The sequence below is a fragment of the Somniosus microcephalus genome, chromosome 21 (assembly GCF_052327205.1).
Source record: "Somniosus microcephalus isolate GS21.2 chromosome 21, FLI_Smic_1.0, whole genome shotgun sequence".
Classification (NCBI taxonomy): domain Eukaryota; kingdom Metazoa; phylum Chordata; class Chondrichthyes; order Squaliformes; family Somniosidae; genus Somniosus; species Somniosus microcephalus.
Window position 1 is genome coordinate 39,112,031 of NC_141007.1, and position 72,089 is coordinate 39,184,119.

The 72,089-nt window shown below is 43.6% G+C and overlaps 1 long non-coding RNA gene across 2 annotated transcripts; it reads right to left on the reverse strand.

Moving 5' to 3' along the window:
• Positions 1 to 17,607: 17,607 nt before the first annotated feature.
• On the reverse strand, positions 17,608 to 24,644 carry LOC147102716 (uncharacterized). 2 transcript variants are annotated; one of them, XR_015073177.1, is made up of 4 exons: positions 24,451 to 24,644; positions 23,879 to 24,113; positions 22,732 to 22,836; positions 17,608 to 17,972 (listed from the first exon to the last, which is right to left on the reverse strand). It is a non-coding gene; the product is annotated as an uncharacterized LOC147102716 (long non-coding RNA). The 2 variants fall into 2 exon arrangements; XR_015073178.1 differs by lacking the exon at positions 24,451 to 24,644 and adding an exon at positions 24,284 to 24,430.
• Positions 24,645 to 72,089: the final 47,445 nt, after the last annotated feature.

Sequence of the window (72,089 nt, forward strand, 5' to 3'; positions counted from 1 at the left end):
GCACTGCACTGGAGTGTCAGCCTAGATTTTTGTGCTCAAGTCTCTGGAGTGGGACTATGGACCTACAACCTGCTGACTCAGAGGCGAGGATGCTACCAAACTAAGTCACGGCTGACACCTAATGAGAGATCAATGAGGGTTGGCTTTGATTTGTATGCCCTACAAGATCCAGAAATGGAAGCCTATCCAACAACAACAACAACTTGTATTTATATAGCGTAAGGCTCAAGTTGTTCTCCCAAGTACCAAGAAGTAATGGTACAAAGATATGTCTTTAAATTTCAACAACATACCCTCAATGTACTGATACGTGAGAGACAAGCTGAGAAACATGGCACAGGAGAAGTCTTGGATGGAACAGTTTCCTGTTAGCACCTGATTGGATTCTAGAGCAGCATTGATAGTAGTCTTGCAGAAGTCTATCACCCTGACTGTCACAGTTGAATAAGTAAGCATAGTAGCTGCAGGCATGAGAATCACAGCATGAAGGAAAGGTAAATTGCAAATATTATTTCTACAATCTGATTGTGATCAGGGTGCAGCGAATATGAATGTTTCAAGCAGCTGTAACGGAAAAACGGATAGAACATGGACATCATAAAATAAAGAGTCATGCCAACACCTACAAATACACGCACACTGAAACCTGAAGTAGCATTCAAGGTAAGAGCTAGAGAGCCTGCTGCTTTTTATTCACAAAGGAAGATGCGAGTATGCAAGGTTGCTGCAGGGACAAAATCATCCAGAACCGCAGATAGATGGAGGGGAGCGATAATGAATCAACTCTACATTTTGATGACAATTCTTTACTCATTCATAATTCTTAGGTTCAGAGTTGCCTCAGTGAGCAGACTAAAAAAAATCCAGGTTTGATCCCAGCTCGGCATTGAGTTAACTGATCTAGCTTGGCTGGAAGTAAGGCTGCTACAATTGGCCTCTGTATTAAGAGGTAAATCCACCAAGGATCCTGCTTCTAATCATTAACAAGTGACTCCTGCTGGAAGTAGGCATTGTGGACAATGGGCGACAACACAGTTGATTAACCTGCCGACACTTACAATCTAGGCTCGCACATGAAGAATGATCACTTGAGTGAGGTATCAGAGAATGATGATAGAACCATACTAAGTAAAGAGTCAGTGCCTTGAAAGGAGAAGGGCAGGGAAGAAAATTGGCAGTAAAATAGGAGAAAAGTAAATACATTTATAGCCATTGGAAATTAGGCTGTTTCACCTTTCGTACAAAACTGCCACTTCCACAACACAGTTGGATCGCTAGTAAAGCTTGCAAAGGGCTTGTGAGTATGGCCACTTGATAACTGGTGGAACCGTAGTTCCTCTAAACCCAGAGCGCCAGCCTTTAAAACCAAAGCATTTTTGACTGACTAGGTTTAAATGTGGAAATGAGGATATTGGCACCAGTCAGCAGTGAATTATTACAGGCTCCAATAGTGTCAGACCTAGTGGGACACTTCAATCCAGCTGCACCAACAGCTGATCTGCAATTACCCTTAGAGTGGAAGAAATCTTTGCAAGTGTGCTTTCCAAAACACTAAAGGGCTGAAGAGCTGAGGGTGAGTAACTTTTATTAAGTTGCTACACCCCTACCCACGCCCCCCCCCAAAGGATGTTGAAGTCTAATCTGGACCTATTAGCTGACGAGCAATTCCAATCTCTGAGGCCTGATATGCAGCTGCAGAAGCCCCAATGCACTGCTCAACTGTATATTTCATGCTCCTCATAGAAAAATCAAAATTTCAAGGTTTAAATAAATTATTACACAAAAAAGGAGTAATTTAAATATAATTTTCAACACATTCTACACAAGCAGGCAATGTATATAACTTTTAAAACTTGAATTGTGTTTGCTTTTGTCTCTGATTTCAAAATGCAGAGGTGGATTAGACATAAATATTTCGGATCTCATACCATGGATCAATAAATTTGTCTTTCAAAATCCATGTTCATGAATCAAGGTGTACAAAGCTGGTCTGCTTAATTTCCTACAGTATTTCCACTGGATGTGGGTTGAAGTCCTTGGCCATTACTTCACTCGTTAAGTGGCTGTTAAGCCACTTGAGAGGCACAAAATGAGCATTATTGCAGGTGAATTCTGATTGGCCAGGTTTCTGTCAGTAAGGACTATAGAACAAACTTTCCCAGTGGAAAATCTGACATAATTTGCTTTTCTATTTGTTGCTGTTAAAATAATCAAAAGATGACAATATTAACACCTCAGTTTCTAAGAATATAACTTGCATTTCCATAGGGCTCCTCATGTACATACAAAAGAGACCCATTAAAGTGGAACATATTTCCTCTATAATTAAGACCTGGAAAAACATTACTGTGGAACATTTAAAACGTATCAACAGATATGAATCAGATCAGTAACATCACAAACACAAGGCGTTAGTAAATGGTAAGCGAATAGGTTACAAAACTTGAGTGATGAATGATTTATTGGCGTACATTTTAGTAACCCTTTGCATCCATGGCCTGTTGACACTGCCCCAGGCTGAAATAGTTACCACCCACCCAGTCTTGTGAATAGGCCCTACAGATACTTCTACAAACATCATTTTACCATCACCTGCATTTATCACATCCAGCCTAAACGTCATGAAGGTTTGCATGTTGGTTCGTGATAAATCTTGCCATAAATCAGCAGAAGCATTTCGGGTGTCAATTCAGACAGATAAATGAGAAATCCTGAGGATGGGCATTTGCTCAAGCAAGTCCATAGTGTTGATAAATACTAATATCATACAAAGCTGTTTATGGAATATTGACAACATGTTAGTGGCTAGGCTGTATAAAACAAACTTAAATTCATAGGATTAATTTTCAGAACAAGAGCTTCAGCAAGCAGTGTCAGTGTGATTAACTGAAGTAGGAAACAGCTTATAGTTCAATGATAAGTATTCATCAGGTCTTAGAGTCCCAGCATGAAGCTGGTAAGCCCTGCGGATCTATCCCGCTGAAAACCATCTTTCTCCTTGTTAACCAAGTCTATCTGTAAATTTATCATCTTTGCAGTTTACCATAGTTCTGAAAAAAGAACACAATGACCTTTGAATAAATGGGGGTGGGGGAGCAATGACATATACTCCATTGTATCATTGTAGAAATATTATGCTTCTAGGCAAAATAATTTTAAACCACTATATAAATGGAAGCATGCAGGATGCTAATTCTGAACAGTTAGCATGTTCTCAAAATTGTATTTTAATCCTTTTAGGAACTGTGGAAAGATTACTGTTCCAGAAGTAACTGGGTTACAGTTTTTAATTTATTCATAGATTATTAAAACTTTAAAATTCATTCAGTGCTTGCAGACTTTTAAAAAATTAATTCAAATATTTAGCTTCAGACATTTAATGAAATTCATTTTACACTATAATGTATTTTGGAAGTTACAGAATTAATCTGTGCGGTCTATTTTATTTAAGTGCATCATTTTTCAAAAGCCAAGAATCCCTCCTATTCACTTATATTCAAATTTGTTCTGCTCAGTGTGTAACTCTGCAATAAGGGTAATTTTTCATTTAAATGTACAATTTCACAGAACACAGAGATACTGCATATTTAAGCAGCGCTATAAACCAATTCATATCTCTGTATAAACAGGTTTTATTGTTAATTTATATATATATCAAATGTCTAACATTTGTATTTTTTCCTGGTAGTTTTTTTGTGCGGGCTGAGGCAGGGAGAGCTTCTAAATCGTATAATCCAATGGCTAAGTGTACTTCTAATCCTTAAAAGAAAATATTGTACTCTATTTTTGATCCTTGTTGATTGACCAGTTTATTGGTGTGTATATTTTCTTTTGTGATCTTGGCAACCTTGGGAGAGAGTCTGTTGGAACTGTCTATCGATAGCCTGAGGAGCGAGGTGTGGTTGGGAATTTGGATTTTGTACTCATGAAGTTTTAAAGCTGCCAAAATTAAAACATGGAGGGAAAAAAATCCCCAGCGACATGCTGACTGTGATACCTACACCTTAGTAAAATCATGGAGGCAGGGTGCGTCTCTTTGTGAACTATGTTAATGCACCTAATTGGTCAGTTGCACTACTGGTTTTGCACCAGTGAGATGCGGTTTCAGATGTGCATTGATGAAAGATTGGTAGCATAGCTTAGGCGTCAGGTTGGCGATCGGACTGCTGACCATATTATGCAAGAGGTGCGAGACCATTACCAACAAGTGACTTGCCTGATTCAGTATAACTGGGGACCGCGTTCAAGACATTCCTGGCTGGTACATTTTACAACAGAGTTTTCAACATTTTTAATGTTAGCAGGCAGCATTTAGAAGCTCTGGGCAGAAGGCTGAAGTATAATTTGGACCAGTGACTACATCACAGCATGGAAATACCATTCTGGCCCCTTAATATGTGTTAATGAGGTAAGCAACACATTGGAAGCATACTGCAGGCTCCGAGTTGATGTCTGTCAGCCTTGCTGGATTTGCGTAATCTCACCTACTCAATTTTTAAAAAAAGTTGTACGGATTTCACTTGTTTTCATTTTCAAGTGCCAGCTGATCTTGCTGCAGTAACAATAGCAATATTGAGCATTAGCTTAATGTTGACTCGCTGACAAAGTCTTTGTGGCGTCATTGCATGTTAAATGGTTTTTGTAGGCCACAATACCTGTTCATTATTCCATGCATGGTGCACTTTATTGGGTCTGTCTCCTAAAATGAGAAATAATAAATTATTCCCTGTGTCTGTAAATAGAACTGAAGCACAGATTGTTTTCGTGAACAAATTCTATTGGTATAGCAGAAGGCTCCATTTTAGAATGCCTGTGTTCTTATGCCTAACCAATTTTCAGGCAACTTGTCACACACCAAAAGGAATCTTAATGTAAACCTAGAGAGCAGGGGCAATGCATCAGAGGGTAGGTAACCGGTAATGCCAGCCATTTGAAGGCACAGCTCAATGCAGGAATGATCCAGAAGTAAAGCAGTAATTGTTAGACTCAAAGATCTTATTTACATCAAGTCTAACATCAGTTTCTTTGTCAGGTTAATTAAATCTAGTCAGTAGTTCAACCAGAAAATGAGACCATTTATATGCAGCAGTTTTTTTTTTGCTAGCTACTTTTGAGGTGCCAAAAGATTTTTCAATATTTATTGCCAAATTTCAGTAGCTCAGCAAATACTGGAACTTTCCGACATTTGGCGTATTTATGAAGCAGAAACGAAGATTGACATCAGTAGCTTGATAAAAAGAAAAACAAAACAGCAAATGTTCGAGATCTGAAATAAAAGCAAAAAACTGCCAGAAATGCACTGCAGGTCAGTAGCATCTGTAAAGTGAACAGTCTCTGCTATATATTCTTCATGGAATCATAGAATCTTACAGCCCAGAAGGAGGCCATTTGGCCAATCGTGGCTGTGCCGGCTCTTTGAAAGAGCTATTCAGCTAGTCCCACTTCCCTGCTCTTTCCCCATAGCCATGCAAAATTTTCTTTTTCAAGTATTTATCCAATTCCCTTTTCAAAATTACTATTGAATCTGCTTCCACCGCCCTTTCAGGCAGTGCATTCCAGGTCATCATAACTCGCTGTGTAAAAAAGTTCTTCTCATGTCCCCTTTGGTTCTTTTGCCAATTATCTTAAATTTTCTTCACAACGGAGAGGTGAGCAAGTCGCTTTGAAGGGTGGAAAGGAAGCTGGATCTTGTTAAGTGACATAAAAGGTCATTTCAGTCAAACCATGTGACATGAATCAGTCATTCATGAAAGAAAGACTTATGAAATAATACTGAGTGGCCTACGGGTGGCGTTGTCCAGGGAGAGTATAAATACTTAATTTGCTCGGGCCCAGCTTGCGCAGGACATTCTTAACAGGAACTAGTGAAGGACACAACTAGATCTCCATGCTGTAAAACAGTTGATTAAAGCTTTGTTTAACGCTTAGACCAAGTGCCTAGCAGTTTTCTTACGTCACCATGAAAAGATAGTAGAAGAATAAAATAACATAAAAATAATGAAGGTGGTGATAGGCGTGTGGTTTTAAACAAAAACAGGAAATTCTGGAAACACACAATGGTGTCCAGTAGTCTTGAAAAGAGATAAAACAGGCCAATACTCCGGATGCAGAGCTGTGTCCTGATGAAGTTCACACCTGAAGTATTAACCCTACCTCCCACCACCAACCCCACCCCCCACTCCTTCATTCTGTTTCTTCAACTATGGAGGACATTATAGGTGCGCCCAATCCCACCCCCACTAGGGTTACCGACCATCCAAGATTGGCCTGGAGTCTCCAGGAATTCATAATTATCGGGCTGGAATTTGCGGTCGGAGGCATACCTCCAGAGTACGCCTCCGACCCGGAAAAAAATCCGCACCTACCTATTGGCTCCCGGGTTTCGGAGACCTCGGGTCCTGGGCCTGCAGTCGTGCACCTGCGTAAAGACCCACGGATCCCAGGGACGCAGGCGGTTCGGAAGCATCCCTGGAATCATGTGGGCCAGGTCCTCCAATCAGAAAGGCGGATTCCATTGCTGTAATTTCCGAACGGAATCCCCTAATGATAAGCAATGGAATCCCCAAATAATTAAAAAATTAACTCAATTCTAATAAAAATATATGTTCCCATTTTCACATTTAATTAAAAGTCCCTTTAATGAAGCAATTACAATAAAAATGTAATTGTTTGAAAAATAATTTTAAATATTTTAATCCAGGCCAAAAATTACATAAATGAATTTTAAATGTTTGTGGATGACTTTTTTTAAATTTAACATTTATATTAACCCTTACGCTGGTGAAAGCAGGCCCTAGGCCTGATTTTACCAGCCATAAGGGTTTTGTGGGGATTTGCTGGGCAGCAGTTGGGCAAATAGCACAACTCTGTGCCAGAGAAAGTGATTTTAATTTCGGTTCGGAGAATCTGTCGAGGCGAACCTTGACAGATCGCAAGTTCCGGTTTTTCACACATGCGGAAGCCTGGAACTTGTGGGGGCCTTTTACAAGGCTTAAGACGGCATACACTGTGCCTACGCCGTTATCGGCCCGGCAAAGTCCGGCCCCATCTTCAGGACACTGCTGCGAGCAACCCAGGAGCAAAATCAGAGGGGCATTAAAAAAAGTGTTTTTTTTCCCCATTTTCTTTGACCACATCTGTTTATTAATTATAAACATATTGGAGCTGGGAAAATAGGCTGTTGGACTGACGGCCAAGAATCATCCAATTGGGTAATGAAGAACCTTCTCGCTTAATAATTAGCGTGGGAAGGTGGTGCACCACAAGGATGGACGTGTTGGGCGACCAGTGGGGAGTGTGTGGGGGCGGGGCAGTTGGAGGCAGGAGGTCATGTGATGAAACCTTCAGGACTACATTGAACCAGAGTGGGCAACCCTAGCCCCCACCCCCCACCCCACCCAATATCCACAAACGCAGACTTGAAGAAGTAGATTGCTCACTCGGGGGGCCGCGCCCGCTTGAATTCCCCCTACTTTTTAAATGTTACAAAAAAAAACAATTTGTAAGAGATGTGTTCACTTCAGTTATTTCTAGATGTTCCTGCCCTCCTCGTGCACCTAACATGGAATAAGAAAAATGTATTTGAATGAAACCGATCCTCTTGTGGTGCTGTTTGCTTGTTGTGATACAGAAGGAAGTGTAAATTTATAGACCACATGACTGGTGATGAGTATTGCAAATTGTTTCTTGTTGGGTGTGGCTAGATAGACATTTCCTGATTGTTTTCAAAGGAAATTGACCACGGGGTAACAATGTACAGAGGGAATTTTAGCAACAGGCACTTTTCTATACTTAAGGCTACAACAATCTTTTGCACAGGAAAATGGCAGGAACTTTTGACAAGTACAGCGAAACACTCCAACTTGTGTGACATATGTTAGACTCCTTTATAATTCCACTGGAATATTCCCTCTGATTCTGTCGACAGGCAGAGGTTTATTTCCTGTTAGCAGGATATTTTGCCCTGCTCATGGTCGTAACCCCTGTGCGACCTAACATTCTAAAGGTCAGTCTGAGGTTAAGTAAAGGGAAGGCAGATCAAAGCGGAATGAATGAAGATACCTGTTCCAGATTTTCAGCGCTTGAATAGCTTGTGCCACACACATTAGATGCTTCAGGGTATCGTAAACGATTTGGGTTATTTCCTACTGGTGATGTTGTGAGCCTGAGACCAAGGTTTAATGTGACAAACAGAACTTTAAGCATTCAGTGACAACCGTCTGTGTGCATCCAAGTCTATGCATAAAAATGAATAAAAACAACATAATATTTGGGAACTGTTGCATCTTTTATCTGATGGACAAAATTACTTACTGTGAAACATCTTTTCTTATTGTTAATCTGCCATTTTTAAATGATCACATGCCATTCCCAACTTGTGAGGACAGGCAGATAACCCACCTTCAACTCTATCCATGCCACCTTTTAATCATTAGAGGTTTATAGTACAAAAGGAGGCCATTCGGCCCACTGTATCTGTGCTGGCTCTTTGCTAGAGCAATCCCAAACTAATCCCACTTCCCTGCTCTCTTCCCACAGGTCTGTATCTTCCTCTGCTTCAAATACAGGAAACTTTTGTTTAACCAGAGGTTAAAAGTCCGGAAAGCTCTATCTACCGGCAAAATTCAGGAGCCATTTTCTATAAGTTTTTTTACTTCTCGTTGCTTTTTTTCCCCCAGTCAGGCTCTGCAAGGTCTGTAGCTAAGCAACAGCTTCAGCTAGAGACACTTGCAGCCGCAGCCAACTGTTTTGAAGCTGTTGCTAAGCAACAGGGTTTGTTGATTCACACGGAGCTGAAAAGCTCTGTATGTTTTAACATTAGCGCTAGTTTCTACGGCAGTTTTGATCTAACGGCACCAGCTCGGTCCCGTCAGTGCCGGATACCAGAACGTTTCCTGTATGCATCCAATTTTTCCCTTAAAAGATGCAATGGTCTCTGCCTCAACCACGCCGTCAATAGATTTTTTTCACAAACTCTGACTATAGTTTTCTATGTGAAATATGGTTAGCTTTTCTGGGATAGTTCAGAAAATGATTGTTTCAGTACATAAATAATGTAGTGCTTTCTTGATTTGCTTGTGAGATGCGGGCAGCACTGGCAAGGCAGTATTTATTGCCCATCCTTATTTGCCCTGAGGGCATTTAAGAGTCAAACACATTCAGGCCAAACCAGGTAGGGGTGGCAGGTTCCTGTCCCCAAAGAAGTTTAGAACCAATTAGCTTTTAATGACAAGCCAGCAGCTTTTATGGCCATTCCCGTGATTTATTGAATTAAATTTCATAACTGGCTATGGTGGGATTTGAACTTGTGACCTCTAAGGTGCTAGTTCAGTATCACAACCACTAGGCTGCCAGTGTGTGGGCTCGACGTGATGAAGGCTTAAATATAATCATGTGTTTGTGATGATCAATACTCCTGAATGTAAATTGAAATTGAGTGGCAGTTGGTGATGGCTAGCAGTACAAAGAAGGGCTCATATGGGACCTTGGTCCAAACCTGGAACTCCATATAATTGCCCTTGAAAGATTGGAATCGGGTCGGACACTAGATGATGTTTAATTAGCTTAAAAGGTAAAATGTCCCAATTACCTGCCCATTGTTTTACAACAACTGGAGTACAATGGGGTCGATTTTAACTCAGGTGCAGGGAATTGTCAGGTTCCCTGAATTTGGTGCTTCCCACACAAATCTAAATGGGTGTGTGAGATTGATGCAATTTTAACTCAATTGGCCAATTGATTTCCAACGTGTGGGAACCCTTGGCAAATGAGTATTTCCAGTCAGAAAGTCGCATAATATGACGTCATTATTGCTGCTGCATTTAGGGTCTGCAAAAAGCCTTGCTTCTTCTGCAGGCTGCCAACTTTTTAGCATTTGCTGATACACTGAGCTGGAAGCAGAATGGCAAGAGAAAGATCGAGGTCTGCACCCCGCTTTGACGACACTGCCCTGCAGGCTTTAGTGGAGGGAGCACGAGCTCACAAGGAGGTGCTCTTCCCTTCATCAGGGAGGAAGATACCTCCCCAGCAGACAAAGGCTGCGTGGCTGCAAGTGGCAGAGGAGGTCAACTCCTTATTGGCTACCTGCAGAACCTGGATACAATGCAGGAAGAGATTTCATGACCTTTAGCACACTGGAAAAGTGAGTATGAAGTTCCCATCACTCTCAATCTGATCTCCATTGCCTCTCCTCACCAGCACTCAGCTTTAGCAATCTCTTCCTCCACATCCCACTTGACACTGACATCCATGCACCCTTACCCATTCCCTTTCTCGCTATGCTCACATTCACCTAACTATTCGACTATGCAGCCCTCACACTCCCTATCACTCTGATGCTATGAAAACAATTGACAACACACAGGGAGGACCCTTGGTCTTGCCACCTCACTCCATCTTTGTCTCTTTCTAAGCATCTATGCTATGGATTCTCTACACTCACTCCTTCATTCTCACTCAAACTCCACTTGTCTCCCTCATTGCAGGAAAAGAGAGCTCACAATAAAAGAGAACGAGCGAGGACAGGAGGAGGGCCACCATCAGTAGCCCACCTCACCCCCTGGGAGGAGGCGGTCCGGGAGATCGTAGGACTGGAGGATGAGGCACAAGTGGGGGACGGACAGACGGGTGCATCACAGCAAGCTGGTGACAGAATAGTTTTCCATCTCTCTCATTGACATTGCATGAGTCGCTGATAATGATTCTGAAGCTATAACAGATGGACCTATGATCATCTGCAATATGCAATGTGCATGTAACCTTGACCTCACATCTTTAACTCTTTCCTTTACTCCCCCACAGGGCCATCGAGAGCCCCCGTCCCCACTGTCCAGGAGGAAGAGCCTGAGCTTCCAGACTCCTCAGAGGAATCTGCAACCTCTGCGGGCGCAGCATCAGCAGAATTCAGCGCACCCAGCAGCAGCACAGACACTCACACCTCGGTGGGACCTTCGGGACATAGAGTAGAGTTGTCACCTGGTGTATCACAGCTCACAAGTGAGCATCAGCAGATTGTGGAGACAGGGACAGCAGTGGAGAGTGCTAGTCGGAGGGCGCAGGACTCTGCCAGCTCGGCTCAGCTGCATGTCGACCCTCTGCCTCTGGGTCCATCCATAAGATCAGCGGGGCTGGAACTCCAGGAACAGATGCAGGAGTCTCTGGCAGGTTTTGTCTCCAGGATCGATGTGAGTGTGGAGCGAATGGAGGAGTCCATAGCGAACATGAACAGAGCCTTTGTGGAGTCATTGGAGCATAAACGCATCACCATGGAAAGGATGGCAACCTCCATGGAGGAGATAAGCCGCCAGGGTATGGAAAACATGGTGAGTGTTCATAATAGAATGACATCTCTTGAGGAACGATGGGCATCTATTGAACAGAGAAACCAGACCTTCATGGAAGTCCTTCTGAGTAGGACTGCTAGTGCAGATACAGATCCCCATGGCCCCCTGATGTGCAGCAAGGTGCTCTCAAGCCACTTCCAAGCGCTGGCCCCTTCTGGCCTGTGCAGCTTCAGGTGGGTGAGCAGCAGCCTGGCGCTCCTGTTGCTGCTGCTGCTGTTCCTGGTTCTGCTGGTGCCGTGGCTGGTGTTCGAGCTCATCTAATGCCCAAAAGGGAAGGAACTAAATGCTCCCATGCTTCTGGTATATGCCTCCATTGAGGAAGCGCTGAGTGAAGGTGGCGAGCTGGGTTTCCCAGGAGGTCACACTGGAGATGTGTGTGAGGCTCCAACCTTCCACAGGTGTGGTTAAGCCTGGTAAAAGTTGCCTCAGGCCTGAAACAACAAAGTCCTGCCACCTGCAAATGATGACTGATCAAATCTCCTCTTTAATGGTTGACCTGCAGCTGATAGTCAGCAAGCCAATAGTGCGCACGCCAGGTTTCACAGGCGTGATCCCCACCAGGCGTGTTTTACGTGGGAAAAGGGTTAAAAATGCAAGGGCCTGTTAAAATGGCATTATAAAGGCCAATTATTGCTGATTAAGGGCCTTAAAGACCAGTCCCGACCATCAGACACGCCTGGGTTAAAATGGCTCGGGGTCGGGAACCAGGCGCCCAGGTCCCACCCCCCAGTTTTTGCGATTTTAACCCCCCACACGCCTCAAAGCCCGCCTCATGGCTGAGTTAAAATCGACCCCAATGAGTTGTTCCTACAAATGTATTTACATCGATGGACTCAACACAACATTGGATTTAGGGAACTCGGTGATAGCGGTCATAATTCAGAATGCTTGTGGACTCTCTCTTACTGTAATGGACCTCTCCAAAATGGAATTGTCCACTCTGCTGGGTAACATTACTCTTGGCAGGTTTTGTGGACTTTATATACAGCACACCAGCAGGTCAGACTAATAAATTACATACAGGACAGCTATTCGACAGAACAAACTGCTGCATTGCTATAAATCTTTTTTTTTCTTTTGTGGGTTGATTCTCAGCATTCACTAGGAACAGAAAACCACATCAAAAATATTATATGTAACTATTGTTAATTTGAATCAATATATCATAGAAAAACTCTGAAGTCTTGACTTATGAGTGTACTGATCTGACAGACCAACTTTTAAAGCATGATACGGTGACTGTAAAGAGCAATTACTGAACCATTTGGAACATGCGGCCGATGTTTATTGATGCTCACTTCAGCACTCTGCTTTTAATGTGGCCTAAACGATTCCTCAAATTAGCACCCAGGGGGTAATTTGAAATTGTATCTGTTTGACCCCATTGACCTCTTTTCATTTTAACCACTCTGTATTCATTTATTTGATTTGATACCTAGCCTAAGAAAATAGGAACGTCGATGTGTAAAACAAATGTCCCATTATTCATTTCCTTTTTCAACCGCTTTCTGATAGTGACCCACTTATGATCATATGGAATCTCATACACTCTATGCCGTTTTGCTTAAAAAAGAACTATTTCTAAACATCTCAACATCCAAAGTCTTATTTCAGACACGCTGCCAGACTTGCCTTTCCCCCCAATACTGCCAATTCCAACACTACTTCTACACATTCAAGGTATGTATATGTGAAGCCCTATCTATGATATTTCGATACAAGCTTCAATGATTTATATTGAGAAACATTTAATAGTTAGTGGCAGCTAATAATCCTGCTCAAGTGATTATTCTTCATGTGTAAGCCTATATATTGTGTGACAGCAGGTGTAGGAACCATTACATCCGAGTCAGATCCTTTTCACATCCAGCCTCAGCACGCACACTAATTGTCGTGCCCCATCACCACCATCCTGGCTAAAATCAGTTTGTTCAACACAGAGAACACAATTTCAACCTGGGACCTTCCTGGCATGTACGACTGAGCACTCCACCGGCAGTATATTTACCCACTCGCCCCTGGAGAGGGCACGTGGTGCATTTTCTATCATGGTCAGCCTCAATCTGGAGATAAACTTGGATGTGTCCAAGATGTAGGACAAGGAGGGGAGTGTTGGAACAATTCCAAAATAAGAATAAGAAGATTTCTTTACAACAACACCATGCATTTGTATAGCATCTATAACAAGAAAAACATCCTAAGGTGCTTCACAGGGTCATAAGGAAAAACAGACACTGAACCAAAGACGCAGAGAGTAGGTGGGTGGTCAAAAGCTTTGGCAAATAGCTTGGATTTAAGGATGGCCGTAGGAAAAATGAGGTGAAGTGATAGAGAGGTTTAGGCTGGGTATTCTGAAGAATGGGGCATAGGCAGCTAATGCGAGGGATGGAGGCTGCATGAGCAGCAGAGTTTGGGTGAGGGGTTTGTAGGGCTGGAGGAGGCTACAGAGACGGGGAGGGCGAGGCCATGGCAGGACTTCAAGACGAGGATGAGGACTTTAAATTTGAGATACTAAAGGACTGGGAGCCAACGTAGATCATCAAAGATTGAGGTGATGGGAAACATGACTTAGTGCAAGATAGGATACCAACAGCAGAGTTCTGGATGAGCTGAAGTTTATGGAGGCTGCAGCATGGGAGGCCACCCAGGGCAGCATTGGAACAATCAAGTCTGGAGGTGGCAAAGGCACAGGTGAGGGTTTCAGAGGCAGATGGGTTGTGATAGAGGCAGGCGATGTTATGCAGGCGGAAGTAGGCGGCTTTTGGGATGGAAAGACTATGAGGTTGGAAAATTAGCTCAGGATAGCAAGGCATGGGGATGGATTCAGTGTCAAGATATAGGGGGAAAAATTGGGTGAGTAGCACCACCTGTTAGCGCCTAAAGAGGCAGGCAGTGGCTGTAGCGCCACTGGCTGCGCCTCCCGCGATATTCAGCAGGGGTGCTAATGGTGGCGTTAGCCATTTGCGCTGCGCCGCCACCGATGACATCATCGGTGTGCGCAGCGCCCCATTTGCGCCCCGTTCGCGATATTTGGTAGCGAACGCCGCAGTTGCGCCGTTCGCTACCCGCGCCCGGTTCACGGGGCCTTACTGTGCTGGCAGCGGCGCAAGTTAAGGTGGAGGTGCGGGGCGGCCGCCTTTTTTGGCAGCTGCCTGCCAGCACCTCTGTCCCCGGCCTCCTAACCCCCCCGGTTGTTTCCCGAGAGCCCGGCACTTCTCCTTGGTGCCGGGCTCGTTTGCCGGCACTCGCGAGCGGGGATCGCGCTGTTGCAGGCCCCTCCCCCTTAACAGTGGGAGGAAGGCCTGCAGTACCGCAGCGTGCCGTGCCGCAGCGTGTGGCGCTGCGGCACATTGCGCTGCGATATTCAGTTTCAGCGCCCTAAGAGGGACACGGAGCGCCTCGAGCCTCGCCCCGTGTCCCTCGAGGGGCAATGAAATGGAATATCTGACGATGGCTAAAGCCTTGAACGCTGCGCTAAATCCTGCGCTCAGGCGACTTTTGCGCCACTTTGGCGCCCCAACCCAATTTCTAGGCCATAGAGTTTTTGCTGGGGACCAAAAGTGACGGCTTCGGTCTTCCCATTGTTTAGCTGGAGGACGTTTCCACATGTACGGTGACAACACCCAGCTCTACCTCACCACCACTTCTCTTGACCACTCCTCCATCTCTAAATTGTCAGGCTGCTTGTCCAACAGCCAGTTCTGGATGAGCAGAAATTTTCTCCACTTAAATATTGGGAAGACCGAAGCCATTGTTTTTGATCCCCAATACAAACTCCGTTCCCTAGCCACTGATTCCATCCCTCTCCCTAACATCTGTCTGAGGCTGAACCACACTGTTCACAACCTTGGTGTCATATTTGACCCTGAAATGAGCTTCCAACCACATATCCGCAGCATAACTAAGACCACCTATTTCCACCTTCGTAACATCGCCAGTCTCCACCCCGCCTCAGCTCATCCGCTGCTGAAACCCTCATTCATGCCTTTGTTACCTCCTAGATTTGACTATTCCAATGCACTCCTGGCTGGCCTCCCACATTCTACCCTACGTAAACCTGAGGTCATCCAAAACTCGGCTGCCCGTGTCCTAACTCACACCAAGTCCAGTTCACCCATCACCCCTGTGTTCACTGACCTACTTTGGCTCCTGGTTAAGCAATGCCTCAATTTCAGAATTCTCATCCTTGTTTTTAAATCCCTCCATGGCCTCGCCCCTCCCTACCTCTGTAATCTCCTCCAGCCCCCCCCCCCCCCCGAGATATCTGCACTCCTCTAATTCTGCTCTCTTGAGCATCCCTGATTATAATCGCTCAACCATTAGTGGCCGTGCCTTCTGTTGCCTAGGCCCTAAGCTCTGGAATTCCCTGCCTAAGCCTGTCCGCCTCACTACCTCTCTTTCCTCCTTTAAGATGCTCCTTAAAACCCACCATTCACCTGCCCTAATTATCATCTGCCCTAATTTCACCTTATGTGGCTCGGTGTCAAATTCTTTGTCTTATAATACTTCTGTGAAGTGCCTTGGGACGTTTTACTACTTTAAAGGTGCTATATAAATACAAGTTGTTGTTGTTGTTGAAGTTACGGCTCATCCAATACTGGATGTCAGACAAGCAGGGGATCAAGGGATATGGGGAGAAAGCAGGGACGGGTACTGAATTTGGATGATCAGCCATGATCGCATTGAATGGCGGAGCAGGCTCGAGGGGCCAAATGGCCTACTCCTGATCCTATCTTCTATGTTTCTATGTAATAGTACAGAGCCAGTGCAGGAGTTCAGAGAGATGGTGGAGGGGTAAAGCTGGATTTTATCAGCATACATGTGGAAGCTGTCCCCCACTTCTGTGGATGATTTTGCCCAGGATCAGCTTGAAACTTAGGAAAAGGCGGGTCAAGGATGAATCCTTGATGGACTCCTGAGGTGACTCTGCGAAGGTGGCTATGATTGAATAGGAAACAGTTGCAACCAAGTGAGGGCAGTTTCATCAAGCTGGACAATGGAGGAGAGGCAGTGGAGAAGGATGGTATGATTGACCATGTCAAAGACTGCAGGGATGTCAAGGAGTTACAATGCACCACAGTCACAGTAGCAGTGACGCTTGTTAATGACTTTGGTTAGAAGAATTTTGGTGCTGTGAGAGGGACAGAAACCTGATTGGAGGGTTTCAAATGGAGTTCCAGGAGAGATGTTAGTGATATCGGAGGCGACAATACGTTCAAGGACATTGAAGAGGAAAGGGAAGGTTAGCTACAGATATCTTATGTGTTGTACGGTGTCTCTTTAGTTGGATTAATTGGATAAAAAGAATATTTTTTCTAGTCATGGGGTGTTTAATTAATAAGTTTTACTGTTATTTCAAGAGTTTTGACGTTTTGACTACTGAAAAATCATCCTTAAAAAGGGATGAGACAAGTACAAAGGAAAATGAGAAATGTCAGCATTTCTAGTTTGAGAACAAACTTTGAGAAAATATTATAACTGACTTGGGCCTTAATACAGCAACTCAAATCAGAATGAATCTCTCAGCCGACATATTAATGCAGATTATGAAATCTTGGGTTTCAAAGAAAGTGTTGCAGTCACGTACAATTATAATCTCTTGTTATCTACAGGAAAGTTTATGAAAAGAACATGATCAAACCTACAGCAGATTAGAGAAATAACTTGGAAAACTGAAATTGATTTGGTATTTCAAATACAATTGTTACTTGATATTATGAATCAAAAAGCTTTAATACCCTTTCAAAGTGTAGGTTTATAGAACAAGTAGATGAAAAAAGAGTAAAGCAAACATTTTGCTTTTAAATGAAATGAGAAGAATATTAAATATACATTAGCATTTCTCTAGAGCTCCTTATGACTGAATTTATCATCTGCCCATTGCCTTTTGTGTTAAAGAAGCAGTTAAATATTTCAAGAGTTTATTATGACATGAAAACGTTCCAAGGTATCTCCTTTAGAATTTTTAATTAATAATTTGTGTTAATATTTTTTACATGGCTGAAAACTAATAATTTGAAAACCAATAAACATTTCTAGGTATAATAACAAGAACCTCTTTCCTCCACTCCTCTGGTATGTGGTGCTTACTAATGGGTTGAGAGTGATTGCTGCATGATCCCCGTTGGCAGACTCTTAACCCATGGTGGAGCTCACTCAACCAAGCCTCGAATCTGCTCTTGTCGCCCTCAGTAAAAAGGAGAAGTCAAGTTTCTTTCCAAAGACTGGGATACATTATCATGAAGTATAAAAGCAGTGCTGGAAATCAGGATAATGGCATTTCATTGACTTTGATAATTGAACAGTTGAAGAATGTACATGCATTGCAATCTTGCTATCACACAATTAACCTCCACAAATGCCCACAAAGTCAAAAGGTGCTATTTAACAATAATGGTTCACCCAGAACATATAACAGGGACTGGAATATTCTCAGAGTAGTTACAGTAGAATATCCAGTCAATAGCAAGAAATAAGAGTGGCAATGTTGTGTCACCATTATGATGGTCACGCTGTCTGAATTCCCCAAATCACTGTTTCAGTTTAAATGGAGCGAAGCTCAGACCTGACGTGATGCTGTTCTCTGCATGGCTGAAATCTGCTTGCGTAAATTTGAGCTCTCCTGCATAACTAGGAAAAGAGAGAGGCATTGTAATAATTTTGCTTTGGCAACCTTGCATTTCAGCTACAGAGTCCAAACTCTCCTGATCTACTGGAATTAAGTGGAATGACTTCACTGTTCGGTTTAAATAAGCCTATTGTTGTCAACAAGGGAGCGAAATTGTGCGATCAATCAATTATGTCAAAGGCTTGTATGTGGTTATTTTCAGGTGGGCAAACCAGAACAAATTTTCAACTAAAATATTCAGTCAGGGCTCTTTGCCAGAGATACAACACAGGCCAGAAGAATGTTATTCTTTAGTTCGAAACTTGCCAGTTTCGTTAAAGCGAGTAACCTATTTTTATGTATCTCTGCAGTAAAAGTAAACAAACTCTATGTTTGCCAATAAATCTGTAATATTTCGAATGTTGATAAATACGCTGCAATATATCTGTAATACGCGCAGTGTTGAAAAATACTTTGCAGCCAAAGAGAAAAGGCAAATATCTCTGAAGTGATTGTATAGACCTTTCAGGAAGCCAGATTGCTATTTGCTTGGCTCTAACCATTACCGTCATCAGAACGGTAAGTAACATGTCAAGATTCGTATAACAAGCTCTTTTCATTCACTTAGAAGGTGAGCGATGTCAGTGCTAGGGAAGAAAACACCCTTTGGCACCCAGTGTTGACATTGAGTACTCCTGGGTCAAGAAAAGCGTGGGCCAGATCCAGTGTAAAGCTCCCTCTACTTAATTCCAAATATGTGTCTTAACCCCAACTTCATAAAAGTACATCAACTGAATGGCATGTTATTTCTATTTCTCACACTAGTCATTTTTATCATCTCTTTGAGTGTTAAATAGTGGTGAGGTAAGATGTAAATCTCAGCAGAGAGGAGACTTTAATCCTATAATTCTGGTCTGCATTCTACGATGCTCTATGGGATGTTTTTCTATGTTAAAGGTGCTAAATAATTGCACGTTGTAGTTGATTCAAACTCCAGAGGCAATCAAGACAATTTGCAAACCCACTGCACCAGGCAGACCCCCTTACTTAGAATTCTTATTCTACAGACTTGTACAGTACAATGTTATAATCCAAATTTTCTCTGCAGCCTCTGATGCCACACAAGCCTTTCCGGCATAGATATTATCATCATTGTTACTCCATGATCTCAGGCACAGAAAGGATCAATTTATGCAGATCAGGTAAGACAAAGTCAATGCTTTTTTAAAAAATATCCTTAACTCTTGAAATAAATGTACAAACAAGGGATGATTCCCTAGATTAACCTCTTCCCTTTAGAGACCCCAGTGATATTCTCCTGTAGAATAAAACCACAAACGTTATGACTGTAACAAAATTATCTGCAGAAAAGACATCCTGATTTATATTTAATTTTTACATTTCCTCCAGGAGACACATTCCAGATTCCCTTAGTACTACTTCCTTTGCCATGAATAGTTCTACAAATATATAGTTGGCTAGATTATTTTGTCCCTCTTGTTCTCAAACATTCCTGTCACTGGGTGCAATACTTCACTTAGCAGGTCTGCTGAGAGCTGAAGTAACTCATCTTATTGAAGCAGATGGACTCAAATGATAGATAGCTTTGGGATTTAAATCTCTGACCTTTGACTGGGAGGCAAGTGCTGTACCAGGTTGCTATACTTGTATAGTTTATTGCTGACCCCTTTATTTAATGGTCTGCTGACAGTATATCCGCAATCTAGTCATTATTCAATAAACTAGTACATTAATATATTACACTCCTACTAGTAACTGTTAGAATGAATGGAGAAGTGAACACTGAAAAGTGCTAGACAGAAAATGACAACATGCTACCAGGTTGTCCAACATCATATTGATCCAGTCCTAATTATAGCTGTATTGGTGAATTGTTCAATTTTTTTTTTGTTTCTCAAAAGTATATACACAGAATGAGATCATGGCTGATCATCCAAATTCAGTACCCTGTCCCTGCTTTCTCCCCTTTCAGGCAGTGAGTTCCAGACCCCCACCACCCTCTGGGTGAAGATATTTCCCCTCAAATCCCCTCTAGTTCTCCTACCAATTACTTTAAATCTATGCCCCCTGGTTGTTGACCCCTCTGCTAAGGGAAATAGGTCCTTTCTGTCCACTCTATCTAGGCCCCTCATAATTTTATACACCTCAGCCTCCTCTGTTGCACCTTATGTTTTAAAAGGGCATTGTTGTCAAGAATTTCTAGCTTATTCTGCAGTGGGACAGCAATGGCACCATGGAGTAGAGAGACCTGTTTTCTTTGCCTCCCTGTTAAATTTCCAGTCATGGTCACATTACTGGCCTCTGCTTAGTGCCTGCCCACAGGGAAGGGGCAATCTGAAAAAGACATGTTGGGCCATAAGAATGGAAGATTTTTTTTTTAGATGAACCCCACTTGTCTTTCTTCTCACCATATCTCTGAATCCCTTCTTTCTCTGGAAATGCATCTAGTTCTCTGTTCTCCTGGTGTCCAGTTGAAGAGTGGCATTGGTGGGGTGTGACCTTAATGAAGACTTTTTGTCTAAGATTTATCTTGGTATCAGCTTCTTTACTTCAGTCATGATACATAATGAGATTTTTAAAAATGGCTTCAGTCACAGAAATCACATTCCAGTTTAACTTGCTGCATTGTAGCAATGATTGTTTGATTTATCACAGGGGAAGAGCCAAGTCATTCAACTCGGGCTTACTATGCAATTTATCTAGATATCCCATCGCGTAAAAGCACTGCTGAGTATGTAGGGAGCCAGGGCCCACTTATGAAAGTAGACTGAACAACAACAGCAACTTGTGCCAATGTAGTGCTTATAAAGAAAGAACTTGGATTTATGTAGCGCCTTTGACAACCTCAGGACATCCCAAAGCACTTTACAGCAATTGAATACGGAATCCAGAAAGGATCGCAATGTGTTTTATACAGGGGGAGAGAAGAAGCACACGAGCCAAAAATATCACAAGTAAAAAGGGTAAAAGTAACCCCAGACCTGTGACGGAGTGGCATTGGTGGAGATCTAAGAGCAAGTTGCCTGCTCTCCCATGTGGCTATCGTTAGGAAAGCTATGGCCAGGCAAGACCTGCACAGAGGAAATCCAGGAACATCATCCCCAACTTTCTCATGTGTAAATTAAAAATTCTGGGTTACAAATCAAGTGTATATGAAACAGTAAATGCTGGAAATACTCAGCAGGCCAGGCAGCATCCGTGGAGAGAGAAACAGAGTTAATGTTTCTGCCTGCCTGTTCATGGGATATGTGGAACATTCTTTGTTCCAGTCCTACTCAGGTCCCCTCCCTCACCTCTTTTTCCGGTACATCGATGACTGTATTGGTGCCGTTTCCTGCTCGCGCCCTGAACTAGATAAGTTCATTCACTTTACTTCCAATTTCCACCCTTCCCTCACCTTCACATGGTCCATCTCCGACTCTTCCCTTCCCTTCCTTGACTTCTCCGTCTCCATTTCTGGTGATTGGCTTTCGACAAACATCCACTACAAGCCCACCGACTCCCACAGCTACCTGGACTACACTTCCTCCCACCCCGCTTCCTGTAAGGACTCTATTCCATTCTCCGTCTCCGCCGCGTCTGTTCTGACGATGCCACCTTCCATACCAGTGCTTCCGACATGTCTTCCTTTTTCCTCAACCGAGGATTCCCCTCTACTGTGGTTGACACGGCCCTTGACCATGTCCATTTTATTTCCCGCACTTCTGCTCTCACCCCTTCCCCTCCCTCCCAGAACCATGATAGGGTTCCCCTTGTCCTCACCTTTCACCCCACCAGCCTTCACATTCAACGGATCATCCTCCACCATTTCCACCACCTCCAACGTGATCCCACCACTAAACACATCTTCCCCTCACCTCCACTTTCAGCATTCCGAAGGGACTGCTCCCTCCGCGATACCCTGGTCCACTCCTCAATCACCCCCAACAGCCCTTCTCCTTCACCTGGCACCTTCCTGTGCAAGCGCAGGAGATGCAACACATGCCCTTTTACCTCCTCCCTTCCCACTGTCCAGGGCCCCAAACACCCCTTCCAGGTGAAACAGCGATTTACTTGTACTTCTTGCAATTTAATATACTGGATTCGCTGCTCACGATGCAGTCTCCTCTACATTGGGGAGACCAAACGCAGATTGGGCGACCGCTTTGCAGAACACCCCCGTTCAGTCCGTAAGGGTGACCCTGAGCTTCCGGTCACCTGTCACTTTAATTCTCCGCTTCACTCCCACTCTGATCTCTCTGTCCTCGGCCTATTACATTGTTCTAATGAAGCTCAACGTAAGCTTGAGGAACAGCACCTCATCTTTCGATTGGGCACTTTACAGCTTGCCGGACTCAACATAGAGTTCAACAATTTCAGATAATAATCCCTGCCCCCATTTTTCATGCAGTATGATTTTGCCATTCCCATTTGCAACATTTTCACAGTATGTTCTTTCAATTCCTTCCCCCCCCCCCCCCGTCTCTGCACCTGCTTCAAATCTGTTACATTTCCAGCTTTTTCCAGTTCTGATGAAGGGTCCCAGACCTGAAATGTTAACTCTGTTTCTCTCTCCACAGATGCTGCCTGGCCTGCTGAGTATTTCCAGCGTTTACTGTTGATATTTCAGATTTCCAGCATCCGCAGTATTGTATTTTGCTATTGTATATGAAACAGTGTTGGAGTCTGTTGACTTTCAGAATGAAGTTTTTGAATAGTTTCAAATATGTTTATCTTAAAAAAAACTATAAAAATACTGTAATGAAAATTACAAATTCATACGATCACCAGCATTTTCAGTATCTCCATGTTTGGCCCCTTTTGAGTTCGTGGCATGCTTTCGATGGCCAATTTATGTGGCAATAGTAGTCTGTATAAACAGATTTACTGCAGAGCAAAGATATGTCAACTTTAAAATAAACACAATGAATTTTGCAAATGGAAATGCAGTGAATCATTGAATCATTCTAGGGAGATAGAAATGATATAACCCTTAGTATTGTCTCTGCATTTTCATCATTGTCCTTCCAACTAACTGAATACCAAATGTAGTCATAAATTACCATTCAGTTAAAATATTCAAGCACTTTATAAAATGCATCAAGTTCTGCAACATTATTCTATATCATCTCCCTTATAAAGGAAGTAGTTAAAATAAGATTAGATAACATTGTGCACTGCATTTTCACTCTTTAGGCATGTGGATCTGCCATTTTGTTGAAGAATGTATGTGCTAATTATGCAGCATGAAACCCTGAATTAATCATAAGTGACTAGAATTATGTGGCATACTTTGATAACAAGAACCCACAGTTCAAGAAATATTCATCACGGATAATTGAAGTCATAGCCTTGAATTGGAATCAGACAGATAAAGATATTGTCCCATCAAGTTGTTAGTTAAAGTGAAGGCTGGCAAATCACAATAAAACACCAATTAAATACAAGGTTCTTTTATAGCTCATTCTGTACAATTCAGTTCCGTTACTGTGACCTTGTTTTTATTTTCTTACGCCATCCAAGAGGCTGGCCTTCATGTTTTTATTGCAAAGCATTTAATGACCTATTTTGTTTCAGTTTGGAGTGATTTGTCAGTGTTGACAATGACCAGGGATTTTTCTGAGCTTTGAAGTTATAAATAAAGCTAGGATATTATTAAGGTTACTTCAGGGGCCTAAAGTCACTGATCTGTGGCTAGAGCCTTGCACGACTCTTTGCTGACACATTGAAGAAACAAAACAATTAAATGGAGCATTCAGAAAGCCAATTATTAGTTCACGTGGCACTTTCCTAACACATGAGTTCAGTCAGTTACATTTCAGGAAAAGAGACTTAACTCTGAAAGTAAAAAATAAATCCCCTGACTAATTGGACCAAAATTAGGCTTGCAAAACTAGAAATTTCGAACAAAGAACTCCAACACACTCACCCCCAGGATTTATATCGGCAGACCACAAAGCTGTAAAGTTCTTTTCAGTAATACTATTTTTTCTAAATATAAAATTGGAAACTTCACGGTTACTTGTAGCAGTGTGAGGAGACATTCCAACAGCTGGGAGCCTCACGCTGATGTTATCTTACGCACCCTCTCTGCATAGCTGCAACATAGTTTCCCAGGCATAGGAATTGCCAGGATAATTCCTGGGACATTGTTGCTTCTGTGTCTGCAGTGGGATGGGGGACAAAAAACATATACACACTAACAATTTGAGCAGCACTGTCTGAAGGTCAAAATTGGGACAAAGGCATTACATTAGGCTATCTGTCGGCATTTCATCTAAAATGTATGTCCCAGTGATTAAATGAATTGAGAATTTTAACAAAAATAGTTTACCTCCGATATCCTCATTATAATCGTATTGCAGAGTGCTCGGCATAAATTTGCAAGGAGAGATGAACAGTACGTTTCCATTAAGAATATTTTTTTAAATGGCTCAAGCCAACAACATTAGTAAGGCAATACTTTGCAGGTCACGTCCAATTACTTACACATTTACTTACCTTGTGTGGTTCCTGACCACCTGGATTTCCTAACTTAATCCATTAATGATGTTTAATCTACTTCTGACTTCTGTTTCCACACTTGCCTTCCATCCTTTACTGCCAATTACCAGGGTAATGTTCAACTGGAAGCTCAAATGCTAACAAATGCTTCAGGAGTATTGAGTCATATGTAACGCCAGAGTGGAAGCATTCACCTATCAAATGAGAAATCATTTATCAGGGTAAACAGGCAGTTTTTATCGTGATCTTGAGATAATTTATGTAAGTTATGTACCTGGTTAGGAAACGGAGATGAGTTCATTGCCTTGTGTCCTTTGATATGCTCTGAGCCTTACTAAGGTTATTAGACCAGCTTAGTTATTTTCAGAATAACATTTTGTTGCTGTTGAGTGTATAATCAGTTTTCCAACCCTCAAGAATCTGCAATGCTAGTGTAGATTGCAAAACTATAGACCTAACAAATAAATTGACCATTACTTTCATACGCTTAACAGCAATAGCTTCTACAGGAATCAATGTGGTCAAACTCGAGCTTTTAAAAAGCTACACATGTAATTAAAGCAATTTAAACAGCTGTACAACAGAATGGAGTAGATTATACTGCCTAATTGAAGCAAAAAGGAAATGGTATATTATTTCTGCATAATAAACAAATAAAGCCCGAGTCATATTGCACTGTTAGAACTCTAAGAGAATGGACTATTATCGGAAATGGGTTTCAAAGTAGATAGGAGATCAAAATTAGTTTATTGCCTTGTGTCCTTTGATACACTTTGATTCCTACTGAGGTAACTAGTCTGCTTTTGCTCTTTTGAAAATGCTAATGAGCTTTCTTGAGTTCTTCGACCTTGTGTATTGAAAGCAGATGTGAAATTTGTCTTGCCCTGGTACAATAAATGTATCCATGTAGAAGTATTCTCTTCCTTTGCCTATGTTTTAAATATCATCTTTGAATCACAAAAATGAAAAAGGTTTGTACCACAAAAAAAAACAGGTTGCCATCATCAAGGCATGACGTCGATATAATTATCCAAATTCCCAGAACCACTTCAGGGAGCTTGTGTGCACACAATGGTTTTAAAGTTAATGTTTGAGTATCTCCAGTAGTTCAACTGACATCAGTGTAGTTGAGCCATACAGACTAGGAAGGTCCTATGTTTCAATTCCCACTCTAGACGCTTGAGCACATATTATAGGCTGACATTCCAATGCAGTACCGAGGGAGTGCTGCACTGTCGGAGGTACCGTCTTTTCAGATGAGTCGTTAACCCGAGGCCTTGTCTGCTCTCTCTCAGGTGGACATAAAAGATCCCATGGCACTATTCAAAGAAGGGCAGGGGTCCTGGTCAATATTTATCCCTCATCCAGCATCAACAAAGCTGATTATCTGGTCATTATCTCATTGCTATTTGTGGAATCTTCCTGTGTGCAAATTGGCCGCTGTGTTTCCTACATTACAATAGTGACTGCACTTCAAAAGTACTTAATTTACTGTAAAGCACTTTGGGACATGCTGAGGTCATGAAAGGAGCTATATAAATGCAAGTCTTTCTTTCATTGTGAGTTGGCTAATCTCAGTCTGGGTGACAGGAAGTACAATTGGGCTTGACAGCTCAGGGTTAAGGAGGGAACAAACAAATGGGGGTTCTCACTAGTAATTGCAATGCAGTGTGTGAGGCAGGATAAGGCTTGACAGTAATGCTTCTTGTGATAGAACATCCTGTCCACGCTCACATATGGGGGGGAATTTTAACCTATAAAACAGGTGGGTTGGGGATGTGGGGGTAATTAAAGGGTTAAAAATCAGAATCCTGACCTGAATCTGCCTCCACCCCGCCCACTTCTGGTTTTGACAGGGGGCGGGCAGCCAACCCGCTGCCAGGAGGTGGGTCATCTATTTAAATATTATAATGAGGCTGGAAGCCTCTTTAACCTCCATTTTGTCTTTAACTTTAGTTAGTAGGGTTTTGCCCACCTCGTGAAACCTGCCAGCTAATGCAAGGCGAAGACTGCTGCATCCAGAGCAAAAGTGCCTTTACATATGCCTTACCTCCTGGATCCAGGGCCCCTGCCCAACCTGCACCACGCAGTCAAAGACACCCCCACAAGGCCCCCAATCACCCTCCAGGCCTTGCCACCTCCAGGCCTCCGATCCCCTCACGAGGCTTCCCCCCGCCCCTGCTCCTCCAGCCCTCCTCATGCTGTTCCTCTGGCCCCCAATCCTCTTCGGACCCACCCATCCCCCACATCCTCCTCCAGCCCCTAATCATCTTCAGACTGCCCCCACCCTCCTCCAGTTTCCCCCCCGGCCCCTGATCTTCTTGCTGCTCCCGGCCCCCTCGATCTACTTCTTGGTCCGGCCCTCCTGATCTTCTTCCTGGCCCGATCTCCACGCGATCCCCCCCTCCTCTGTGCGGCCTAGTGTCGCAGGCTTACCTGCCCGGAGCTAGCCAGCCTCTCAATCCATCTGGCTGCGGGTGGGAAACAGAGGCTTCCTATTCAAATCAGGCCTTGCCATTAATGTCGGCAGGGCCTGTGGGAAACCCGTTCTCCTGGGTTTCCCAACTGCTTTGGAGCTCCCCCCGCCCTCAACCCACCTTCCCCATTAAAATTCAGTAATAAACATTTTGGGGGGGAAATTGGGTGAGCCATTTTGGGACACCCCGAAAAAGTTAGCGTCCCCTGCCGTAAATTCAGTAGTAGCGCCCCAAGCAGGATGTGGGGCACTACTGGAAAACACTACCTCCTGCTTGGGACGCTACTAATAAATTTCACGGCGCTACGTGCAGCAGTGGCACATAGCAGTGCATCATTACAGGCCTCCTTCCCCTGATTAAAGGGGAGGGGCCTAGTGCAGCATGCACCAGGGCCCTGCCGGACCATCGGGGTGCGGGGTGCCATGAAAACAGCCCGGCACTCAAGAGGCATGCCGGGCTGAGCGATCGCGGCCGGCACCCCGCATACAAAAGCGAAAGGGGGCAGGTGCTGGCAGTCAGCCAAAATAAAAATGGCCGCCCGCCACCTGCTCTCTAACTTGTGCTGCCGCCGTTGCCAAACCACCCCTTGATCTTGTCGCACATATCGTGCTGCGATAGTTCAGGGAGCGCAAGAGAAGTTTGAGGCCGGGGTGCTGCACATGGCAATGATGTCATCGCCAGCGGCACAGTGGTGCGGGGTGTTATCGGCTACCGCCACCGCTAAGCTCCCGCTGAATTTTGCGGGAGGCATTAGCGGCACCGTGCCCGGGTGCTAGGGGATTTGCAACCCCGGGGGCACTAACGAGAGGCACAAACCAACTCAATTTTTCCCCTTTTATGCTCTCAAGAAATTCCAAAGTGCTTCACAGCCAATGAATTTACTTTTGAAGTGTAGTCTCTGTTGTTACGGAAGCAAATGTGGCAGCCAATTTGAGCACAGCAAGGTCCCACAATGAATGGATGACCAGCTGATTTGTTTTTGGTGGTGCTGGTTAAGAACAAACAAAGGTATCCTACAGTTTGAAACCAGGCATTTGTTTTTGCTGCATAATACCAAATGATATTGCTAAGAAGCGTGTGTAGCAGAGTGAAGCCTGTTAGTACTTGCATTATCTGAATGTAGATAGGTTTCATTGTATTGCCAGCTTCAATCTTGGATATAGCTCATGGACCAATTTGGCTGTGGTATATAAAATGTCCATTTATGCAAGCAACTGTATACACTGTCACCTGGATTAAGTCCAAAAGAAAGAGAAGTGAGCGTGGGAACAGCTGAACAGATTCATCAAGTGTGCAAACAATAGCTAGAACCACGTTTGGCTCCAAATGTAGTTATGAAATACTCAAGTAGCCATAGAGAGGATTGTTACATTGGCTTTAATCCACGGCAAATATTCTTGGAACCAAGCTCTTCAGTACAAATTATGCTACTGACAAACACCTTTCCTTATTTGAGGCATCAATTATATTATCAGCTGAATGGGTGAGTGCAAGAGACTTAATTTAGAACCAACTATGAAATATGATCAGCTTCAAAGTGACCGGGTAGTTAACTCTGGAACTAAAGCTTGGCTGTAGGTAGCCATATTTTCTCATGACCACCCTGAATTTCTCTTCCCTTGTGAGTATGATGGCTCTAGAAATCGGTAATGTGGTGCATGTTGATGTAAGTGGCAAGTTGCGTCCACTGAGAAGCTCCATCACTGACCCTGGGGTGTTCCCTAAATTGCTCGTAAATGGTGAGTGCTTGAGCCTCTAGGGGCACATAAGGTCGTCCACCATAGGAAACATGCTGGACAATCCAGCAGAGGTGGCCAGGCTGGGGATTTCCTAACCACCCCCGCCCCACCCCACCCGCCCCCAAAACAACAGGAGACTGGCCCCAACAGTCCCTTTTGTAAGGGGGCCACATTTAAAAATGTGAAATCCCCTCCCCACCTTTTTCTTCAGGGGTCCAGGCCATTATCCCAGCCTGGATCCCCAGTTGGGCCCACTTCTGCCCTTCAGCGAGTAGATCCACCTATCCTGACCAGACGTACCCCCAATGACCAAATGCAGGATCCCACTGAGGTTCGAAGGCACTGGAACTTGGGATGGGGGAATCCCCACACCCTCCAATGCAGATGGTCTTGCAAGTGTTGGGCAAAGATTCTGTCCCCAGACAGCCATCTGGAAGATTCAACAAAAGGGCGGGAACCCACATGCCAGGATCCCAGCCTAGTTTACAGCCCCTCAAGTGGATTCTCACTGAAGTGATGCTGAGGATGGCCTCAGATTTTCGGGGTCATATTTAATACAATGATCTGACATCACTTCTTCTCATTGCAACTGTGAAGGATAGTTTTGTTTCCTGATTATGTACTTAACACTGTTTTCCACTGCAGCTTATAATCGATGATTTGAAATCTGATCTTAAAATAGAGAGTTATACTAAAAAAAATCTGAATTCACACAAAAATTGAATTTTAGTAAAATATTATGATTTTTTTAATAGTTCTAACATTGCCTCTGCTCATTTCAGATCACTGATACTCTACCATTCTACTTGTGCCATTATTCTTTCAGCACCACAACAACAACTTGTATTTATATAGCGCCTTTAAAATAGTAAAACGTCCCAAGGCACTTCACAGGAGTATTATAAGACAAAAAATTTGACACCGAGCCACATAAGGAGAAATTAGGGCAGATGACCAAAACCTTGGTCAAAGAGGTAGGTTTTAGGGAGCATTTTAAAGGAGGAAAGAGAGGTAGAGAGGCAGAGAGGTTTAGGCAGGGAATTCCAGAGCTTAGGGCCTAGGCAACAGAAGGCACGGCCACCAATGGTTGAGCCATTATAATCAGGGATACTCAAGAGGGCAGAATTTGAGGAGCGCAGCTATCTTGGGGGGTGGGGGGAGTTGTGAGGCTGAAGGAGATTACAGAGATAGGGAGGGGCGAGGCCATGGAGGGATTTGAAAACGAGGATGAGAATTTTGAAATTGAGGCTTTGCTTAACCGGGGGCCAATGTAGGTCAGCGTCACAGGGGAGATGGGTGAACGGGACTTGGTGCGAGTTAGGACACGGGCAGCCGAGTTTTGGATGACCTCAAGTTTACGTAGGGTAGAACGTGGGAGGCCAGCCAGGAGTGCATTGGAATAGTCCGGTAATGGTCCTCCACTGAAACAAATTGCCAATCACACCTCTTAAAGGGAAAGTTTAATTTGCCAACGGCAAGTACAGAACAAAATTGCTGAATGGACATTTAAAATCTCTAAATGATGCAAGCTGCATTGCTGCATGTGTAAAGGAGGGCTGAGGCTAATGGCTACTCAAGTGCTGGCTCATCCTTTTCCTTTTCTTTCCAAATGGATCCCACTTCAGTGTTTTTGTTTTGCCACTCCTACCTTTTATTGTCTCATTGTGTTGCCATGGGTGCTCAAAAGGTTTAATTTTGCATTTAATGCAAGAAAATAAATTTAAACTCTTTCCCCCTCCCCCTTCTTTTATCCTGTCACGTTTCTTTGTTAAAGCAATAGATACTGAAGGTGCAAATCAAGGCATCTTACTGCTTACTCCAGGGTTAGTTTTCTCAGTAATATAAAGTTTTATGAATTTGAGGGAGAGCTACGTCCACTGGAGCCTACTTAAAATGAGCTTTGTTGAGGTCAAGTCCCCCTTAAAATCAACCTCTTCAAATGCAGCTGATCTTGTTAGGATGCCATTGTACTGTGGTTCTCTCAGTGGGATCCTATAGCACTATTTCAAACTTGCCTGAAGTGTTTCACAAAGGGAATATTAGAGCTTTTGGAGGAAGTCCTATAGATCCACATGGGAAGAAATAATAAATTATGCAGGATTTCTACTGTTGTCGATACCCCCTAATTATATCCTGTAGGACTAACTATAAATTCTTCAGGATTACTTTGTTATGAGTGGAAAGTTGGTTGGAACAATTATTCAAATTCATATTTAATGACTGTAGTAATAATTTAAGCCGATTTCTGCCAGCAGATTACGGGGAACTCCTGGTCAGTTCTATTTACCCTCAGCTCAGCATTTTGACACTGTGGGGGGAAAATACACAGTACTGTCGTAATAAAGCTCTCAAATATCAGAAAGGGCTTGGTTGATGTAATGTTAACAGATAACTGAAAAAAGACCACGCATTAGAAACTGGTATGTGTTGCGCCCTTTGTTTGGGTGTAAAATGGGCACAAACCATACCAAATTAGCAGTGGGATGAAAACAGGCCCAGACTAATATCTCTGCACTAAAGTCCCTTTTTCCTCCTATTATTCCTTTGTCCTACCTTTTCTATTTTAAATTAAATAGGACTGAATTCCCTTGATTGTTTCACCACCGTAATGGCTCGGAACAATGTCGGAACTTGGGGTCCCAAACCTAATTGGAAATTCCTGCTTGGTCTTGTAAGAGGCAGAGCCTCCTTCCAGGTCTTTACAAGCCATTTATGTGGGGGAAGGGAATAGGTCCCATAAGGGAAAGAGGCATTGAGGCAAGGTGTACTAGCCACCAGAAGGTCAGAAATGAGTCCTGTCGGGGGGACAGGCTAGGAAAACACCTCCACCCTCACAATGTGGAGTTTATTTTTTTTTAATTTCATGCATCAAGCTCCTTCTGAGGAGGGAGATGCATGGGTGGAGGGGGCCTCGGCACACTTTTCCCTCCCCTCCCCCATCCCGCAGTATGGCAGCTAGGTGACTGGATTTCCAGTAGCACAGGGCAGGCAGGCAGGCACCCAAGATGTGCCCATGGTGGCACCCAACACTCTCGTCCCAATTCTTTGACCCATGCTCTCTGTGAGTTTGTCTCCCTACTGAAAGTGTGAGATTGCCAAATTAAAATTACATTCAGTCCGGAGCTACTGTGCATGGTAAGGTAGCTGGTGTCTGTAACTTCTCTTCTTCATGCAGGGTCTACCTCAACAGTAAAGCAAATTGGGTGGTACTGCTAAAATGTACCAGACTGAGGTAGATGGAAAAGCAGCAGAGGATGTTGACTTGAAAACTATTTTTGATGTAAAATACTTTGCGGGTTAAACAGGAACAGATTTAGATCTGCAACCAACTCCAATACAGAGCCTTCTATAAACTAACCCTTAGGCCGAGTCGGGATGTTGTGGAATAATCATTTTATTTGTGTCTATTACAAGTCTAAATAAATCATCTTAAAAGGGGCATTCCTTTTTTAGCTCTGTTTAAAAAATATACACCAAAAAAACCCAAATAATATCTGCAGGATCCTGAAAGAAGAACTTTGCGCAATTTATTTAAAAACAAACAGAAAATACTCGCTAATATACGTTAAGGCACAATGTAGTCCAAGGTCATGGATTCTTCAAGAGTAGAGGCTTTGGAGTGCAAGGAGGTGAATCATTGGCCAGCAAGTATGTAAATCGACTGACTGGTTTCTGGGTGCACTATGGACTAAGTGTACTGTTGCAATGTTATTGGGGAAAAAACACGTGTTGCCGTGTGTGTTTGTTTGTAGATACAAGTACAAGGAACAGGCTTTCTCGTCATATTCCAAAATGAAAAGTTTTTGAAGCATATTTTTGATGTGCATACTCACAAAATCACAATGTGATCAGCTGCAAACAGCATCCAGGATAATGGGATGCATGTCAAAGTTGTTCCAATTGACGAATAATTCATGAGTCCACCATTTTCTAAGTTGTGTCCTGCTCCCGATGTAAATTGAAAGCAATGTTGTGGCTGAAAGATCATCCTTATGCTTTATCGTTGTGTCACAAAAATTGATCTGTGCACTGTCATTCTCAAAATGGGTAGTCCCGCTAATGAGGGTAAAGCTTTCTGACCTTTGTCATACATTTTCCATTTGCTGCGAAAGGAAGATTAATGCTGTTGAATTATCCGCGAGATATTCTTCCAAAGTCCATTGATGAAGCATTGCTCCTTTTAAGATAGCAGGCACGATAACGTTCTCAGATACCTTCAGTGAAGATAGTGCAGCTGAAATTCTTCTCCCTTCCCGGGGCCCTCAGATTTCCATTTCTGCTGGTTGGTAAAGCCCTCCGCCAGGTCCCACCAAAGTGTACAATCACTGGATCCCTTTGAAAATGACCATCTAGGATTCAGCCGCAGCAAACCAGTGTCTGCCCAACAGCCCCAGTACTTTCTATCGGTTAATTAATGTATATTTGTCAACAAATCCTAAAACTCTATTATACTATTTCTTAAGATTTACAACATGCACAGATCTTCTAACTAAACCTATACTGTAAGTGCGAAGAGAGTTGGAAAGCGGGCTACAGTCATTGTCAGATCAACAAGTTAAATACTGACGCAGATTAATTGACTGTGAGAGTATATAATGGTTATTTACCAGAAACGGTTAACTTCGCTGGCAAGTTAAAAAGAGCTTTTTTGTGTACAGCTTGACGGTGGCAATTAAATGTCATATTGAAAATAGAAAACTACTGATCTGGAAAGCAGTAGGCGGTAGCAACTCTGAAACAAAAGCCAATTCTGGCCAACAATTTTGGGAAAGAATACAGAATCTCCCTACGCTGTTTGATTTATTGCTTGTGATACTATGCGTTCGACTGCAGCAACCCACAGTGTGAGGCAGTGCCGAGCTGCATGACCTGTAAAAATAAGTCTATTAACCCTAATCAATCTCCCATTATCCTCTTTCACCCACAATTTAGCTGGTACAGGGCAGCTATGTCCTGCTGCTCCGTTCCAAACAATCCTATTGTCTTGCCCCTAATCAGGCTCCATGAATGGAAAGTGGCTTCTTCACAGCAGTGGAATTACCACTAGCATAAAAAAAACACTTTCATCTTTTAATGAGAAAACGGAGGATTGTTTTCATTTTGAATTACAGAGGCTAATTGAGGCTGGGCACTTGCACAGAATGTTGCGGATTTCAGGTCTAGCTCAGAACAGTTCCCAGGCCATCTGACGGCAATCGCCCCAGCAGTAGGCCAGTGGTTTTACAAAACTTCCTGTTGTAATTAATCAGCACATCCATTCAGTTTAAGTAGTTTAGTACAGCACCTAATTATTCAGTTAATCAAGGTTTCATTTGCCTATTATGTGCCAAGAACCATTGTGTGTTTTGAGATTTTTTTTTCTCTTCTCTCTAGCTTTTGGGACAGAGAAAGAACCTTGATACAGTTAGTTAATATGGGGTGGAGTCATGGTCGATTTTTAAAATAAAGTAGCTCTACATCTGTTTACATGAGCTTTCCTAATTCATCCTGACAGTGAATTAGCTTTTAATTCTGGTAATATATGTCATGAGCCTAATCGCATTCCCAGGAGCCTTTTAATGCTTATTTCTTTCCATCAGTCTCTTGGCCTTTTAACTTTTTACATGCTTTGAAGTACTGTACTAGAGACTATATTTCCTCTGCCCAGTGTTTGTTGATCCTTTTATAAACTGTTTGATATATTGATGGTCAAAGCACACTAAGAGGACACATGCCATATACATTGCTTTGTCAAGTTACGATATAAGATAGCAAGTGAATAAACCAGTCTGGCACAATGTACATGAATGTAATAAATACCAAGTTACACAGCACCTTTGGAGAAATCATTGCACAGTCATTGTGAACAGAGAGCTGTGTAACTAAATATTAATACCTATGAGGAAGGTTTATGCCTAAATCCTATTGTTTCTGTCTAATGGTATTTGCAGAAACCATTTCTATGTACCAAATTCTAGTTTTGGAGCCATTTTTCATCACTTGAACTCCTCAGTAACCATAATGTCCCATCAATGCATAAGACATTTCTGAGTGCTGAAATGAGTGATATGGCAGAAGAGATAGTGGAACATTTAAGATTTGAAGTAATTTGTAAATATAAAAGGCAAACAAAATCTTAGAAGGATGACTGGGGTGGCATAATAGGTTGGGATGTTATCCTTTCACTTCTCTGTCCTTTAAGTCTGGCCTTTCAGGTGGAGGTAAAAGATCCCATGGAGCTATTCAAAAAAGAACAAGAGAATTCTCCTCGGTGTTCTGATGAATATTTATCCCTCAACCAACATCAATAAAACAGATTATCTGGTCATTATCTCATTACTGTTTGTGGGATCTTGCTGTGTGCAAATTGGCTGTCGTATTTCCTACATTACAACAGTGACTACACTTCAAAGTACTTCATTGGTTGTAAAGCATTTCGGGTCCTGAGGTCATGAAAGGCGCTATATAAATGCAAGCCAGTCTTCCTTTCACTCACTCACACTCACACTCACTCAGATTCAGTCTAGTGCAGTCTAATGAGATGAAAATTCCCTCTGTTATGAAATGAATGTCGGATGTTCTTCCTAATTTTGATGACTCCAAGGGGTAATTGAATGTCCCAAACTCAACTGATATGCCTGTACTCCCAAATTGGATGGGAGCCACTTCAGACTTTGGTGTGAGATCCAAATCAAGTCCAAATCAAACGCAATGCTTTTTAAAGTGTTGCTTCACTTTATTAAAAAAAAACAGTTCGGCTTTCCCAGTGAATTAGCATATTAAAATGGTGAGTAAGTGAGCCATACAGATCAGGAAAATCTCAAGCTTGATTCCCAGTCTGTGCTAAGTTAGCTGATTTCTGCCATGTTGTCAGTAGAGGTGCAAGAATTGGCTTCAGAGAACCTGGAGCAGGGAATGAAAATTTGGCCAAGGTTCCCGCTGCTGCTCACTACCCGGACATCCCTGCTGGAAGTGCATGTCTGTGGACATCAGACGAGGACAGAACTGACTTCAACTGAAGTTGCGTAGTCCGCCAACACTAACAGTCTTGGTTCACACATGTTGGCATTAACACAAACTCCTTAAAATCGTCAGCTGGCACAGCCATTCCTTTTGTTCTGTGGCAAGGCACACAGCAAAATCCCTCCTGCAGGTGCCCCAGCAGCACCAAAAATAGCACAGTTGCCCACCCACGATTCGGGCAGCAGAGTTTTGGATGAGCTCGAGTTTACGAAGGGTGCAAGGTGGGAGACCAGCCAAGAGAGCACTGGAAGAGTCGAGTCGAGAGCTATCAAAGGCCTGGATGAGAGTTCCAGCAGCGGATGAGCTGAGGCAGGGGCGATGGTACGGAGGTGGAAGTACTGGCGCAAAACACACTGGCAGAAATTACCAAATAAGAAAGAGAAGGAGGAGAAACACAGGTGGATTTGCAAAATATTTATTGATGCCAAATGCCACCGCAATAAATGTCAGGTGGTCTAGGAACCTACCGATATTTTAATTCACGCTTATTCAGTTAGGAACATAGGATCAGGAGTAGGCCATTCAGCTCCTCGAGCCTGTTCCATCATTCAGTTCGATCACTGCTGATCTGTATCTTAACTCCATTTACCCTCCTTGATTCCCTGTACCTTCACACTTTTACCTAACAAAAATCTATCAATCTCAGTTTTGAAATATTTCAATTGTCCCCCAGCCTCAACAGCTTTTTGGGAGGGAGAGGGTTCCAGATTTCCACTACTCTTTGTGTGAAGTTTATATAATATATTTAGTTGAGAGAAGAATTATGGTCATCCAGAAAAACACTAAATTTCCAATCTCTTATATTTTTATGTGTGTTAAATTTATGTTCTCCAGCAGAAAAGACATTATTCAGCTGTTTAGAGAGGCAGCTTCCCTTTTGAAAACCAAAATTATAAAGATTTGTGATCAATAGTAACAGTCCTTTTGTTCTGTTCATGCCAGTCAATGAAAATTACCTTCTTTGTGGCTTGGAAGGGTTACTCAGCCTGTCAGTATCATTCCTCTTGGGTGATCCTGGAGGGTAGAGAAAACTCCAGGCACCTTTGCTCTACTACCTCCCTAAGCCTAGCTCAATAATCCCCTTCCCGCCCACCCCCCGAACTCTCCGTTCCTCTGACTCCAGCCCCTTGTGCTTTGCCCCTTCCCTTTGCCCCACCATTGGTTACCATGCCTTTAGCTACCAAGGTCCCACGCTCTGGAATTCCTTACATAAATGTTTCCGCTTCTTCACTTTTCTCTCCTCCTTTTAGACTCTCCTTAAAACCCACCTCCGTCTTTGGCTCGGCGTCTATTTTTCTTAAACTCTGCAAAGCGCTTTGTGACAATTTTCTGTGCTAAATTCACTTTCTAAATGAAAGTTGTTGTTGAGGGAGTTGAATTCACGCATAGTTCATTGCTGAGTTTGAAACTATATCTCAGCTAGTGAGAATTTCGCTCCCTTAGGCACCTTTAGGAAGCGGATATCCTTCGGTTATGTCATCAGTTCTCATTATTTAACGAAACAACAAAAATCAGCAGAAATGGATGAAGCAAAAGACGAGGCTGTTAATTATAATTTGTAGTTTGATTTGTAAAACCGGGCCTGGTATTATATTGCTGCTAATTCACTTAATTTTTCAAACATATGTTTCAAGGATTTATGATTGACCTAACAAGAATGTATTTTACCCCAATTCAAATCCTATTGCAGTTGCTGTGCAAGTGAATATATTCAGTGTAGATATTTATAAGCAGCCAAAACTGAACAGCGTGGAGGTTCTTCTGCCATCGTTTGAGATCATTTTTGAGATTTCAAGATAAGTGAAGCAGTCAAGGATATTTGTTTGCTTCATTTTGTTTCAATTCCCTCACCTCACAAATTGAAACAAGCAGTTCCCTGTTCCTGCTGATTTTTAATCTGATTTTTATTATACTATCACCCTTTTCCGGGCAGTTTGCCAGTATGTAACTTGTTCCAGCTCGAGGGGTTAGGCCGCATACACCTCCAGGACTCTTTAATAGTGTTGCTCTGTAATTGGCTGGGAAGAGTCTCAGTTCAAACTAGGAAATGCGCAATGTTAGTTTTGCTTTGATTCTCAAAGAATAGAACAAACAACCCCTGTCAAGAAGAGCACCCAGTCTGAGACAGAAATCTCAGCTAGTTTAAACTTATTTTCTTTTTAAATTTATTCAGAAAAATCCAAGTTTGCTGTGATTCACATATGAGGGTGCCGGTCCTTTTGAATAAAATGCCCGTGCACATGTGCTCAAGCATATAGCTATTGCCTTGCGCACTGTTTGCTTTTTTTTCAATCTCATAGTTTAGTGGACAGGGAGCTGTGAATCCTTATAGTAGTCATGTGCCCATTTAGTCCTAAGTATGGGAGTGGGAATGTAGCCTTAATGTCAGGGTGTAGCTGACTAGTCGATTTGAGAATGAGGAGCACTGTCCGCTAGTGGATATGTATCCATCAAATTCTTGCCTTCTGCTTGGGTAAAACACATGGGACCAGAAATTTGGCTCCTTTGCCTCTTGCTAGTGCCTCCGGGGGCGCAAAGGGCTTATTGCCCGGGGGGCGGGGCGAAAAAATGCGCCTCCTGAGAAATTCAGCAGGGCGTTGCTGAGGCGCTACCCGATAGCGCCCCGGGCCGCTGCGCCACTGGCGATGACATCATCGCCGTGAGCTGCGGCCCCTTACCACCCCGCAGCAGAAATTTGGCTGCGCCCCGCGAGGCTACCACGGACAATGTCAGTGCCAGCCTCGCGGGTCGCGAGCTGGGCTGACCTCTGCTCGTGCGCCGCCATTTTCTTTTATTGGCTGACCTCCAGGTTGGTCCGCCATGGTGTGCCACGGTGTGGTCCTGGCCGCCATTATGCAGCCCAGCACCACGGCGCCCTGGTGGCCTAGTTGGGGCCATCGGAGGCCCTGCAGTGTGCGCAGTGGCCCTCCCCTTTAACTGAAGGGGAGGGGCACTGAAACATGGCAGCGCTCCGCGGAGTGCTGCTGATTGCATCCCGACATCGCCCCAGTTACCGCCCCACCAGGAAGTGGAGCACCCGAGATTGTGCTCCACTTCCTGTGTGGGGCGGTGAGCCGAATTTAGCAGACGGGGCGGTATTCCGCGCCGGGCGCTAAATGTCTGGCCTTAACTCGGTTACCGCCCCCAAACGGGGCGTAACCGAATTTTGCGCCCCTGGCATCTTGGGCCTTGGTGTTGCCCAAACTCCTTAGCACAGGTAAAATCACCCCTGTCAGAGTAATTTTAGCACCACTGAAGAATGTGTACCACTGAAGAAAGTCCCAGTGGAATACACATGGGGAAATTGCTCCATAGACTTTAGTGACCGTCAGTCACACTCTCGAGCATCAGAGTTTAGATGCTATCCCCCTTCCCCTCCCTCCCCAAAGATTCAAAGATTGCTCACTCGTTTCTTTTCTGCTTTCACATCTACTTCAATAGTAGGGTGTGGCTGAACTGGTCAACATGGACAATAGAATTAGTTGGTATTTGTAAAATATGAGTAGATCATCCTGTGTCTCATATATTTTGGGGTGCAAAATGCTAATGGACCTATCAATTCAATTATAAAGACGATGCTAATAATTGGCAATGGTAGATCTTTAAAAAAACTACTGTGAGAAATTATAGGTCAGAGGTTACATGGTGCATGCTTGGTTTAACTACTATTTCAGTGTGATGTGATTTCAATGCACCAGCCAGATGGGTGCAGTTTATATAAGTGAAGTTCATTTACATCAAATTGAACTAAATCCTCTCCAGCTGCCTGTCTGCATAATGGGACTTTTAATGTGTCCCCTCTATGTTGACAATGTGTTTTTTTTTAAGCAACAGAAGTGTAGTATTGATTCTTCAGTCTGTTACCTATCCAGGAGAGGGCCAATTCACATTCAGCTTACATGGTATCATGGTTGCTACAGGCATGTGTGAGAGAAGAGGATATGGATTAAAAAAATGAATTTCATTTAGTCGCATATTAGGCTGAGGTTAATATCAAAAGTCTAATTAAGAGGGCACTGCCATCATTTTGGAACATTTTTGATCAAAACATATTTCCTCCATTCCAGACATTATGCTCAATGTTTATCATATTGTCTGCCAATGCATCTACTGCAGTACGATTTCCAAAACCTTCTTCTTAGTCTTTGTATAGAATTAAAATGGACAAATCCATAGTAATGGGTGTGATGCTAACAGAATGGTGCCATTGTAAGCTCCTCTGTTTACACAGCAGCTAAAGTATCTGACAAGATATTTGACTGAATGGTAGGAGTCAGTTGAGAAATATTCTTTCATTTTTGTACAAATTTCCAATTCTCCGGCACATTGCAAGCTTGGAATAGTGAAGTATTCACACTTCTGAGTCAGAAGGCTGTGGATTCAAACCTGACTCCAGGACTCGGGCATATAATCTAGGCTGACACATCTGTGGAGTCCTTGGGGAATACTACATTGTCAGAGGAGCAGTCTTTTGTATGGGATGTTAAACCGAGACCCCATCTGCCTGTTCAGATGGATGTAAAAGATTCTATGGCAGTATTCTAAAAATGTGGGAACTTCTCCCGCTGTCCTGGCCAGCATTCATCCCTCAACATTACCAAAAACTCTTTGGAGAACCTTGTTCTTTGAAAACTGGCTGCTCTGTTTGCCTACAAAACAATAGCTTCACTTCTGAACTAATACATTGGCTGTGAAGTCCTGAAGATGTTAACAGTGCAATATAAACACAAGTTCTTTCTTTCATTATAACATTCAGTTTTCATCGTATCATCGAATCATACAGCACAGGAGGAGGCCATTCGACCCAACATGCCATGCTGGCTCTTTGAAAGAGTTATCCAATTAGTCCCACTCCCCTGCTCTTTCCCCATAGCCCTGAAAAGTTCTCCTTTTGAAGCATTTATCCAATTCCCTTTTGAAAGTTACTACTGAATCTGTTTCCACCACTCTTTCAGGTAGTACATTCCAGATCATAACAACTCATTGTGTAAAAATATCTCTCCCCATTTCCCATTGGATTTTTTGCCAATTATCTTAAATCTGTGTCCTCTGGTTACCAACCCTCCTGCCAGTGGAAACAGTTTCTCCTTATCTACTCTATCAAAACCCCTCATAATTTTGAATACTTCTATTAAATTAAGTCCAAAGATGTGCGGGTTAGGTTGATTGGCTATGATAAATTGACCCTTAGTGTTAGGGGGATTAAATACGTGGGGTTACATGTTGGTGTAGGGGTTACGGGGATCGGGTGGGATATGGGCCGAAATGGCTCGATGGGCCGAAATGGCCTCTATCTGCACTGTGGGGTTTCTGTGAATCTGTGTGAATTCTGTAAATCTCCCCATAACCTTCTCTGCTCTAAGGAGAACAATCCCAGCTTCTCTGGTCTCTCCATATAACTAAAGTCCCTCATCCCTGGTACCATTCTGGTAAATCTCCTCTGCACTCTCTCCAAGGCCTTGACATCCTTCCTAAAGTGTGGTGCCCAGAATTAGACACAATACTCTTGCTGAGATCTAACCAGAGATTTATAAAGGAGGCCAGCAAACAAAGGTCTGTCTTTTCAGTTTAAATCTATTTGTGCTGCACGCCGTGTTTTGTTACCTTGTCTAAATAGGCAAACATTAAGCCCAAGAGTTTCCCCATAATGCAAGTTCCCAAATTCACTATGTATCAAGCAGTTAGGAGGCACACTGAAATCCCAGTACACAGAATGATTTGTGTAACAGCAGGTAAAGAGGTACATAGAAGCCTAGTGATTCATGCTACTTTCCTTCCCTGGAGTGATGGAGAAGGTGACCAAACATCGGTCTTGATAAATGGAAAAAATCAAACTGAGAGTTCAGAGTGAAGGGGCTAGCTTTCATTTCCAGAAGCACAAACTGAAGACGGTAAGAATTAAACTGAAGAAAGGGTGCTGCATGATATAAGTCGCTACTTTGAAGCTTTGGAAGTGACAGAAGTATTGTCTGGGAAAAAAATCTCAGATATAGATCAGAGCAGCAATAAGCCCCAAGCTGTGACGGAACTCAGAGTGACTCTAAATCTGACTCTGAAACTGAATCTGTGCCATTAGCAACATCTGATGCTGCTGATATAAACTTCAATGTTAAGGATTCGAGACAGACTAGGGCTTCGGCATACTGAAACGAATGGAGGAACATACCATGTAAATCCACTTCATACTGTTAGCAGAAGTTATCCAAGGAGTACTATTAAGCCTGCAAGAAGATTGGTCACTTAAATGAATCTCAGCATGACTACTAATCTATGTTCAGTATTGGGTTAAAATGAGAAAAAAAAGCATAAATTGTAGTCTGGCTGAAGGTATCAAGCTAGATAGGTTGGAGCCAAACATCAGTAGCCCTTCTGGCACACTCTCACTGTAACTCTGGTAGAAATACGCTGAAAAGCTAGCAAATTAGATTAGGACCCAGTTAAGCTTGGTTCTTCTACCCTTTAATTTGGAATTTCTTGCAGCCTTTGTAAGGGGCAAAGCCCAACCTAAACATGGTCATCACAGTAGGATGGGGCGGGTTGGGGACTCCCTACGAGAAGTGTTTCCACATCTTCAACCCTCAAAGGGATAAGACATTGGCAGTCGTCTGTCTGGGCCTGATGAAACCAGGTGCACCAGGCCATTAAATGGGCAGAATTGGAGTCCATCTGGCGGTCTAGGCCAGGCTAGTGGAAAAAGATTTTCTTTAAAAAATATATATATTTCAATAGGTCCTCCTTACAAAGAGGCCACAGGAGGCACATTATAGTTCATTCTGAGGGGAACGTCATTGTGCTTCCTGCGGCAATCCCATTGGGACAGGCAGATGCCTGGAGGCAACCCTAGCGGTGCAGGGACCTGCCGGTGGTATTAAATCTAAGAGACTTCCCTCTGACCTTGCAAGCTTTCCCAGGCTCAGTGATAGAGGTCCTGGGTAGGGGGCATCTCAGCACTTCCGCCCTCCCACAAATTTTTGGACCATGGTGTTTAAATATGTTATTGAGTAGGGTCTTCTTTTGATTAAGCATTCCTAACTCAGAGCCTTGCCTGCCGGAGTGTACATTGGGAAACTGCTTACACACGGCCCATGATTGTCCATCCACTTGAATTAATGGATGGAAATTTGAGGGCTGCCTGCAATTGTGTGGTGTTACAATAAAAGCCCAGCCTCCAATCTGATGGAGCAGTTCGTTGGGCGATAGCTGGCCTAAGAGCTGGTTCCATTTAGCTCTCTCAAAGATATTATAATTTGTTTAGAATTTTTTATTTTGTACATTCAGCCGGGCAGGAGTCATGGAAGGCAGATTATTCAATGTTTGTAATTTTTGATCTGCTGCTTATTCAATAACTATAATGTGGTCAACTCAATTAAATCACCTCAGTAGGAAATAAAAGTTGTTTCTAACCAAACTCGGCAGACTCCTGTGGCTAACTGAAAGAAGAAGAAATCATCAAGGAAGGAAAAGTAACAATTGCAGAAATTCACTGTAGAGCATCCATAAGAACTGACCAGATGCATAGTGAAAAGTCAAATTGCCCAATCCCCCTGTGACATTGAATTATTATAGATTCACACTGTACCCTAGTAATTCTCATGCACCTTCGAGAGGCTGGTTAATAAGTGATGCTGATAAATGCCTGGGAGGTTGCTTCCCATCTGTTCCACTCATTGGAAAATATGGTGAGTTATGGGGGAACCTAAAATGGAGGAAAGAAAAATAACACGGAAGATGTGGGGATGGAATGCTGTTGACATAATATTGTGATTTAAATCAACCCCAAAGATTGTTCCTTGTGCTACTGAACTGACACAAACATTCTAAAACAGCTTTGAGCAACAGAAAATGCCTGAACAGGTTGAGACTTTTCCAAAGTGCCTGCAAGTAAAATCTTAGTGCAATAAAAACAGAAAATGCTGGAGATACTCAGCAGGTCAGGCAACATCTGTGAAGAGAGAAACAGAGTTAACGTTTCAGGTCAATGACCTTTCGTCACTGATGAAAGGTCATCGACCTGAAACGTTAACTCTGTTTTTCTCTTCACAGATGCTGCCTGACCTGCTGAGTATCTCCAGCATTTTCTGGTTTTATTTCAGATTTCCAGTATCTGCAGTGTTTTCTTTTTGTATAAATCTTAGTGCAAGTTTGCTGAAAGCAAACTATTTTGGTGACAACACAAAGTGTAATTTCTGCAACTCCCTGTATTGCAGTTGCTGTTCAGGACCGGCGCAAAAAGAATGACATAATTTGTACTGTAGCGATCTGTCAAAATTTGTTAATAAATATAATTACAACAGAAAAAAGCTGCATTCCATTCCATTCATGCTACAGACTGCCCATACCAAACAGATGTGTAAAAAATCCAGTTAGCAGTGCAAACTGATGCAAGTTAATGGTGTTCAGGAGATGTTTGGTTCAGGCCTGTGCAGGCTTGTGCCGATGAAGCAATGAAGTTGTAAGGTTTTGATCTTTTGCAAGTTTTCAATTGCAGGACTCAGTAAGCCAAACACTACTATGCTTTTTTATATATACACAACCACCTCTGTTGTAACAGATACTAGATTGCTTCCCAAGCATCTACTGAAATTATTCTGATGAAACAAATATTGTTTCTTATATTCCTATAATTCTCCAGAGTTGACTTGCTAAAGTTGATGTTGGACTGATCTGCACTTTGCAGCTTTAGCTATCTGCAAATGAGGAGCTATGGGGGGAAAAATTCAGTATCACCCCATTTGGGGCGCGATTATCGGCCGTGCGCAAAGTTTAGTGCCTGGCGCTAATTATTGCCTCCAACTGCAAACTTGGCTTTTATCACCCCCGGAGTTGATTGGAGCGCTAAATCAGGTGCTACACACCTCTCTTAAGGCGCAAAGGCCGAGGAGCAAGGCGCTACCTCAGAGCGCTGGCAGAGCTCATGTGATGTCAGTCAGCAATGGAACACACACACTGGCGCCAGCCAATTCTTAAAGGGGAGGGTTGATCTTGCTCTCCATCCATATCCTGCTCATTGCAGCCTTGAATCTCGGCCTGGAGAGACCTGTACATCAAATCTGCTGGAAAGAACAATGGAGAGGCCCAGGGAAAGAGCTCAGAGTGCAGCCCCCACAGTCTCTTCTAAATCGATACAAGGAAGGGCAAATCAAAATGAACCTGCAAAGTGCTGCTCAGTACCCAAAACTCCTTCACACAGCGTTGAATCTCTCCAGAAGTCTCTCTCTCTCTCTCAGAATGCATGGTGCAAAAATGTCGCCAACAAAAAAAGGCAGGAAGCGGTCGCCTTTAAATAGCGCTCCCCCAGTCCCTTCCTGACTGCAAAACACTCCCCTCAACCTGTCATTGCTAGCGGCAGGCGGTAAGGCAGGGGGCGCCACTCAATATGCGGTCCGGGGCACTACCGGGGCGTTGCACACTCGACTGACGTCACAATCTGCCGGCGCAGGAGATCGCGGCAGTACTGTTTAGCGCCACCGCAAAATGTCTAGTTAATTTCGTGAGCGGCGCAAACATCGCCGCGCACGGGTGCTAGTTGCTTTGCGCCCCATTAGTGCCCTCTTAAGGCGCTAACGGGAGGTGCAAACCAACTGAATTTTTCCCCCATGGTATTTCTATTTGGACTATCAGCATGGTGAATCTGACTCCAACCCAGCACAGAAATAGTTACTGGTTGATCCATGAAATTTGTGTTAAAATGTGTTCAAGTTTTCTTATTAATCACGATTTGCTAATAAAGATGAACCTGTCAGCTGCACCCTATCCATTTCAGAATTACTATTGATAATTTTTTTGTAGTCACTCATTTACACCCTATCTTTCTAGAATTGACCCATCTTTGAACTCTCTTGCCTGGATTTTGCACTGTCTGGCAGTGTTACCATCCTATTTTGCAAGCGCTCACCTAGCCATTTTGCACTTGGCTGTGCTGGTCTCCATTTTCTGCCAGTGTCAACCTCTGAGGGTCAGCTTGGCTCAGTTAGTGTCAGTTTTTGCCTTTGAGTCAGAACTTTATGGGTCCAAATCCAACTATAGGACTTGAGCACATAGGGACACATTTGTAGGTGTTGTTGTTTAAATGAGATGTTAAACCGAGGCTCCATCAGGCTGTCGCAGTGGAAATTGAAGATCCAGTGGCACTATTCAAAGAAGAGGATGCTGTTCTCTTGGTGTCCTGGACAACATTCCTTCCTCCACCAACAACGCCAAAAACAGATTAACTAAAATTCATCTTCTTCTTGTGTATGGGATCTTGCTGTTTGCAAAATGGCTGCTGTGTTGGCCTCCACAACAAGAGTAATTCATTGTCTGGGAACACATTTCTGAGAGATGCGATAAGGTGCTATATAAATTTAAGCCTCTGTTTGGACTTGCCTACACAGCAGAACTTTGTTTTGTATACACAAACAAATGGCTTTGTAATGAATCTATGAAATTTGCCACAAACACTTTGTGATGTCCTCATTAATACTAAGCAAACTTGTACAAAGTCATTTCGAAGCTATTTGATGTGATTTTAAGGCCTTATGGATACAGCTGCAGATTGTGAAATTGATAAATGAGGATTACTATTCAGTTCATTCACTCACCGTCCTGCCAGAACCCATCCAACTTCAAACACTGCTTTGGCAAAAATATTTGAGCATAAATATAATGATGGCCCCAGTAGCCTTAATTCTACTGCATCATTGTTCACACATTGCTGATGCCTTGATATGTGTGAAATCCCTCCTGGAAAATGATGTGTCAAGTCGAACTCATTCGTAGCTAAATGGTGTTGCATGCTTGCTTTAATGGACATGACTGCATAAAGAAAGAATTTTGAATATTTCAAGACAACAGTCGTGTGAAGACTGATATAGGAGAACTATAATTATTTGGGGGCCATAGTCATTGTTTATGGCCACATTTTAAAGGTGTGAGTTAACTTATTTGTTGTTTTTGCTGTAACATCATGTTGTTACAGCTCTACTACATCCACTGCTATCACAGTACTATTTGTATAGAATGGCTTGATACTCATACTAAAGGATAGAATTCCTGGGCCCTTGCCTACTGCCAGTACATGTCAGAAAATTGTGGGAAAATATTTCCCGATATGCATTGGTGGTGAACGAGAACTTGGAAAATCTACCCTTAAATGCTGACACTGACAGCACAAAAAAATGTCCTGTGGCTTGAGCATGAGTGTCAGCAAACTGTTCACCAAAGAGTGAGGCATCACAGCTAAGCCTGACCCGTCACCTTATGCTACCACATGTGCATTTTCCAGCATGAGTCACTGGATTATGGTGAGGAATGAGAACCCTAGATGGTTTGTTTTCCATATCTAGCCCAAGGTATGGAAATTGTAGTCTCCCCTGCTGCCGCTCTCGGGGAGAAAAAAAAAATCAACCAATTTAGCACAAACCAGGGTTTGAACCTGGAACTTCCCTCATCAGTACCACACCAGGTGATAGAGAACGCATCTCTCTGGTCCCTGATAACTTTGGTAGTCAGTCACTGCTTTTGTGCTGTTTCAATGTACAATCCCAGACAGCCTTATGAGAAAGAGGGCAGATTGGACTCTCACAGTAGTTCATGTGTTGAATTTGTTGGGAACAACTCAAAGTAGTGGCAGTTCCTGCCTCTGCCCCTTAGCATAGTTTTCACATCTTGAGCCACATTTCATGGTTTCAACCAATTGGTTGTCACATTTCACAAATACCTCGATTATGGACCACCAAACGACAGATTCAAACCTGAACTCTGAAGAATACTCAATCCTTTTTTTTCCCCCTCCTCATTCTTCCCTTGCCTCTTTTTCATTGGGTGTTCACTCCTCTGCTGTGGTAAAACTCCATAGGTTTTCGTCGTCTTCCAGTGCCCTTATAGCTCAGCATTGGGCTTGCTAACTACCTGCCTGCTAATGGGCACATAGCTCCTGCATGGCCTTGGAATAAAAAATAGGTTCAATCTCATAAACTAAATGACATGGCACATTGATCCTGCACTGTAAAATCTCGAACTCTGCTTTTTAGTGACTAGCTATCAGAGTAGTTTCAGGTGTTCATTAACTGTTAGTACCCTGACCTTTAGATAACTTACTAACATGAGTAACATTAGGAAGCAGCCTCTTATAAAAATGCCTTTGTATTCTTTAACATAAACATCATTTCCTATTGCTGGTGCCTGCAGGAATTCAGTGAAGCAATGTACAACCAGGCTTCCTGCTCTCCAAATAAACAAATACAAGTCCATCCCTCCAAGTCATATATGTTGATAAAATGATAAAATCTATTTCTATTTGCTTTTATGTCGGTAGATTTGCAAGAGCAATATGAATTATATTCTGCTTATTTACCTTTTCAAAAGGGGAAAATGTTGGTTGCCCCATCACGCAATTATGTAGAATGGTGAGAATCGAAATTTGAATCCGAGCCTTGATTGACTTTCAAACTGGGCACGTTTTATTCACTCACGTTGATATCCTCATGACTAGCAATGGAGTACCCATCTCAGAGAGAAATGACATTGCCTCAAGGGCTTATCTTGATATGCAAAGTAAGAACGAATGCCAAATTCAAACTCTATATCAAAATTGCTCTAATTTGGGTCAAAATTAAAGGTCCCGATATTTACAGGAGGTGCGACTGCAGCTGGGAAACCTGGAAATTCCGGGAAGCGGAGGACCTGTCAAATTTAACGGCTGGACCTCATTAGCAACCAGAAAAGATCGGGGGTTGGTGGGGGGGATGGGTCTGGGATCGCGGCAGCGAGGCAGGAGGGAAGAGATCAAGGAGGGGTGCGTGGAGAGAGATCAAATCAAATCAAATCAAATCAACTTTTATTGTCATTGTTAGTGCACAAGTGCAGTACAACGAAATGTAGGCTTGCGGCTCCCGAGAGTGTACATTTGGATTAAGACATTTAAACATTCAACATACATTTGGCTTGTAGTATATCGTGAGGAGGGGGAGAGATCACAGCAGAAGGTTTGCTTGAGGGGCCGGGAGGAAGCACTCCTGCTCCTCCTGGCCCACAAGCAGTGCTGAAAAAGCACTTACCTGCTGGATCTGGTAGCTCTCTTTAGCTGCCAGGTTTCCCGAGCCCTGGGAAATCTACCCTACAGCTGTTTAATTTAAATGGCTTCCAAAATCTGAGGAATGGAGCTTCATTTAAGATTTATCACTGACCCACCACTCCAGAATGGGTTACTTGGACGCTGCCAAACCCACCATTAAACCGGAAGTAGACGTGTTTGCGGCGGGTTTGGGTTGAGTTTCACATTTTTACCAATTTAACCCCCGTATGACCCTCTCCCGCCCATCTTGGGGTGATTAAAATTCCCCCCAAAATACTTAGAGAAACTCAAATTGGACCCAATTTAGACCACTCTCAATTAAAATATCTACAATTACATGTATTACAAGTTACAAACATGCCATTCAACATAACAAGTCCATGTTAGTGTTTATCTTCAACATTAACAATACTCCTGATCCCTTGAGCCGATCCTGTTCTCGAATCCCCTTATCCCTCTTTCCTTCAGCCACTTATTTAGCCTGTTTTTAAATGTTGCCACGGTCTTAGTCACAACCCGTGGTGTAAAAAGATTTCTCCTGTCATCTGTCCAAAATCTCATCATCTGAAATTCTGCTCCCATATCATCTCCCACACTAAGGGCTGGATTTTACCAAACTCGGCGGGTCCGTGGTGGGCGACGTCTGTGGCAGGTGCCAACCCCGCAGCTGTCTGGATCACGGCCTCCGACTTGATTTTACATTAATAGGTCTTGTTAAGTCCACCCTGCGAGGTTCCCGGCCAATTAAAAGGAAGCGGGTCTGGTGACGTCATTTGATGATGCGTCATCAGCCGGTTTCATTAAAGGGACCATGGCCACATTCATTTTGACAGTTGTGCTGTCAGTGTTCTGCAGCATTGAGGTGCTGCAAACACTGACAAGCACTGCACAAAGGTGCACGGCTGCACCCAAGTTCTCCCATGACTCCCTCCATATGCTTATGGAGGGAGTCACATCACGCAGGGAGGTTCTCTTCCCTTCCAATAGGCAGAAGAGACCTCCCCAGGAGACCATCGCAGCCTGGTTGCACATTGCACAGGAGGACACAAACAGGGATGTCATCAGGAGGACCAGGCTGTAGTTATGCAAACCTTTCAATGATCTCAGTAGATCATGAAACGTTACTGCAAAACCACACTCAACCTCATCCTGCTGTGCCACTCATCACATCCCCATCACTCTGCCTTCCCTACCCTACTCCTGCACATCCTTACTCACATCAACTTACCTTGCACCTCCACCCATCCCTCTCTATCTACATTATCACTTCCCCATCTCACTAGCCACCCCTCACACTCACCCTCATCCTTGTCCAATCATATCAAATAACAACACACAAGGGTAGGCACTTGGATGTTTTATGCAATGTTCATGTGAAGTTTCTGTTAATGTGTTGTCAAACATTGAAACCTTTATTTTCAACACTTTGCCTTTTCGGACAGATTCGTGTGCACCTTTGGAAATGTCTTCCTGAGTTCCAGTGAATGGTGAGACATAATGTTTGCCTCACCCCCCATTCCCACCCACCCCCGTCCCCCCAATTGTGATGAATGTGAAAGGAATGGCTTGGACATTGCAGGAATGCTTTATGGTGTTGGTGTGGGATGGGGCCAACCTGGCGCATCATGTGGCAGCCAGGGTGTACAGCGTCAAGTGAAGTAAATCTGGCCACGGTGAGGCCATTGCTGGCCTCCCGGGCAGCAACATAGTGAGGTGCTGATGCCCTGTGTCCTGTGCAGCATCAGGTGATAGCGGAGAAGGTTGGTGTTGTTGTTGGTGATGTTGATGTGCCTGGTGCTGCTGGTGTTGGGGCTGTTTGTGGTCGGATTCTGAGGACCAAGGTGAGATTTTTTTCAAGGGAACCCATGCTGCTGGAATAGATGGCAGCTGAAGTTGAGATGACAGAAGCGATCTGTCAATGGTGAGAGAGGTTTCTCTAAGGAGGTGACAGTGAATAGAGAGTTTACTCCAAACACTTTCAAACTGCATACTGACTTTGGAAAGTGAACAGCGGTGAAATGGTAACTTTTATACCACTTTTGCAGCTATCACCTATTCACAGCAATGGAGAGTCATAGAGAACCCGACAAACTTACCTGACGTGATCCCCGAGTGATGGGAACCTCATGGAAAAATGGCTAGAAGGTGGTAAAATGCTGTTCAACTACCTTTAAAGACCCTCTTACTATTTCAATTGGCTGACCCGCCATTTAGTGCCGGGTCTGCAAAGCGTAGGCAGACCCGGCACTTGGGAAACTGACATGGAGGCGGGTTCAGAGTGGGATCCTGACCCGCTGTCAATCTTTTAGATGCTGACAGCAGACCCGCCTCCGAACCCGCCCTCTGAGCACCAGCAAAATTCCGGCCAAAGTTTTTAAAAATTTGTTCCTGGGATGTGGGCATCGCTGGCAAGGCCAGCATTTATTGCCCATCCCTAATTGCCCTTGAGAAGGTGGTGATGAGTCGCTTTCTTGAACCGCTGCAGTCCATGTGGTGAAGGTACTCCCACAGTGCTGTTAGGGATGGAGTTCCAGGAATTTGACCCAGCGACGATGAAGGAATGGCGATATATTTCCAAGTTAGGATGGTGTGTAACTTGGAGGGGAACTTGGAGGTGGTGGTGTTCCCATGCACCTGCTACCCTTGTCCTTCTAGGCGGTAGAGGTCGCGGGTTTAGGAGGTGCTGTCAAAGAAGCCTTGATGAGTTGCTGCAGTGCATCTTGTAGATGCTACGCAATGCAGCCACGGTGTGCTGGTGGTGGAGGAAGTGAATGTTTAAGGTGGTGGGTGGGGTGCCAATCAAGTGAGTTGCTTTATCCTGGATGGTGTCAAGCTTTTTTAATGTTGTTGGAGCTGCACTCATCTAGGAACAGTTTGGCTAGAGGCACGGCTAGTTCTGGAGCACAAGCCTTCAGCACGACAGCAGGAATGTTGTCAGGGCCCACAACCTTTGCTGTATCCAGTGCACTCAGCCATTTCTTGATATCACGTGGAGTGAATCGAATTGGCTGAAGACTAGCTTCTGTGACGGTGGGGACCTCAGGAGGAGGCCGAGATGGATCATCCACTCTGCACTTCTGGCTGAAGATGGTTACAAATGCTTCAGCCTCGGCTTTTGCACTTGCTTGCTGGGCTCCTCCATCATTGAGGATGGGGATTTTAATGGAGACTCCTCCTCCCGTTAGTTGTTTAATGGTCCACCGCCATTCATGACTTGATGTGGCAGGACTGCAGAGCTTTGATCTGATCTGTTGGTTGTGGAATTGCTTAGCTCTATCTATAGCATGCTGCTTCTGCTGTTTAGCATGCATGTAGTCCTGTGTGGCAGCATCCCCAGGTTGGCACCTCATTTTTAGGTATACCTGGGGCTGCTCCTGGCATGCTCTTCTACACTCCTCATTGAACCAGGGTTGGTCCCCTGGCTTGATGGTAATGGTAGGGTGAGGGATATGCCGGGCCATGAGGTTACAGATTGTGGTGGAATTCAATTCTGCTGCTGCTGATGGCCCACAGCTTCTCATGGATGCCCAGTTTTGAGCTGCTAGATCTGTTCTGAATCTATCCCATTTAGCATGGTGGTAATGCCACACAACACGATGGAGTGTGCCCTCAGTGTGAAGATGGGACTTCGTCTCCACAATGACTGTGCGGTGGTCACTTCCACCAATACTGTCATGGACAGATGCATCTGCGACAGGTAGATTGGTGAGGATAAGGTCAAGTAGTTTTTTCCCTTGTCTGGCAGCTATGTCCTTCAGGACTCAGCCAGCTTGGTCAGTAGTGGTGCTACCGAGCCACTGTTGGTGATGGACATTGAAGTCCCCCACCCAGAATACATTCTGTGCCCTTGCTACTCTTGGTGCTTCTTCGAAGTGATGATCAACATGGAAGAGTACTGATTCATCAGTTGAGGGAGGGCGGTAGGTGTTAGTCAGAAGGAGGTAGGTGGTAATCAGCAGGTTTCCTCGCCCATGCTTGACCTGAAGCCATGAGACTTCGTGGGGTTCGGAGTCAATGTTGAGGACTCCCAGGACCACTCCCTCCCGACTGTATACCACTGTGCCGCCACTTCTGGTGGGTCTGGAACTATGTTGGCATCAAGTAGGTATCATAATATTTAATGAAATTTTTTCTCTCCCTCTTTTCCTTCACTAGGCACCTGTCTGAGTTGCCTGGTTGTCTAGTTGGAGGAATATGCCCAATTCCTCTTGAGGCACGTGTCTGAATTCCCTGACAATGTAAGAGCGGCGTGTTTGACTTTATTGGTGGTTATGTGGAAATGTGCCTGGGTCCATGATTAGTTTTATTTTTGACATGACATGGAGGCTCAGAATTTTTTTTTTACAATGGATAGTTGCCTGGTATGAGGAAATACAAATATTGAGGCCATTCATTAAAATAGAGGAGATTGAGGGTGATTTGATATAGATGTTTAAAATTATAAAGTGGTGGGAAAGGGTAGATAGAAACAAAGTATTTCCAGTGACTGAGGGGACTAGAACATATAGCAACAACAACAACTTGCATTTAGGTAGTACCTTCAACAAAGGAAAATGTCCCAAAGCACATCAGAGGTGTAATCAAAAAAATGGATACTGAGCCAAAGATGGAGATATTGAGATGGCTAACCAAAAGCTTGGTCAAAGAGGTGGATTTAATGAGAGCCTGAAAGAAGGAGAGAGAAGTGGAAGAGTTTAGGAATTGAACACCAAAGTGTGGGGCCTAGGGATGACTGCCAATGTTGAGGCAAAGTGAGGGGGAAGAGGCCAGTGTCCTGAAGAATAGAGAGTTCAGGGCGTGGGGGTTTATAAGGCTGGAGAAGGTCACAGAGCTAGGAAGCCATGAAGAGATTTAAACACAAGGATGAACATTTTTAATTTGAAGCTTTGGGAGGCCGACAGCAAGGTGATGGGCGAGTGGAACTGAATATGGGATAGGATCTGAGCAGTAGAGTTTTGGATGAACTGAAGTTTATTGAGCATGGAGAATGGGAGGCGAGGCAGGAGAGCATTGCAATAGCCGAGTCTGGAGGTGACAAACACATAGATGAGGGTTTCAGCAGCAGTTGGGCTGAGGCAGGAGTAGAGGCAGGCAATGTTACAGAGATGGAATTAAGTAGGGAGGATATGGGGTCAAATAGTACGGTGAGGTTACCAACAATCTGGTGCAAATTGAGACAGAAACCAGGGAGAAGAATGGCAAGGGAGTCAAAGATGATGGCTTTGGTTTTTCCAATGTTTAACTGAAGAAAATTGTGGCTCATCCAAGACTTGATATCAGACAAGTAGCCTGACAACATAAAGGTGGTGGAGGGGTGAAGAGAGTTGGCGGAGTGGTAGAGCTGGATGTTGTCAGCATAGATGTGGAGGTTGACCCCATATCTTCAGGGTATTCTAGCTGATCTGACCATTGCACAAATTTATCATTGCCCTTACTGGTTTGCATTAGATGCAGGGTACATTTGTTGATCTAAAGACAGATATAATGCATGTCCCCATATTTCACATTCGCACAAATTATTGGTTAATGTTCAGGACATGGCACAGCTCTGATTTTTTGCTGTATTTTTGTGCTAGGTGGAATCTCACACTCGCTCGGAAATGCTGTAAACACTTTCTCAGATATCTATTTGTTGGGATTTTGAAGTCACTTGTTAATTTATCAGATCCAAATTTAAACTTTCCAACATGCATTCCAAATCCTTTTTCTACAGTGTTGGTTTCTAGTCCTGCTTCAGAAAATCAGACATTACAAACACAGGACAGACTGAGAACATTTATAAACTGGAAGGAAGAAAAACAGCTTCGCTGTGTACATAAATAAAGGGAGCAGTAAAGTTCCACAAACTTTGCCACATTAAATAATGATTTGTTATTGCTGGGGAATTCACCGAAAAGAGAAATAAATGTAAAATGTCTGCACGGTTTCTGAAGTTGAGCGAGCTTTACTTTTCAGGGGCTGATTGTATTACATCGCAGTATACTGTGTGTGTGAGAAAGTGTCATCTGGAGAGTCCAATCAGTTTATCTTTCAAGTTCTCACAACCAGTGGAGTTCATGTTAAGACTCGCCATCAAAACCTTTGAGAACCCGAGTATCATGCGAGCCGCAATCTTTATTTTCCTTTTAAGTATGTTACCTGCTGTTCTCAAGTAAACTGATCCAATGGATAATGGATAAACATTACTGCACTTAATTGGACTAGATGAAGGTAACTTCCAACGTCTGAATTAAATGAACTGAAGTGGCTTTCAAAGTCAGTTTGGAAAATTCTGAAATAGGTACTAATTGACATTGGCCTGGAATTTGCGGTCGGAGGCGTACCAGAAGAATACGCCTCCGAAACTAAAAAATAAATCTGAACTTACCTGGTGTCTCTGGAGCTTCGGACTGTTGCGGTCCTGGGCCTGCAGGCGTAAGCCTGCGTAAAGGCCCACGGATCCCAGGGGCGCAGGCGGTTCGCAACTGTCCCTGGGATCATGAGGGCAAGGCCAACCAATCAAAAAGGGGGATTCCTATGATGCTTATGGGGATTCCATTTACGTACGGAATTCCCATAAGTGTATTAGAAAACCCCAAATAAATAAGAATTTGCACCACTTAAATAAAAATAAATGATCACATGTTTCAAATTAATTAAAAGAGCATTTAAAATAATTTTTTTGAAAAATATATTTAAACATTTTAAAACAGGCCAAAATTTACCTAAACTATTTTTAAATGTATGTGTATGTTTAAATCATGTGAAAATTTTTATTTTAACATTTATTTTAATGCTCACACTGGCAAAAGAAGGCCTTACGTCTGCTTTTACTAGGAGTAAGGGTTTCATGGGCATTCGCTGGGCAGTACAGTGCAGTTGGGCAAATAGCCAGCGGAAGTGATTTTGCCACGGATGTGAAGGATCTGTCCAAGCAAAACTTGACAGATCGCAAGTTCAGGGTTTTCACACCTGCGCAACACAAGCGGAAACCTGGATCTTGCGGGGTCATTCTGAAGGCTTCAGACAGCGTATGCTGTTGGAAACACCATAATTTCAGGCCCGTTAACTCAGACTTCATGCTGCAGCAGTTATATCATCTACTGCAGCATAATCTGTAGAGCTAGTCATACAGTTGGTGGACCTGGCTGTTCCGTAAAATTAATCCACCTTAAAAATTCCCAAACCATGACAATGCCCCCTTGATGGTGTTGTCACCTCCCAAATCCATGCCCATCTTTTGCACAACTCCATGTTTGATCCTCTGCAATCAGGTTCCTGCACAAATGGCCCTATCAAAGTCACAAATGACATTCTCTGTGACTGTGACTGTGGTTCACTATCCCTCCTCATCCTTCTCAGCCTCTCTACAGCCTTCGACACAGTTGACCACGCCATCCTCCTTCAACACCTCTCCTCCGTTGTCCAGTGGAGTGGGACTACCCTCGCCTGATTCCTCTCTTACCTATTCTTCCTCCACCCCATACCAATACCTCTGGAGTCCTCCAAGGATCTATCCTTGGCCCCCTACTATTGCTCATCTACATGCTTGACAACATCATCTACAGCATGGTTCCACATGTACGCTGACGACACACAGCTCCACCTCACCACCACCTCTCGCAACTCTTCCACTGCCTCTCTGTTGTCAGACTGCCTCTCTGTTGTCAGACTGCTTGTCCAACATCCAGTCCTAGATGAGCCGCAATTTCCTCCAATTAAAAATTGTGAAGACTGAAGCTATTATCTTCCAGCCTCAGCCACAAATTCCATTCCCTCAACACTGATTCCATCCCCCTCCTCGGCCACTATCTCTGGCTCAACCAGACTGTTTGCAACTTTGGTGTTCTATTTGACCTTGAGCTGAGTGAGTTTCCGACCCCATATCCTCTCCATTACAAAGACCACCTACTTCCACATCCACAACATTATTCATCTCTGCCTCTGCCTCAGCCCATCTACTGCTGAAACCCTCGCCCATGCTTTTGTTACCTCCAAACCTGACTATTCCAAACCTCCCCTGGCCAGCCACTCATCTTCCAGCCTCCATAAGATTGAGTGCATCAAAAACTATGCTGTCAGTATCCTAACCTGCATCAAGTCCCGTTCAACTATCACCACGGTGCTTGCTGACCTACATTGGCCCCTGGTCCACCAAATTTAAAATTCTCATCCTTGTGTTAAAATCCTTCCATAGTCTCGCCCCTCCCTATCTCTGTAACCTTCTTCAGCCCTACAACCCTTCGAGAACTCTGTGTTCCTCCAACTCTGGCCTTTGCACATTCCCCACTGCCTTCACCCTCAGCCACCTTGGCCCTAAGCTTTGGAATTCCCTCCCTAAACCTCTCCACCTCTCCATCTTTCTCTCCTCAAGATTTCTGCGAAGTGCCTATTTTAAAGGCGATATATAAATGCAAGTTGTTGCTGTTTAATACTTTTACAATGGTTTAATTCAGTAAACATTATGGTCATTCTTAGAGTTTTAGTTTTGTGATTTGTTTCGATCCAACTTGGAACAAACCCATGAGGCCAGAAAAATAAATTGAGGAATAATATAATTTGCATTTCCAACTACACATTGTTCTCTTTTCCAGGATTTGAGCAGATTAAATTAACTTCACTCCCCACTCCAATACTAAGCGATATTTTCAGAGGCGTTGTCCTTCTGATCGGACTTTGAACTGAGGTCCCAACTGCCTGTTGATTGTCGTTGTAGGTGGATGTAGTGTATGTACCTTGAAGAAGGAACTATATTCTGCAGCCCCTGTATACTGCAGTACCAGTAGTGACTACCCCTGTATATAAGCCTGTGTAGTAACTTTGTATAGTAGTTCCAGCTTTGTCTCCATTCAGTAAACACCTGTTATAACCAACTTCTGGAGTCCGTGTCTCAATTACACATGGACATTACATTGGCGACGAACAGATCCGAACTTACCTACAGTTCTGCACCACCTCACGGGGATCCATCCCTGAAGCGAAGTTATTAGAGGTCGAAGCCAGAAGGAAGACATCCAAAAAAAAAGAAAAAAAACCAAACAAACAGAAGAAACGGGCGTCGACCGTGGGCAACCGCCCTCTGATTCATCGAATTCGAAGATTTGCAGGAGAGGCTGTCGAGAGCTGGGCTTGGTTATCCAGTCTATGGTGTTCCAGCTAATCGGGCTGGTGGCAGGTAGTACACTGATCCTTCCTGGGCTGCGGCGGGCTAGAGCTCGATCGGGTGGCTTTTCAACGGGGCCGAGCAGCGTTGTTGGGAAGAGGAGCGAGAGAGAGAGGGTGGAGCACACAGGGCGCGGCCGGTGCTACGAAGCCGGGCAGCGTACAGACCCGAGAAGAGGGAGGGAAGTGTCCCATAGGGTCTGCTCTGATGACGGGAACAGTAATTAAAATAAAAGAAAAAGAAATTAGAAGCGCAGAAAGCCGCGAGGAGCTGCAGTTTGCTACGGGGACTGCGGAGAGTGGCGTTGGCAGCAGCGCGGGGGGAAGCGCGTGAAGACCATAGGGCGTCGCCATCAAGGCATAAAAACGCCAGCAACAGTGCTGGCAGCAGCGGAAAAGGCAGAAAGCGCGGGAGGCGCCATCTTAATCCAGCGGGGAAGAAGGCAAAGCGCGGGAGGTGCCATTTTGTTCAATCGTGGAAGAAGGCAAAGCACGGGAGGCGCCATCTTAGATCTCCAAGCTGCCGAAGACTGGCAATATCACTGTCTTCGATAATGCAATAGAAGACTGGACCACGTATGTGGAAAGAGTCGAAGTATATTGCAAGGCAAATGAAGTAGCCGATGAGAAAAAGGCATTGGTACTACTAAACTTAATGGGCGCAAGAACGTACGGCCTATTGCGGAACCTGATCACTCCAGTCAAACCGATGGAGAAGAGTTTTAATGAAATTGTTGATATCCTACAGGAACACCTAAATCCTACACCGCTGCTGATAGCAGAAAGATTTAAATTCCACAAGAGAAATCAGCATAAAGATGAGAGCAATGCTGATTACCTTACGGAACTACGCAAGCTATCAAAGCACTGCCAGTTCGGAGCAGGACTGGCAGATACCCTACGGGACAAATTTGTCTGTGGACTCCTGAGTGAAGGAACCCAGAAGAGGTTACTCTCAGAGAAAGAGCTGACGCTAGATAAGGCTTTCAGCGTGGCAGTATCGTACAAAGCAGCAGCAAGGGGAGCTGCGGAAATACAGCAAAAGCCACAGGAATACGGCACCCATGAAATGACACGGGGATTTGAAAAATGTTATCGCTGCGGCAGAACAACCCATGACCAGAAGGACTGCTGGTCCAAGGACAAAACATGCAGGCAATGCGGAAAGATGGGACACATTGCACGAGTTTGCAGGTCCGGGAAGAAGACTAACAACAACAAAAAGACTACTAAGGAAAAGTACAGGAAAGTACAAAAGATGACGGACAGTAGTTCCGAAGACCATAAGAGCGATAGTGAATCCGGGAACAAGAGACTAAGCTGTCTCAAACTACACAACATAATCGCAAAAGAGGATCACTGAACCATTTGGGTCACCCTCACGATAGCAGGGTCCCAAGTCAAAATGGAATTGGATACAGGATCAGCCCTGACCGTCATGAATCGACGAGACTACGAGCGGCTATTCTCACACATACCCTTGAAAGACACATCCATTGTCTTGAAGACATATACGGGGCAGAAAGTATACCCCAGAGGGAAAATAAGGGTGCCTGTCGAATACAACGGCAAGGAAATACAGAAATTGTATCTGTACATACTGCAAGATGGTGGACCACTGTTATTGGGATGTGAATGGATCAGAAAGATAAGTTTAGACTGGCACTCCATTCAGGCACTGACTGGCTGGTAAAAAGGATGACGACGTCACACCTGGTCGATTGTCAAAAATCTTAGCTAACGCTAAAGAGGTATTTCAACAAGGACTGGGAACTCTTAAAGGCGTAACCGCCTCGATAAAAATAGAAGAGAATGCAATTCCCAAGTTTTTCAAAGCAAGACCGGTACCGTATGCAATTCGCCCAGCCGTCGAGGCAGAGCTGGAGAATCTGGAGAATGCAGGCGTGTTATCTAAGGTAGACTGGAGCGAGTGGGCGACACCCATCGTTCCTGTCATGAAGAAAACGTTAAACAATAAGTCTGAGGAGCCAAGGAAGATTCGCATCTGTGGGGACTTCAAGGTGACTGTGAACCCAGTCCTTCACACAGTACAGTATCCTCTTCCGAGGATAGAAGATATTTTCGCCTCACTATTTGGGGGAAAACGTTTTACAAAAATTGACCTAGCGCAAGCATATTTGCAGATGGAGGTTGAAGAATCCTCGAGGAAATATCTCATGATAAACACTCACAAAGGTCTTTACCAGTATAATCGACTGGTATTTGGAGTAGCATCAGCTCCGGCTATATGGCAAAGAGCGATGGAACAAGTCCTGCAAGGGATTCCGGGGACTCAGTGTTACTTGGACGACATCCTAGTGACAGGTGAAAATGACAGTGAACACCTTGCCAACCTAGAGCAGGTGCTCACTAGACTAAGAGAACATGGGCTACGAGCCAATCGCCCCAAGTGCGAGTTTTTTAAGAAACAAATATCGTATTGTGGCCACGTGATTGATGAAGAGGGGTTACATAAGTCCCCTGACAAAATTGAAGCGGTAGATAAGGCTCCGGTGCCTGAAAATGTGTCGCAACTGAGGTCATTCCTTGGATTGGTGAATTACTACCATAAGTTTTTGCCGAATTTGTCCACAATTCTGCACCCACTGAGCGCCCTGCTACAAACTGGGGTAGCATGGAAATGGAGCGATGAATGTAAGCGGGCCTTTCAGAAGTGTAAAGGCCTGATCACTTCAAGAGAATTATTGGCTCACGACAACCCATCACTACCGATAAGACTGGCGTGTGATGCGTCTCCCTACGGCGTTGGAGCGGTACTGTCACATAAATCCCTTGATGGTTTAGAGAGGCCGATAGCTTTTGTGTCCCGCTCGTTAAATGCAGCCGTTCGTAACTACGCCCAGATTGACAGAGAGGCCCTCAGCCTGGTGTGGGGGGTGAAGAAGTTCAATCACTACCTGCACGGACAGAAATTTACTCTACTAACTGATCATCAACCTCTTGTCTCCATTTTCAACCCTAAGAAGGGCGTCCCGATAATGACAGCACAACGGCTACAGAGGTGGTCCCTTTTCCTAGGGGCACACCAATATGACATCGAGTACAAAGGAACTAAACAGCATGGGAATGCTGATGGATTGTCGCGCCTACCGTTGCCGACGGTGGAAGAAGCACCTGCAGTGGATCCTGTGGCGATATTCCACTCGACCATAGTCGAATGTCTACCTGTGACGAATGCAAACATAGAAAAGGAAACACGAAATGACCCGACACTCTCCAGGGTCTATGATTTAACGGTGAAGGGATGGCCAGCACATGGCGAACTACTGTTGCCAGCATTCTCGCCGAGAAGAGAACAGCTGTCAGTGTGCCGAGGAACCTTGATGTGTGGATCCAGAGTAGTAATTCCACCCAAATTGAAGGATAGAGTGCTCAATGAGCTTCATGAGGGTCATCTGGGAGGGGTAAAAATGAAGAACTTAGCCAGAGCGTTTGTGTGGTGGCCGGGAATCGATAGAGAAATCAAAGAGATGACCAAGAGCTGTACAGGATGCCAGAAGGTCCAAAACGCCCCACCACAAGCCCCTCTACATCCATGGGAGTGGCCCTCGTCTCCATGGCAAAGGGTACACATTGATTTTGCTGGCCCATTTATGGACTCGATGTTTTTAATTGTGGTGGATGCACATTCAAAGTGACCAGAGGTAATAAAAATGTCCTCAACCACCACAGAAAAAACTATCACAGTCTTACGAACCATATTCGCCAGAAATGGGCTGCCTGAACAGATTTGCTCCGACAATGGACCACAGTTTGTGTCTGAAGAGTTCCGGAGGTTCTTAAAGAACAATGGTGTTAAGCATTACACATCCGCCCCATATCATCCAGCCACCAATGGATTGGCTGAGAGGTTCGTTCAAACATTCAAGAAGGCTATCAAGGCAATGTGTAATGAAGACATACCCCTACAACTCAAGGTGGATAACTTCTTGTTTGCCTACCAGAATGCGATACATGCGGTTACCAACCAAACTCCAGCCATGATGTTCTTCAATCGAAGACTAAGATGCCGCTTGGATTTGGTTAAGCCAAACATCAGAAGAGATGTGGAGAACAGGCAGTTTCAGAATATGAATGAAAGGCCAACCAGGAGTTTCAAGATAGGTCAACCAGTTTTGGCCCGGGACTACCGCACAGAGAAATGGCAGCCAGGAACGATCTGCACACGGCAAGGACCTCTAATGTATACCGTGGACGTTGGAGAGAGCATTGTAAGACGCCATGCTGACCAGATTCTAGAGTCACTGGAAAACGTCAAATCTACACCACGATCCTATACACCTGGTGATGAAACCGAAGTACCAATTGCATCTACCTCAGAATCGGTGATATTGGAAGCAGAGGAACCAAACAACGATGCTGATCCCGAATCAACTTTGCCAGAAGAACCTGATACCCCAAAGAGGCGTTATCCAGACAGAATCAGGAAGCCTCCTCAAAGACTGAATTTATAATTGATTAACTTCAGCTAATGTATATAGCAACTGTAATTGTAAATATGTTATTTAATTATTAATCTAATGTTATGTACTGTTTAGCTAAAAGGGGAGGAATTGTAGTGTATGTACCTTGAAGAAGGAACTATATTCTGCAGCCCCTGTATACTGCAGTACCAGTAGTGAACACCCCTGTATATAAGCCTGTGAAGTAACTTTGTATAGTAGTTCCAGTTTTGTCTCCATTCAGTAAACACCTGTTATAACCAACTTCTGCAGTCCGTGTCTCAATTACACACGGACATTACAGTGGATATTAAAGATACCATGGCATTATTACATGATGGGTTCTCCCAGTGTCCTGGTCAACATTCGTCCCTCAATTAACACCACTAAAAACAGATTAATTGGTCATTCATCTCTTTGCTTTTTGCAGAACCTTGCGGTGTGATCTAGACGAGGGAACTAGATGTAATATCTCCAAGTTTGCAGACGACACAAAGCTGGGTGGGCATGTGTGCTGCGAGGAGGATGCTGAGAAACTCCAGTATGATTTGGACAGGTTGGGTGATTGGGCAGAAGCATGGCAGATGCAATATAATGTGGATAAATGCGAGGTTATCCACTTTGGTGTCAAAAACAGGAAGGCAGATTATTATCTGAGTGGCAATAGATTGGGAGAAGGGCAAGTGCAACGAGACCTGAGTGTCCTTGTGCACCAGCCGCTGAAGGTAAGCATGCAGGTGCAGCAGGCGGTTAAGAAGGCAAATGGTATGTTGGCCTTCGTAGCGAGAGGATTCGAGTACAGGAACAAGGATGTCTTGCTGCAGTTGTACAGGGCCTTGGTGAGACCACATCTTGAGTATTGTGTGCAGTTTTGGTCGCCTTATCTGAGGAAGGATGTTCTTGCCATGGAGGGAGTACAGTGAAGATTCACCAGGCTGATACCTGGGATGGCAGGAATGACGTATGAGGAGAGATTAGGTTGATTGGGCTTATACTCGCTGGAGTTTAGAAGAATGAGAGGGGATCTCATTGAAACTTATAAAATTCTAACAGGACTAGACAGACTAGATGCAGGAAGGATGTTCCCAATGGCCGGGGAGTCCAGAACCAGGGGTCACAGTCTAAGGATAAGGGGTAAGCCATTTAGGACAGAGATGAGGAGGAATTTCTTCACCCAGAGAGTGGTGAACCTGTGGAATTCTCTACCACAGAAGGCAGTAGAGGCCAATTCATCATTAAATATATTCAAGAAGGAGTTGGATATATTTCTTAAGGCTAAAGGGATCAAGGGATGTGGGGAGAAAGCAGGGACCGGGTACTGAATTTGGATGATCAGCCATGATCGCATTGAATGGCGGAGCAGGCTCGAGGGGCCGAATGGCCTACTCCTGCTCCTATCTTCTGTGTTTCTATGTTTCTATGTGTGCAAAATTTGCCTGTAAAACAACGGTGAATGCATTTCACAGCATTCAATCCTGTGTCCTGTGAGCTGTGATAAGGTGCTGTATGAATGAAAATTCTAGCTTTCTTTCTGAAAATGTTTAAAACTTGTAGAGTCATTTTTTGAAGACATCAGGTTGCCATGTTTATGGCCCTGCTAAATCAGCTCTTGGTTCCCATTAACCATCGCTAAGCTGTTAAACTGATGCATCCCTTAGTAGGTTTTAGGGTTATAATTTACCACTGGTCATCATTGCAATACCAAAATTTGAGTTGATAATCAATTGCTATCTGTGAGGAATAAGTTGTTATTTTATTGCCGCGGTAATGCTTTGTAGATAAACAAGTCTTTGAATTTACAACATTACAGTTTTATGAGGAACTTAGTACTTTAGTTGCAGTCTGAATGGAACCATCCATCTTCATATATAAGCAGGCCATCTTGTGTTCACATCGATTTTAGAGAATTCAAGATAGGAATGAGAAAAAAACTGGCCATTTGGCTAAACCCAGAAAATATTGGTTCTGGTCACCATCAGTAACCAGGGCCAGCTCAGGACACCTGTGAGTCCTGCAGTTATGGGGGGGCCCTGATTCCATTCAGCATTAATCTCATACAACTCTGGTTTATCTTTTTAATCTTTTCTTAATTCTTAAATGCACACAAATGAATGGTTCAGGAGCCCAGGAAGCTGATGAGAAATATAGGACACTGATACAGTGCAGGAGCCCATGAAGCAGATAAACAACTTGTAATGTGCATGGATTGGGGGCTCAGGGGACAGAGGAGGGCGAAGGTCTTAACCAATGTGAGCATTGATGGAATTGGGAGAGATCGCCAGAGGAAAATGCAGCAGTTGGGTATCACTGAAGGAAATGACACAGCTTGGAGAGTCTAGGGATTACTGAAAAACACCAGCAATTCTCAGATTAGTAGAGCAAGAAGAAGAGTATCCGATATGAAAGAAAGAACAGAATAACGGAGAGAAAGGGGGAGAGTAACATAAATAGGAGAGTGACCAATAGAAATACAGTGGGAGAAAAAGAAAGCAAGCAAACAGGAAGGAAATAACCTGCATTTATATAGCACCTTTTCATTACCTTAGGGCATCCCTAAGCACTTCACAGCCAATAAATTACTTTGGACAAAAGCAAAATACTACAGATGCTGGAATTCTGAATTAAAAACAGAAAATGCTAGAAATACTCAACAGATCAGGCAGAGAGAAACAGAGTTAATGTTTCATTCTATGACCTTTTATCAGAACTGGAAAAAGTTAGATATATAACAGGTTTTAAGCAAGTACAGAGGCAGGGAAAGGGGGAGGAGAGGAAAGAACAAAACAGAAGGTCTGTGAGTGGGTGGAAGGCAGGAGAGATTAAATGATAAAAGGGATGATGGGGCAAGGCAAAAGGAGATGAAACAAGTAAAGAAACAAAAGATACATCTAGAGGAGTGGCAATAGCAAAATCCGTGCCAACAACTGCTGTCTGAAAAAATGGTTATGATCTGAAATTGTTGAACTCAATGTCGAGGCTGTAAAGTGCCTAATCAAAAGAGTAGATGCTGTTTCTTGAGCTTCATTAGAATAGTGTAGGAGGCCAAGGACAGAGAGGTCAGAGTGGGAGTGGGGCGAGGAATTAAAATGATAGGCGACTGGAAGCTCGGGGTCACGCGTGCAGACTGAACGGAGGTGTTCCCCAAAGTGATCACCCAATCTGCGTTTGGTCTCCCCAATGTAGAGGAGACCGCATCGTGAGCAGCGAATACAGTATATTAAATTGAAAGAAGTACAAGTAAATCGCTGTTTCACATGGAAGGAATGTTTGGGGCCCTGGGCGGTGGGAAGGGAGGAGATAAAAGTGCAGGTGTTACATCTCCTGTGCTTGCACGGGAAGGTGCTGTGGGAAGGGGAGGGGGTGTTGGGGGTGATTGAAGAGTGGACCAGGGTGTCGTGGAGGGAACAGTCACTTTGGAATGCTGAAATTACTTTGGAACTGTAATCACTTGTTTTGTAGGCAGAACAGCAATGTGATAAATTACCAAATAATCTGTTTTTGGTAGCATTGGTTGAGAGAAAAATATTGACTAGGACATCAGGAGAGCTCCCATCTTTCTTCCTCTTTGAATAGTACCCTGGGATCTTTTACGTCCTCCTGAGCAGACAGATGGGTTTAATGCCATCCAAAAGACAGCACCTCTGGCAATGTAGCACTCTCTCAGTACTGCACCGAAGTATCAGTCTAGATTATGTGCTAAGTCCTGTAATGAGGTTTGTACGCACAACCTTCTGATGCAGACGTGAACGTGCTTCTATTGAGCCAAACTGACACTTTTAGAAAGAGAATAACAGGAGGGAGAATAACAGAACGTGGGAGGAAATGTTGAAAATTCCTCTTTGGTGGAGAAATTCTGTTTATCTGCCTCATTTGTTAACAGTTGCAAAAAAAAAAAAAAAAATTCAGATCCAGGGAGAAAATGAGAGAGATGAGATACACAAAGAAAGAGGAAAAGTAACAGAGACCCCAGAGATCACATAATAGGAATAGATACTTCTGACTTCATAAAACCAGAATTAAGAAAGTGTCCCTTACACACCTCAAGGTAAATGGACCTTGTCTGTAAACCTTTGCCTTATATGATATTTTTGTTCAGCCTGGTGCCCAACACATACAAAACCCAACACAGTGCGTAGAAGTCTCCTAACCAAGCTACTGAGACCTCCACATAGGTAGTGCCTGTCCGTCATGGAGTGCACTTGCCTTCTTCCAGTGGCGACATACCACACTTACCTTAGTGAGAGCGCAAGTTGGGAAGATCTAAGGCTTCGGACCACCAAATGTGTGCGTAAGGGTAATGTTGGAGTGTAACCAGTTCAATGTAACTAGGCCTGTCCGGTAAGTCCAGGCCAACCTAATGATGTAAGTGAGAGGTAGAAAGGGGCATTTCCAGCCTGCTACCTCACTGTCCTCTGATTTCACCCATGTAAGCGGAGTGGCACCCCAAAAAAGCTGGCGGTGGGACTTACACTAGGCTCCTCCACAGACTGCACAATTTGCCAGGGTGCCAGGACAGACCAAAGATGAATAGTGGCAGAACATAAGGGTGGTAACAATTTTACCTCCAAAACGACCTTTGGACCTTAGGGTCTGCTGCTGGAGAGCAGTAGCCAGAAGGCCTTGATGCTCTTGGCCAGCAGCATAACTCCCATTTCCATCCATAATCCCAGCACAAAGGGCGGACCTGTACCAGGATGGCCCAGGGCAGGATAATTAGGTGCACTCTTCCGCTCACAGTACAGTTCCCTTATGTTGAACTTGGGTGCCCAGTGAGGGTTCAGAAAGGCAAATCATTCCCAATCTATCTTGTATGCTAATATAACTCATTGTTGCTGATTAACAATTAGAATGTGTCAATCACTCCTTTGCAAATCAGTCCTCAGTGGCTGTGCCCAGACTAAAGTTAGCATCCATTAGGACCCCACAGACACTGATATGAATCAGTAATTAGGTCAAACTCCCCTTGTATCTTCCAATTATTGGATTGTCCTCTTGAACCTTGAAAAGCCATGAGATTGATTTTCCTGTCTGTAATGGCCAGCATGTACCTGTTTCTCCAATATTGGGTCTCCACCCCTTTTCTGCATGACAATCATTTCCGGAACCAAACTGACGAGGATAGGAAGCTCCAGTTTAAAACTGGCGAGGAGAAGCGTATAGCTATATGGGAACCCACCCAATTTTTCCATCCAATTAATTTCCTCTCTTCACTGTGTCCAGGTGATCCAATGCATCCAGCTGCGGGAACAGAAACATTTACCCCAGGGTAAAAGGAGAGTGTATCATCAAAATACTACTTTTAAAAAATCATCCACGGGATGTGGGCGTCACTGGCAAGGCTGGCATTTATTGCCCATCCCTCGTTGACCTGACTGAATGGCATGCTAGACTCGATGGGCCGAATGGCCTACTCTTGCTCTTATTTCTTATGTTCTTAGGTTCTGAGGGCAGTTAAGAGTCAACCACATTAGCGTGGGACTGGAGTCACATACAGACCAGACCAGGTAAGGACAGCAGATTTCCTCCCCTGAAGGCCATTAGTGAACCAGTTGGATTTTTACGACAATCTGATACTGATTCCAACTTTTAATTTCCAGGTTTTTTGTTTAAACTAAATTCAAATTCACAAACTGGGATTTGAACTCGTGTTCTCTGGAATATTAGTCCATGGACTCTAGATCACTAGTCCAGTAACGTAACCCCTACTAGGTGCAGGAAGGCTGTTCCTGATGGCGGGGGAGTCCAGAACCAGGGGTCACAGTCTAAGGATAAGGGGTAAGCCATTTAGGACCGAGATGAGGAGGAATTTCTTCACCCAGAGAGTGGTGAACCTGTGGAATTCTCTACCACAGAAGGCAGTTGAGGCCAATTCATTAAATATATTCAAGAAAGAGTTGGATATATTTCTTAAGGCTAAAGGGATCAAGGGATATGGGGAGAAAGCAGGGACAGGGTACTGAATTTGGATGATCAACCATGATCGCATTGAATGGCAGAGCAGGCTCGAGGGGCCGAATGGCCTACTCCTGCTCCTAGTTTCTATGTTTCTATGTTTCTACACTACCATACCCAACAATAACTCAGCTCCTTATTCTAAAAGGTACTTCTGCAAAGCAAAAAGGAAACAAGTTAATAATTTGGCACATGAGACCTTGATTGTTTCATTATTTACATATTCTCAGAACATCTTGCTCCTGGAAAATCTAATTGTATTAGAGTGAATGTTGCTATGCCCTGTCCTCACACGTCATAACTACTCAATCTGGATTTTTTATTCATTCAGTCAGCCAAAATGGCTTTTTAGCACATGCATAATTTAGAGAAATCAAACATGACAGAAATGTTCACACACAATTCAAAGCCTGACTTTACTGGCTAGTTTCCTCATGTGCAACTTAATTTCAATCTCTGTTTTCTTGCTGCAGGATGTCAGTTTTTGTGCAGATTTAATTTTGATTGCTGTTTGCAGGTTCCATTCATCTTGTCTCAATGCAACAACCACACAAAAACACTGGGTGCTTTGTGTACGTTCTAAAGGCCGTCCAGTAATGTATCATTCTATTGGCTGAAACAATGGCCCACTGAGAGGTGCACAATCGTTACAAGTCAATTAAACTCTTTGAGATTCGATTAGGAAAACCTTGTGAAGTGGTCCGTGTGAAGGGTATTATCTTCCTCACCAAAGTCACTCAGAGCAATGCTTTTCAGCTACAGCCCTATATGTAAAGAGGCTATTGCATTACTGAACTTATGGAAAGGGCAATAAGAAAATATAAATTTGGAAGAGAGGCCATGTTTGCGAGAAAGATTAACAGATGCAGAACAGGATGAGAAAGAAAAGGAAGAATATAGCGATGGAGTAGAAGAAATTAATAAAATGAATGTGTGAGTGAAAGGAAATAGCAAGATAAAAGGGAAGGAAAGCGAAGGGATTGAGAAAAATATTGAATCATAGAAACAAACAGTAGAAAGGGTAAATCTCATAAATTTGGATTGATGTTTTCCTGTATACACAGATGTTTGGTACATATAGAAAGGCTTGGAAGCAGAGAATGTTTCTTAACTCAAAGTGGGCTATATTTTTCTCTATTTTCAAAATAAGGAGCTGCATGCCTTTCTTTTATTGATTGTATAATGACTCTCAATCAAAATGGCAGACGGGTACAATTTTGCTGTGGGCAGTTTCATATAACATGAGTTTGCTAGTGCAAAGAATGGAAAATGACCCAATCATAACATCTGTAATAGTTATTATTTCACACTTCTCAAGCAGCTAATGACCCACTTAACTGGTATAAATGACACAAATTGTGAATGTTGCTGTTGAATGCACAAAACTTTTGAGAAATGGGTCAGTGGCAAATTTGTAAAGCCAGTTTCACTGATTTTCTCATAAAGGTCCATGTTGACAGCTTTGTGGAGAAATAGGATGACCTATTTGGTCAATCAAGCAGCCCACAGCATGTTCTGGAGGCAAACTGCATGGCAATGCAGTAACAAACCTGTGAACTCAGTGTTGACTACTATAAAGAGCTGGAGCAATGCCCAGAAAGACATTGCATGACTTCGGGGAAAAAAAGCAACAAGGTGAGGTAAGAATATTACTTTAAAACAACACAGGACAGACATGGAGAAGAAATTAAATGGTGATTAAATGTTACAGATATGTGTTAAAACATGTACAAAAATAAAGAAATGTTAGGAAGCATGTAGTAAGGAAAGTAGTACAAGTGAAAATAGCAGGCTAATATAAATTGCATTATACTTCCCATGATGGCAAGGAGAATTTGCTGCAGGAAGGAATTTTGCCAGTCTTCACACTGTTCTTAATTTTAAGGGTAAAGCTCACAAATAGTAGGAAGCCAAGTAGTACAGCAGGTGGTCGACCCTCCCAGGAGAAACCTTTAACTGAGCATGAAGTGAGAATCGTGGAATTTATAGGAGATGGGACTCTCGAAGGTGTTGGGATTAAGGAGGTTGGATCAGGGCTCAAATCAACAATTATGTGCCATATTAATCACCGGTTCTATGATTTACACCAACATGTCCACGTACATAGGTGCTTAATAATAACATTGCAATACAAGCAACGCACTTATATACTGCGAGGAATAGATTCACTGCATACCCAGTGGGGCGCCATGTTCAAAGGAAGTATGGGTTGGAGTTAAGGCGAACATACTGTTGCACCGATTCTTCGACCAATGCTCCCTTCAAGTGCGGCGCCAACTCCGACGGCATGAGATGAGTGAATTTCCATTATAATGTCCGATTTGCTGTCTTTACACCTCAAGGAGAACCAAGTGGTCAGCGGCAGAGGAACAGTCACAGGGTACCAACTGTCAGCACACACACTTGCATTAAGCAGGAGCATAAATACAGATATTTCCTAACAGATATATTTGATGTAAATGAGGAAGCACAGGGCACTGGCTAGGAAGGGACAACTGATGCAGGGCTGATGAGGAACCAACAGATGCATGATAAAGCTCCGGTATGATGGCTACCCATCCCGAGTTGTGTGGGATGACAATCTTTCCTGCTTTCCGATGGCGGGTGATGTGGACATACAAAAAGAAGGGTGATAAAGCTCCATCAGGCCCATCAAGCCCATCCAATCTAGTCGACCATCAGTAATTCTCTACACTGTTCACCCACCCTCTAACCACACAATCTCATGCGAAAGGGAAAAAAGAAACCCAGAAAAAATCTGCAGCCAATGCAGGAAAAACTCTGGGAAATGTCTCTCTGACTCACTAAGACAATTAAACATGACTCCAGGTGACCAAGGCAGCCCATGACTCATCATGATCATAATCACAATCAACTCGCAACTTAACCCTTAACTGCAAATGTTCCCTTTTAAAGCACTGTAGCCACTCTATACTCACCACATGGTTTCTCATAGGTTTCTTATGTATTATCCTCCTTCATTTATCATATGCCTCTATCTGAAACATCATTTTTGCTTTAGCTTCTTTATGAATGGAACCTTAACCTTTGATACACGCCTTTGCTCCTAGTGAGAACATATTTAACTGTACCTGATTCATCTTGTATTTAAGTACCTACCACAGCAGGAAAGATCTTAAAGATGGATTATGTTTACTGCTGTAAGGATCTATATTTATTTTATCGTATTGAAAAGTTAATTGTAAAAGAGCGCAAAATGTATGATTATTTAATGAATAGAAATTGTAATTTGCTCATTTCTGCACCTCCTTCTGGACCAAGGTCCTGAAGGTTACTGGAAGTTTCATGTCCCCTGAGACCCAACCCGTATATATTCAGCTGCTGCCAGTGGAACCATTTATCATGCAGTTCCAAAAACCCTACAGGAACATGTGTGTAAGGCACATGTGGGACAATGTCAATCGAAGCATATGCTGCTTGGGCTACACCTGCAAGTTAATAAGGCAGCAGGAAGTGTGGACCCCTTTCCTGTCGGCACACTCACCCATCCACCCGGGACCCTCCCTGATGCCATAAAAAGCCTGGGATTAATGAATGAGTGGGAAACTATAACACCCAAGGGGATTATGAGCTGCCCAAATCCAGTGTCCAGTAAGACCCATGACTCGTACGTCTTGCTAAACCGAAGCCCCAATGGATCTTGACTCTGGCAATGAGTAAGGCCACTCAAATGTATGGCCTACATTATATGCATTTGTAAGTAGCATGTCATTCGTAATGTAGCATGGGTTTTATAACGTACCATGACCTGAACAACCTTTTGTTTTGCTCAAAAAAATAACAATTG